Source organism: Coenobita brevimanus, chromosome 13, assembly GCF_032717465.1.
Source record: "Coenobita brevimanus isolate Jiangsu-jjx chromosome 13, ASM3271746v2, whole genome shotgun sequence".
Taxonomy (NCBI): Eukaryota; Metazoa; Arthropoda; class Malacostraca; order Decapoda; family Coenobitidae; genus Coenobita; species Coenobita brevimanus.
In genome coordinates this window covers 18,423,344-18,495,432 of record NC_136966.1, presented here as the reverse complement: position 1 = coordinate 18,495,432, position 72,089 = coordinate 18,423,344, and positions in this window count along the sequence as shown.

Genomic DNA, 72,089 nt, shown 5'->3' with positions numbered 1-72,089 from the left:
GGAAGACCCGAGTTTGCACAAGGATTCTCAGCTTCCCAGTCCTAATATAAGTACTGTAGGTTAAGGGGGAAGTGAGAACTCCGCAGAGGCGACTTGAGGCTATGGAAGACCCAAGTTTGCAAGGATTCTCAGCTCTCCGATACTAATATAAGTACTGTAGGTTAAGGCACAGGTTGAGGACCCGTGTGCGGTTCGAGGCTATGGAAGACCCGAGGTTGCACAGGGATTCTCGACTTGCTGACATAATCGTGTGCTATAATTAATGGCGACCTCGAATGTACGAAGCTTAGGCTGTCACTCGTATTTTTTAGCCAGAGCGTACTTTTCGTAGCATGTACTGATTGCTAGGCAGAGAGAGTAATTGTAACTTAATTAGAATTTTGTCTCATTGACACTTTTGATGCTCCACCTCAATTGGTTTTGCAGGTTCAGCAATGGGTGTAGCAGTTTTGCTGTGCGGGCCAGCTGATCGTCTGCCGCACGCTGCCGCCTCTTCTCCTCTGCTTTCGTCGTCGCCATATTATTTACTGTGTCATTTTACACGTAGGTACAGTTACACTACAACTGTCACACCTACACCGTGTATTACATACACCACGCTACACAACAATTAGTTGTCAGTGTAAATGTAGCGACTTTTCACTCAGTTTGACCTGAGTACAGGATTTTCACCGTCGTCACGGAGTTTTTCCCTCAAGCTTGCTTCTATTAACGTAAATACGAGGTTTTTTCGCTCACTGGCGACTGTGACTTTCTCCTGTAGCAGGATAGCACACACACCACAGTGTGAATCTTGTGTGAATGACTTAGGATGTGTACATATATATATATATCCACAAATTTTTTCCCATAAGGAAAAAATTTAACTTTGTAAGGGCGTAATGTCATGAATCAATTCGCGACATTTCCTTTTTGTGAGAAGCCACGAACTATTAGTGGAAAACTCACTGCGTATCGCTCAGCTAACCGTTTCTCCCTCCATTTCGGAGTATACTTTTCAAAACATTCTTCACTTTCAAAAGTGACCGATTTAATGCACGTCACTAAGTGCGCTACTGAGCGATACTATTGTTTCTTTATCGTTCGCCTCTGCTTGCCTAAACCGTTAGCCACGCCTTCTTCTGGTAGCTTGTGCGTCCTGCCTATACATTATTTGAATTCAGTCGAGTGTTTGTTGTGACGGAGGAAGGTCCTGTGCTCCAAGAAGTGTGAGAGGTCGCTAGCACCCAAGCTCCACTGAGACAGTTAATCCAGTCCTCCCACTCCCGGGTGATACACAGCATTCATCGACCGGTATTTCCTTTTTGTAATCCTAGTTTAAGAGTTTAGTTAAGGTGTTTTTTCCTAGGCGTTAGTATATAGCTTCTGTGTGAGTGAGTGAGTGCGTCTCATTAATTTGATTTGAATTGTAACGTTAAATTTATTTTTTTGTAATCAATAAATTTAACAGTTCTTTTCTTGAGCTCAATGTAAAGTAAAATTTTGTTTCATTTCTCCATAATTAAGCTTATTTTCCATACAGCTCCTAGCTTGCATAAACGTTTGCTTTCATAACTGGTACTTAGACCAGTCTTGTTGTATTAACTTAAAATCCGTTGTGCCAGGAGTTAATGCATCAGCAAGAACCTGATGTTATTATTATTAGTATTAGTTATTTATTTCTCCAGAGGCTAACAGTACAGTAAGTCAGCAATTGTGAGTAATTAGTCTCTGCTGTGTACTGTTGAGAAAGTTTTTGAATTCTCGTTCTTAGAGAATCGTTGCACGATTTAGCAAGACAATCATTGTCCCTGCTCTTCAGTATTATTGATTATTATTATCAATTTAAATAACATTTAACCATTTATATTCCAAAATTACCGTGATATTATAAAAACCCCGTGACAGTGTTGAGTAAACATAATACACAATGGCTGATATATTTTTTACCTTAACAATAGTAGTACTAATTCTTCTTGTAACCCCAGGTTCATCCGGATGTGAACCCAGCTGACTGCAGGATGAAGCTGCCCTCTAACGCAGTCTACCTTCCCTCTTCCAGATGATATGGAGGGAGCTGAGGATGTCTGGATAACCTGCCAGCAGAGCCGCCAAGCTATGTCAGTGCCACCACGGGAATGTGCCCCTCTCCAGCCCCGACCTGAACAATTAGGAAGCAAGACGATGAGAAAAATCCAATGATTTATTATGTGATGACAAAGTGGATGACAAATATTATTCAGAGTCAAGAGCAAAGCCGATGCGCAGATTAAGGCCTCTAAATACTTCCTACACCTGCAACAAAGAGTAAAATGAAATAATGAACAAAGACGCGATAAGTTAAGCAAATGCAATATACAGCAATGAATTGGCAAAGATGATAACAGATCAGTTAGACTGAGAAGACTGTAGATAAAAACATCCTAATACTTGCCCACATCTGCAGCAAAGAAGAAAATATGATAAAGTACTTGGGAGCACTGATGATATCTTTAGTGAGGCAGCAAAGAGTGAGAGTTCAAACGACTATTACAGTGTCGATGTAGACAAACATATGAGACAGTCAACATGGTACTAAAGAAAGGGAGAACAAAGTTTGTTAGTAAGAGGAGGATCATTATTCAGCATATGATCGTGATTTATGAGGAAACAATCAGAAAACAAATATGATTTCTGACACAATAATATTTACATAATAACAGATAAAACCCTGTAATTAATTTTCATTGTAATAATGAAGTAATAGGAAGATTTTATTTTTTTATAATTTCTGCTAAAACAGTTACTAAATTGATGTGATTTAAAGAATGAGTGCAGGAAAATTAACCTGTTTTCTGCGAGTTTTTTTTTTTTTTTTGAAAACTTGTCTGGCATCTGTAAAGAAAAATATTTTTAATATAATTTATAAAAGAAAAAAAAGAACAATGATTTCTGCTGGAACAAACCTTAATAGTGCTGACCAGTGAATGAACGATGGTGCATTGCCCGTGGCAAGAGAAGAATGTACTGTAATTAGGAGGGAGATATGCATGGAAATACTTTCAATCATCTACAGATAATTGTGTTCGCTAACACGTCTTTGTCCCTGTGACTGGCGTCTGAACTGATACGATACTCCTTTGAACGATAATAAATGTGAACTCTTTCAAAAATCAAATGCTTCCTTGGGTAGCATTTCAGCAAGTCTGCTGCGTAAATTTCCTGTTGACTTAAAAAGCAAACGCTGGCGGTAACAAACTTTTTTATACGAATGTTACATTATGACGAAAAGTTTTGCCTGAACTCTATGCAGGCGAAATCTGTCATTCCTGTCGAATAAAACTTATCATGTTTTAGCCCAGGTCAGATTATGTCTTTCCTATCAATCTGTGCTTTATTAATACAGCGTGCTTCTCTCTCTCTCTCTCTCTCTCTCTCTCTCTCTCTGTATTGTGACATTCATTAGACATAATCGATACCAACTAAAAACCAGAAACTGATCCCTGAATGGGGAACACGCAGCATTACATTTCACACACGTGGATTGAGAGTAAATCGACAGGTCGTCCTTCAACATTGTCTCAGCGAAATCTCTAAACATACCACGTGGTTAGGATGCCACTGATGATGATGATGATGATGATGATGATACACATGCATGTAATAAATATATGTGAATATGCGGTGGGGCACCTGTGGTATGCATGTATGTATGTATGTATGCCTAACCCCTTCAGTCCGATGACGTACTTTAGTTTAATCTTGTTAACACTAAGAGTTTTTATCCATGTTCAAAGAGAACTGAAATGGGACAATGCTGGCTGTTCAAAAAGCGTGTCGTAAGCAGAAAAAAAAAATGATAATAATAATAATCTAGTATTGGCAAGAATGAAATTTATAAAAGTGTTGGAGAGATTAACTCCTTCAGTCCGATGATGAATTTTGCTAGTTTATTCTTGCTTCCACCGACGATTTTATACAAGTTATGGAAGGATCCGAAGCAGGGAAGGAGTTAGCGGGGGCTCTAGCTAACCCCTGCAGTTCTAAAAGTCTCTCGTTAGTTAAAGAAAATCGCCTGCAAAGAGCAAGACTATACTACTATATACGCCAGGGTGATAATGTTACATCCAGGTACAGGTGATATTGTGGTGTTGCAGTCCTGTCTATAATATGTTGTTAATCTCCCACCCTCTTATTAGCGTTCATGGCTGTGTCATTGACGATTATACCTACCAGTAGTATAGCCTACCATGTTTATATTCTTAAAAAGTACAGTGTATTTATTTCATTCTAATTCGTTTGCTAGTCCATATGTTATTTTCTAGAACATTCTTACATACTTTTTTGCAGTCCTTTTTTTTTTTTTTTTCTTGTGTCAAGTTTTGGTCACAGACTTAAGTGTTCATTCTTTGAAGGTCAGTAGTCCTCTTACGTGCCACACTCCTTCACATGTCACCACTCCGACGCTAAGACCCATCGTCCATACTGAATTCATACAGAGGTTTTCTCCTTCAGGACTGTAGTAATGATATTGGAGGGGATTTTTTAGGACATATTGGTCAGTATAGACTACTTTAACAAAAATCAAATATCAAACTATATTACTCTTTGCTCATTTATAGTTCCTTCTTTTCCAGTAAGTTACAGTATTGTTTACCTTTTTCCCCTCATCCCCTGCCCTGTTGTCGCCGTGCCAGGTAAGCTCCGTGCTAACCACCTCGTGCATTCACCAGGAGGCTTTGGACGTGTTGTCCATTATGTGGAATTGGTTGGGTCCTCCATTCAGATAGACGCAGGCCCGTCGCATTACCATCACAGAGAGACACTCGACATGTATGAGAGAGAGAGAGAGAGAGAGAGAGAGAGAGTGAGAGAGAGAGAGAGAGAGAGAGAGACCTAATATAAGGGAGGGAGGGAGGGGGAAAGAAGAAGGACGTGTCGGTAAGAGAAGAGAAATTGAAAAAGAATGGAGGAAATTAAGGGAAAGGTAAGAAGGAGGGGTGGATATAAAAAAAAAAAAAAAGGTGTGATGAATGGAGAGATAAAAAATAGACAGCATAGAGGAGGAGGAGACGAAGAGAGCCAAAAGATGAACAAGTAAGCTCAGACAAAAATTGGGAGGAAGGATAACAAGAGAGAAGAGAAAGAATAGATGAAGGGGACGGAAAAAATGGAGAAAGAAACAGAGAAAGAGAGAATGAGTGAGTGAGGGGAGAGGGAAAGAAGAGAATGAGGGTAAAACTGGAGAGAGAGAGAGAGAGAGAGAGAGAGAGAGAGAGAGAGAGAGAGAGAGAGAGAGAGAGAGAGAGAGAGAGAGAGAAGGGAATGAGAAAAGACAGGGAGGAAAGGAGGAAGGGAGAGACCTAACAGCTGCAGAGGGGGGGGGGTAGGGGGAGAAAACAACAGCATCTGGGGTGAAGGGCAAACACTAATATGGAGATGTGACAGCAGATTACGTGACGGATTATGTGTGTGTAATGGCTGTGTGATGGTGGATGGGGGAAGGGAAGTATGAGGAGGGAGGTAGGAGACTATCATCCAATCCATTATTGACCCTTAAGATGTGTATGGTATAAATAATGATAAATAGCGATAAAGGTGGAACCAAAACTTATAAATGGGGAAAATTGGGCAGGAAAAGAGAAAAAGAGTAAGGAAATAACGGATGGAGTGAACACATTGACTAGGGTTGATAATGTAAATAAGGATAAACTGGTAATATCGAGATAAGTGAGGATAAATGAGGGAATAAGGCTGATAAGTGGGTAAAAAAGGACATGAAAACAGGCAGGCAATCTATGGTGTGAAGACAATAACTAGGCAAATAAATGGAATAGAACCAACTATAGCCTGGGGAGTTGCCTACAGCGAGATAAAACAGTTTGACCCGAGCCACGATAAAATAGTGAAGCTGGACAAAGATTTCACTGGTCTATATTAACCCCTCCAGTACGCTTACGCTTTTTTTCAGTATACATAGCGGTACAAACATTAAGCATCCAGTTCTTGCATGTTGTTGAGACGGTTCAGTACACGTTGACAGAGCCATCCACGCAGCACATGAGGAATGAGATGTATCTTATATGGACACTCATGTATTTTTGTTCTCTTCAGACGCTTTAATAAGCTCAGGAGAGATTTTATTAAAGTAGAGTGATTAGATATCCAGCACACCCCCATTTACTGATCCCTCAAGTAACCTAACAAATGCTTGGCTGCCCTCCATAGGCGACCACACACACACACACACACACACACACACACACACACACACAGGGTGCCCTCCATAGGCAACCACACACACACACACACACACACACACACACACACACACACACACACACAGGGTGCCCTCCATAGGCGACCACACACACACACACATACACACACACACACACACACAGGTTGCCCTCCATAGGCGACCACACACACAAACACACACACACACACACACACACACACACACACACACAGGCTGCCCTCCATAGGCGACCACACACACACACACACACACAGATAGAAAAAATAATTCACAACTAACTAACTGTCTGGTTACTAATTTGAATGTAGGTACTGATATAAATATCTCACAGCCAACTGTATATCTGGTTACTGATTACAGTGTCAGTGCTGATACACTACGGTGTGATTCCACATACTTATCACTAATAACTAGGGACTGATTCGAAAAACTGACAACTGAGAGTAAATTTGGTTGGTGATGAAAATATTAGTTGTTAATGCACAAAATGAGTGTAGCTTAAACATATTTAGTCTCCACCTACTACAAAGGTAGAGACTATTATTTTTGCTGGTATTATAATTATTATTCAGGCCTCGGAGTCTCGCGACGATTCCAGGAGAACTGAACATTGTGCAAGGAATTTGAAAGGCCCAGGTTATGTGTCCTGGCATGGGCCATTGCTGATAGAAAAAAATCCGAATCTTCCCAATAGAGTGAAGGTCATTGTAAGAAACAGTTGGTGGAGACTACGAAGTAGTGACTGTCCGCAGGGCAGTAGACAAAACTTGGCGGACCGATTCCTAAGAGTATATTTCGTTTTATTATTAATCTCCACCAACTATACTAGGTGAAGACTATTGTTGTTGTTGGTATTATTAGTCTCCACCTACATTAAAGGAGGCTGTAGTTTTTCCTGATTTTATTATTATTCCGGTATCAGAGTCTCACGACGATTCCAGGAAAACTGGAGACTGTGGAAGGAATCTGGAGGGCCCAGGTTATGTGTCCTGGCGTGGGCCATTGCTGATAGAAAAGAAATCTAAATCCTTCACGCACAGTGGAAGAGCATGGCAAAAAGAGTCATATCATATCAGTATTACGAGTGAACGAGACAAATTGATCATGTCTACTGGAGATTTCAATCCGACCTGCACAAGGAATCTGAAGGGTAAACTTCAACTAATTTCCACTAAATTAGTACAGAATGTACCCTACCATAATCTGTGAACACTACTGAGGTGTCCTGTTCATACCTTAGTGACCATTAGTCAAGAACCTTCATCTGGAAAAGTAGGTGAAGACTAGTGACTGTCCGCAGGACAGTTACAGAATTTTGCTTATTATTCCGGCCTCATAGTCGCGCAACGATTCCAGAAGAACCAGAGACTGCACAAGGAATCTGAAAGACCCAGGTTATGTGTCCTGGCATGGACCACTGCTCATAGAAAAAAAAAAAATCCTTATCTCCCCAATCTGGTCAAGGTCATTGTAAGAAACTAGTAGGTAGAGTCTAGTGACTGTCTGCAGGACAGTTACGGAGTTCAAGTTTATACTGACCAGTAAGTCGGTCATGATACTAATAAACGACAACTGACTATAAATGTGGCTGGAGATTAGAAGACGAGTGGTGAAAGAAAGTGACTGTACCTTGGGCACACTTTTTACTGATTACACTAAATGAGTGATAACAGAATTACTTAATGTTCATTCAACATTGAATCTTTAATAGACATCTGTTTAATAAATAAAACTGAGAGGCAAACAGAAAAAGAGCAGCATTAAGAAGTAAACTTCTTTTCACTATCCGTGCTGTATGTAGTGAAGGCCCTTAGTTAGACAGAGCTTGATTACTAAGATCTAAGCATAATTCAGATTAATAGTAAGCTTACTCTAGATTCCAAGTACTTATCAGGAATCATATACTTGTATTATACAAAACATCGATGCCCAGTGCTGTGTGAAAACCAATAGAAACATTTTAGAGATAGTTCTAGAGAACGAGTAGGAGCAGATCACATGCAGAGCACGGTGGCTGTTTCCACCGAACTGCTCATCGTTCCCAAAGTAAAGCCCCTAGTCAAACACTAATTGTCTGCTCTTGGTGTAATGAGGGACGTTAAACCTTTGGAGCTGGGGGGGGGGGGAGTATGCGTTATATTCTTAAGCAGACCGGCTAAATACTGGACGTTTGTGGGTGACTTGCGAGCCAGCGCCAAGTTCGTGTAAATATAAATCCCATATCAAGAGTGGAGGAAGAATTTCAATGATTTTATGTCTCTGCTGGGGCTACCAAAAACCACTGTACAATTACCACCGTAACATAGCCTTTCCTTCCTGTCCCTTGTTTCATCCCTGCATCCTGTATAGTGGCGTATATTCAGTAACAGCTGGACAGGATGTTAACATATTCATACTCAGAATAGCATTGTCGACTTTCTCACACCTCTTCTTTAGCGATTACTTCGGCATATTAATCATCAACATCTTCCTCAGTGTTACTGATGCCAACGAAGTCGATATTAAAGCGTTATTAATAACACAGAAAAGAATGCCAAAGTGTATTACGCAAATCAAACCTCCCGCTCCATAAAATATACCACACATATTCCAACAAAAGCTGAAACGACCACAGGACAGTTCAGTGAACATAACACACGAACATAAGAAACAAGAAAATACTCAGAGAGAGCAAACCTGTATCAAAGCCAGTAAATTTTATAATACATTGCTCTAATGTCTTTCGTCTAGTCAGACGAACATTTTTGAAGTGATTGTCTGTCCTGTTACACAATCACAGAAATTACCTACCACCGCTAGTGCTAAGGAAATTTATTTTTTGTTCCTGCGTCCGGAATGGTATCATACTGAATATCTAATTAACTTATCCCCGACCTAGTGCCCGCTTAACCACACGATTTCATTGAAATCCGAGAAAAACTCGTTCACGTAAGCTTGTAAAAAACACTGATAAATATATGGTATTCGTCCAACGTCGTTGCTGTGGTGAAACGGATAATTATAAAGGCCGGCTGACACACACCTGACTATTCTTAAGAAGAGGGAAGAAGAAATGCACGACTCTGTCCATCTGTCTCTGATATATATATATATATATATATATATATATATATATATATATATATATATATATATATATATATATATATATATATATATATATTCCTCTCAGTATCTTTCTGCCTATATTTGTTCATAACTGTCCCCCTCTTTATCAGTCTGCCATTGGAAAAGAGGGTGTAGATAGCAAAATGAATGTTGTAGTTAGAAATATTTATTGAATTTCAGAAGTGGAAATACAGTACGGCAACCTGTTTGTCTATCATTCTTTTTAACTGTCTTTCTATTTGTCCATCTCTGATTGCATACTGTATGTATGTACTGTATGTATGTATGTATCAACGTCTTCTTATGTCTTCCTGTCAACCTATTCGTCTGTCTGTCTATCTGTTTACAAAAGCTCTATACAAGTATGTATGTATGAATGCATATGTGTATGTCTATCTACCTACCTATCTCTATCTGTCCATTATCTTTTTATCTATCTATCTTTCTATCTAAAGCTTCTCTACCACCACTCGTCTCAACCCATACTTGCTGTCTTCCATCATGTCCCACTCCTTCTTGTCTCTCCATTGTTTTGTATTCTACTTCTCTAACTTTTGTGATGTTACAAACATTTTTTTTTTTGTGCTGTTTTCAGGCTAATTAAATAAGGTGGTGGGACGTTTTGATCTGCAGAATCTATATGGAGAATTCGTTTAACTCCCTCACTAAAGGATATCTCCTCTGAAAACGTCTGGTGGTGCCCTATTATAAAGAAAGAAAAAGGCATTGAGCTAAAGGGGTTCAGGTCTGTTCTCTTCCTCTGCTTCCGATGCGTCTGTTGGAAAATGATGCTATCTACGAGTATAACGGACGGTCTGATGCTGAAAAAACATCCAGAACAATGTCATTAATGAAAGTGATTATGAACTGTGAATACTACAGCAGCAGCAATCGTTCCCTTACATGAATTTGGGAGAATTTCATGCAGCTATCTCTTTGATCTGTAACTTTTTCCCCACCATAACAATTTCTTTTATGGAGAGAGAGAGAGAGAGAAGGACGAGTTGCTGGGAAAAAGACAAATCAAAATGTAAGTAAAATAACTTTAAAAGACGGTATAGGTCATGTGTAAGTGCAGTGTTCGAAGAGGAAAAAGCCAAATATAGAGTGACAGGTAATAGCGAGGGAGAGAGAGGGAGCAAGAGCAAGCAGATGGTGCGTCATGGTGGGTGATGGATGAGTGGCCCAGCAATGGAGAGTGGGAGTTTCTGCATTATCTTGACCCTCTTTCCCACCTCAAGGTGGAGTACGGTTGGATTCAGAAACAGTGGAAGAGAAATATCAAACCAGGACATGAACAGCATGGACTATGATATGGGTCACATAATTTTTTTTTATTTAAATAACAACGGAGGAAGGAAAAACAAATGAACCAAAAAAAAATAAAAAAATCCGTACACCAGATTACTGGTATCCTCTGTTCATAAAATATCTGTAACAGTTAGACTTGAACAGCTGTAGGTTGAAATTTGGAGGGAAACAACTCTGGGGAAGCGAGTTCCAGAGAGAAGCGGTTCGGGGAATAAAAAAATTTTGATAGGCAGAAGTTCTGCAATATGGCTAAGTGACATTCCAGTCATGTGCACTACCAGATGCCCGTGTAGCACGAGTGAAGGCATGGAGAGGTGGCACCATGGACGCAACTTCGTCTGGGCATTTGCCAAAAAAATATCTGTAAAACAATACAGGGGAGGCAACATTCCTTCTTACTTGCAGGGGAGGTAGTTTATTTGTAATGGCAGGGTTGTTAATAATTCTAACAGCTTTGTTCTGAACTTTATCTAGTTGTCTTTAATGCAACCTCTCCACATCCATTCCACAAGGGTGAGCAATATTCAAGCTGAGAGAGCACATTACTCTTATAAATTATAGCTAATTGCTCATCAGCGAAGAAGTTACGGACTCTGTACAGTAATGCAAGTTTCTTTGAGGCGGTTTTAGCAAATGATCTAACATGAGAGGTCCAGCTGAGGGCATTGTTAAGTGAGACGCCAAGAATTTCAATTCTTTTGGGGATAGGAATATTAGTGGCACTGAAGGTAATGTATGAATCTGGCAATATCTGTCTATTAGTAAATTGTATATATTTCGTTTTACTAGCATTAAAAGAGACAAGATTGTTTTGTCCCCATTCACTGATCGTAGATAGGTCTTGATTTATGGAGATGGCTGTACTGAGTTGTGAGGTAGAGATATTAGACTTGTAAATGGGTGTCTGAGTGTGAATGAACTACGTAGTGTTGAATCATCTGCGTATGAATGGATGGGACTGTGTGTGACAGATAAGAGATCATTAATATGAAATAGGAATAGGATTGGCGCCAGAACTAATCCCTGTGGCATGCTGGCGTTAATTGAGTGGAACTTGGAATATACATCATCTACTTTTACTCTTATTTTCCTGTCACAAAGATATGAAGAAATCAAAGGAACAAAAGACGTTAGTCCATAGCAAGGGAGTTTGGACAGCAGGGAACGGTGCCATACTCTGTCGAAAGCTTTAGGAATAAAAAGATCTACTGCATGAGTTTCTCCATGTTGATCAATTGATTGATGGATAGTATAAGTTAGGAGATTGAGTATGTCAATGGTGGATCTTTCGTGGCGAAAACCATATTGTCTATCACTAATTAAGTTGTTGGATTCAAGGTGTTTAACAATGTGCCTATTAATTAAAGTTTCAAATACCTTACCAAGAAAAGATGTGACAGCTATTGGTCTGTAATCAGAGGGGTCAGAGGAACTTCCCTTCTTCGGAATTGGGTGGATATTGGCTTCTTTCCATGAATTTGGGAATAAAGAAGTACGTATGAATAGTCTGAATAATTTAGCTAGAAAAAGAGGCAAGTTCAGGGGAACACGTTTTCAAAACAATTGGCGGAATTCCATCTGGGCATGGAGCTTTGTTGGTAGGTAAATCGTCTAGGATGGATTTTACGTATCTTGTCTGTATTTTAAGTGGGGCAATTTCGGGAAAGTCAAGTTCTAGTACTGGGACATTCTGGCAGGTGTCGTCTATGGTAGAGTTTCTGGCAAATGTACTGGCAAAAATATCCGCTTTCCCACGCGGGTCATTTGTAATGTTGCCATCTGAAGATTTTAGTGGGGGAATGGAAGATGACTTGTTAAAGTTATTACTGAAAGAATTAAAAGTTGACAAGAATATTCTGTTGTCATTAGGGTTGTTAAGTAGTTTTGATGCTTGTTTTGAAGAAAGTTTGATTTAGCTAGATTTGATACCGCCTTTTGCATGATTTCTAGCAATTTGAAATTGAGAGAGTGATTCAGACGTTTTTGATTTTGAGTATGAGTTATATGCTAATGACTTTTGGGCTGTTGCTTTGGCACAGTTGCCATCAAACCATTTTGGAGAGTTCGATCTTTTAGTGAACTGTTGACTTGGTATGAATAAATCCATACCAGCTAGTATTAAGTCGCAAATGTGGGACTGGGTGGAATTGGGATCACTAGAGAAGAAAGACTGCCATGGAATGTCAGCAAGATAATTTCAAAATCCATCCCAGTTTGCCGTATCAAAGTATCATCTGGTCACCCTGACAGGTTCAGAACGGGGAGGTGTGGGAGGGTTAACTAATTAGGCTTTGATGAGATTGTGGTCAGAGGATCCAAGTGGTGACAGTACCTATATCCTGTATTGATCTGGATTATTTGTCAAAAATAAATCCAAGAGATGGGCATTATGGTCAGGATTATCAGGTATTCTGGTTGGTTGCTCTACCAGCTGGGTGAGCTTAAACGATTCTAGAAACAGTTCGCACTCTAGACCAGCGTCTTCAGTCCTGGCAGAATGCAATAACCATTCAACATTATGTATGTTAAAATCACCCAAAATGTTTTTTTCGGTGCTAAGGGCAAGTTAATGGTTACTCAACTGTGTGGATATGGAATCAAATACACTGGGTTCCGAAGAAGCACTGGGGGAACGATAAACTACACAAATATATTTGGTAATATTTTTACAATTTAGTTTATATAATGAGTAATCAAAACTGGATTAACCACGTATCATTCAAATGCCTAAAATAATGGTTCCATCCCCCAGATTATCAGTAAATATATATATATATATATATATATATATATATATATATATATATATATATGCTTTTTATGAGTCTGCTTCACACACGTGTAATACGAGAATAGAGTCGGTAGGTTGACTATCAAGTTAAGAACTCTAAATCAAACCCTGTCATGTTTTCCTCCGCACAACCCTCCTTCTGTCAACTCAGCCATCCTCACAGTTCCCTAACCTCCCTAACCTGAATGTTGCTCTTTCCCACAAATTCTTTTATTACAGTATATCCATACAAATTCTTCGTGACCTACCACTCCCTTTGAGAACTCACAATTTCCTTAGCTAAATAAGATCTAGCGATGGTCACAAGAAAGTAATCACCCTTAAGACGACAGAATGTATGTGCGTGCCTATGTACTTGCAATGTGTGAGAGCATTAATGTGTGTCTGGTTGGGTAGGAGCCAGGGCACCTTTCATAGTCCCGTTGTGTCTATGTGTGCTTGACTTAGTGTGTGTGTGAAAAAGAGTGTGAGCGCATTTCATAGTCTTTATTAACCACCACAAAATTAAATTTAGTGGTCGCAATATACTTTCCTCTCCTTCCCTGCTACTTGATTCTGAGACAAGGTTTGAGTGAGGATGGTAGGACATGGGTGTGGGAGACAGGGTGTGTTGTGTAAAGGAAGATGTGAATGAGGAAGGCAGGGAGTGGGTGTGGGAGGCAGGGTGTGGGTGTGTGAGCCTAGGTGCAGGTGTATGAGACAGGGTGTGGATGTGGTAGAGAGCATGTAGATGGGGTAGGCAAGATGTGGATGGAGTTGGCAGGGTGTGGAGGTGGGAGGCAGGTTCTGGATGTAGGAGGCAGGATATGGGTGGAGGAGGCAGAGTATGACTTTGGGAGTGGAATGCAGATGTAGTACGTGAAGCAACGTGTGTGATGGGAACTTTGGAACCAGAGGAAAGTGTGACGATAATGTCTGGTAGATACAATGTGATAAGCAGCATATGAGTGTTCAAGTTATGTTGGGGAGGAGAGTGAGATACAGTGCGTGAGGTAAAGTATGAGTGAGGTAAAGTGTGTGAGATGAGTGTGCTTGTGTGTAAGGTAGATGTAGGAGCGTGTAAGGTAAATGTGGGAAGGCCTAGGGTTGGGTGTGTGAGGTACAGTATGAGTGTATGATACAGAACGTGTAAAATCGTTTGTGTGTGTGTGTACGTGCGTAATTCACCGGGTCGGTCAGGATCACTTGATGGTCGTGATCGTCAGCTTGTGTGTGTGTGTGTGTGTGTGTGTGTGTGTGTGTGTGTGTGTGTGTGTAATAGGGCGTGGGAAGGCAGATCAGAGTAGGTGCCAATCAAGTGGGACGAATAAGGAGACTAATACGGTGAGAGAGAGAGACTGACTTAACCTCTTGAATCTAGTGACGTCTTGTCCTGGTTTGCTCTTGCAACCTCCAGTAGACTTTATTCAGCTTAGGACAAACCTCTGCTAGTACAAGGCTGAATGAAAAAAATCCTCCTGGGATAACACGACAACAAGATCCGTCCCCGGGTTGAAAGTGTTTAAGATGGCTTCCGCGATAGCGTGCCGCGAGTGACAGCCTATTATCTTCTTAATTAGTTCTGCTCAGTCATTTTTAACCTCGCTTCACCTGCCACGGACCAGATTTAAGGAGCTTTGTGGTGATGTTTTTTTTAAATGAATGTATGGACGGTGGGGCTCCTGAGCTCCTTTACGACGAGAAATTTGGCCGAAAGTTTAAACGTAGGCAAAGCTACGCTGTTGCAACCCTCCATCTGACCAAGCTAATACGCCCCCCACCTCCCTTCACACCTAACCAAGCTCATTACGACCCTCACCCCCCCATCTGTATAACACAGACATTAAACCTTAATAATAATGATATGGAATAGGGAAGCATTATTATGAAGTGAAAAAAACACCACCATCATCACTACCATCATCATCATCACTATCACCACAACCATCACCTCCATCATCACTATCATCATCATCAACATCACTATCACCACAACCACCACCTCCATCATCATTACCACCACCATCACCATCATCATCACCACCATCAATCACTACCACCACCACCATCAATCACTACCACCACCACCATCATCACTACCACCACCATAATCATCATCATCATCATCATCATCATCATCATCATCATCATCACACCACCACCACCACCATCAACACTACCAACACCATAATCATCATCAACGCTTCGCTGATGCAACCCTCCATCTGACCAAGCACATACCTCCACCTCCCTGCATACCTAACCAAGCGCTTAACGGCCCTTCCCCCCTCCCCCACCTCCCTCTGTGTAACAACCGTATGTCCATGTAACACAAGGCCCAACTTGCAGTGGGTATGTCATATAACAGCTTACAACAGGATGAAACAGTTGGCAGGCATACCGAATTATTGTTATTGATTTGTTGGTTCTTAATACAGAGGTGTATGATAATATTAAAATGATCAATACCTGACGGATCATTTCATTATCTTTCTTGAAGCTGGTTAACAATGGAAGGAAGTGGAGGACGAGAGAGTATGAGAGGTGTTCGGGGGAAACCGACCCAGGAACCCAGAGAGAAGGGTGGTGGAGGTGGGAGAGAGAATGGATGAGAAGACATATCTTTCAACAGGTGCTGTTCACCACACTATACTGTACTTCTTCGTAACATAATACAGGATGTATATATACAATAACACCATACATTGTAGGTCTTTCATTGTCGTACCTTTCTCATATATTGTGGATAACAGGACAGTAATACACATTAAATGCCTTTATATACTTACCCCTACTGGTTCTGATTGTCCTTAAAAACAATCATGACGTAACATCACCAGCTTTGGCCGCTCCTCATCTATCCAACAACGCTTACACTGTGGTTGGGGGAGGGGCGATGGATTTGGGGTATTCGATCGCCTGATCGCTCACTGGCCGCGACTCAGGCTACTAAGGGGGGAAGAAATTAGTGCTTTCGAATGAACGTTTTGCTTTCACTCATACAGCTGCCCAACACACCACAATCACAGTGAATATTATCAGAGACAAAATTAGATAAATAAAGTCATCTAATATTACTGATAACTGTTATTGAGGCTTGATTATCCTGTTATTTGAGTTGGTCAGGATCTTTTATAAAAAACCTGTACTTCTCCATGACAGGTTTTGACACAAGATGGTGGAAACTACAGTGGTACAGACAGACTTGTTATTTAACCATTTATGCGAAAACTAACTGGGAGGGAGAGCCGGTGGTGCACTGGCTATCATAGCCAGTCCGCAACTGGTAAACCTGAGTTTGGTCCACAAGCCGGTCAGACTCTTGAATAAAGTTTGTCCTAACATAAATCATTAAGTGGAAGTGAAAATATAATAGCAATGATTTCTTGCGTCCTCATACCGTTATTGTCTGTCTATCTTTTGTCACATGCCTGGATGTGGATGTGGATGTGGTTGAGAAGATTAGGAGAAATACACTGAGGTGGTTTGGACATGTGAAGAGAATGGAGAATGAAAGACTGACTAAGAGGGTGTATGTAAGTGAGGTGGAGGGAGGGAGAGGGAGGGGTAGACCGAGGATGAGGTGGAGGGATGGAGTTGAGAGGTATATGAGGGAGGGGGGGGTGAGTTGGGGGGAGGGGAGTCAAATGGTGGGTGACAGCGACTTGGAGGCGTTTTGTCTGTGGCCACCCTTTGCGGGATTAGAGCGTCGGGCTATAGATAGATAGATAGACAATCCCGTAAGGGGTGGCCACAAACAAATCGCCTCCATGTCGCCCGGCCCCCACCATTTCACTGCCCTGCTCCTAGCTCACACCCCCCTCTCTTATATACCTCTCCACTCCATCCCTCCATCTCATCCATGGCCTCGCTCTCCCCCCACCCCCTCTCCACCTCACTCACATACACTCTCCTTGTTAGCCTGATGCTCTCTATCCTCTCAGCTTGGCCAAACCACCCCAGTGTATATTTTCTCCAAACTCTTTGTCACATCCACGTCCACACCACAACGCTCCTTCACTTCCTCATTTGTCAGTCTATCTCTCCATGTAACCCCACATGCTCCCCTCAGATAACTCATTTCCACTGCTCTCGTTCTGGACTTATGTTCATCTAACAAGGTCCAAGCTTCACTTTCATACCTTAGAATCGGTATCACAATACTGTCATGCAGCGACTTTTTACTTTCCATGCTCATTTCAAGTTTTCTTATCACTGCTTTCAAAGAACCAGCAAACTTTCTTCCCCGTTGTACCCTTTCAAGCACTTAACCCTCCAAACTTCCATCCTTACTCATCACACTACCCAAGTACTTAAATGCACTTACATTATTGCGGAAAGATATATTTTTTGTCACTCTTTTCGCAGAGATGACGATTTTCTGTTAAATTCTGGATACATTCAGACAGTTCTGTTTACTTAAGAAGTGCCATATTAACTGAAGGAATTACAAGCATTCTCTAACAGGTCCCCCCCCCCCAACTCTCTCTCTCTCTCTCTCTCTCTGTCTCTCTCTCTGTCTCGTGTACATGCTTAAAATGCTAATCCTACGCAAAGTTAAGAAAAAACAGAACTAAGCTAACGCCACACCTGAACAACCATCGTCAATGCCTCTACCGCCATCTGTATCATGTAAACCGTTTATACTGTGATGAAACAGAACTGTCTACAGCAATATTGTCTTGCTTATAATCATGGATCCCACATAAAATCTCTATATACTCGTAATATACCACCTCTCCACTACGCTATAAACAGTACCAACCTCCCCAATGAAAGAAGGACGACGCCACATTTATGGATTTGTTTTCTGAGTGGTTTTTGAGACTCGTAACAACTTTTTTTTTTTTTTTTTTTTTTTTTTTTTTTTTTACCGATTCATTCCTCACAGTACACTTCAGTTTCCCCCTGTTTGTTACTGAAGTAAACTATTTCGATATTAAAACGAGTTAAATAACATGCAAGGGAATGTGAAGATGTAATATGAAAAGTAAGTTGGTGAGGAAGAGATATTGTAAATCCTACTGTGACAACAAGAATCCGACCCATAAATCAAACAGTAGATACCCAAGAACCAGAGAGTAAGCCCGAGTTGTTTCCGCACTTAGTCTCCAGACGTATGTAAGAAAACAAACCTTGCTTCATTACTGCTACTAGACAATAGATAACAACACACCCATTATTATTTCACTATGCTTCGTGTGAAAAACCAGTAAGGACTTGTTTACCTGTTAAATGGGGGGGTGGTGTACTTGCGGACAGAAATATTGATCAAGTTCTTAGTCAAACAGTTATGGATCTCTTACAGAATATTCTGAAAAGCTTCTGGCGCTCTGAAGATCGCTTTGCTGCGTTGCGTTGCGAAAGTCATTCTTCACTCTTTCGTTATACATAGTAATAAAGTGTATCAGCATTTATGTTTGCAGCTGTAAATGAAGGAAGGCAGCTCTGAATAAAGGGAAGAGACAGTTATGTTTGGGAAGAAAGACTTGAAGGTGATTTATTTCTTGGTCGCCCTTAATGAACTTCGGTATTAATTAACTCGCTATATGCAAGTATGTAAAGAAACAGACAAACTTTTTCTTCCCTTTCTTCTTCTGTGATTGGTTTGTGTTATTATTATCATCGAAAAAGTCTCGATTCACAGATTGAATCCGAGTGCTGTGGGGAGATTTTTCTGCCTAACGCCGACACTGAAGTAAAACAGTCTTCTACGCTTAAATTACGGTATGTGAACTATGGAGGCGTATTCTTAGGCCTAAGCCTTAGCCAAGGATTGGCTGATATCGTTTTTATAATAGTCAGTATCAAGAACTCCACATTCTGTGGAGTTCTTATTGATATTGTGCATATTTCTCTTTGGTGGGGTGGGGTGAGGGGGGGGGGGATCTAGAAGGTTGACATTTCAAGACTGTTCGGGACAGAGACTTGAAATTTTCAGGAATGGTGTAGCTTGACTGTAGGCTTCTTTTGGCACTCCCCCCCCCCTCCAGCACTAACCCCGCTCTAGCGCCCTCTATGCTATTTTTGAATTTTGTTCTCCTGCCCAGCTAAAACTACTGAATCAATTGCTTTACAAATGTTCCAGTATGTAGTCATCAACGTATACTAGTGCACCTGAGTACTGATACTGGGATCCAACAAATACTTTCTGGAGGTATTGAGGAAAGTCAAAATGGCTGCTTCATGCCTGTCAGTGCTAAATCGGAAAGTATTTGGCCGATTTTGACCAAATGCTCTGGAAATGTAGTGAGTCATGTGTGAACATGATTTGCATAGTATGAATAACCTTTACCTTGATCTGAAGGTCACAGGTCAATATCCGTAAAACTTTTTGAGTTGTACCAAAAGCCTCTTAATATTAGGTCTGCAATTAATATTGTACAGGGTAATTATCTAATTTCTGTACGTTTGTGGGTTTGTCCATTTGTTACCTCAATACAGCAAAACTGGTGCACTGTAGCACAATTTTTGTTAGAGTAAAGTACCTCTAAAATGCTCTAACTTGAAGAATAAAACAATTTCCAGTCCAATCGGGCCACCGGCTCCCGAGTTATGACTCAATTCTGCCCTTTTGACACCCAGCAAAGACCACCTGACAGCGGTCTAGGCGGATCACTTTCTCTGTGGGCACTGAAGTTACAGTAACAGCCTTTTTTAAGGGAAGTGGACGCCAGGAGGGACCGATTTTCGACTGACAAAGGCTTTTTGTGAAAGTTACCCCATAAAATAGCTCCGAATATCACTCATTCTCTGTAAAAATTTGACAGCCATACGACACTTCTTTCCCCTTCAAAAAAATTATTTTGTAATTCCAAATTTGAGGTCACGTCCCTGCAGAAATCTCTGTTTTCTATGCAATATATAATATGACCACTTTTTCCGGATTTTTTTTTTTTTTTTTTTAAGTTTTGTCATACATCTGGCAATGGGAGTGTGAGTGTGTGGAGTGTGGCAGTGAGGCGGGGAAACGCCAGAGATGATAATCATGACACTTGGAGAGGTCAGACTTGCCAGCCTTGGTCTTAACCTGTTCTCAGTCTGTGCTAATCTTGGCCATTTCTCATCATTTTTGCACACTTTTTGAAGATTGGGCAACCATCTTAGAAGCTACTGCAGTGTCAGAATGCAGCAGAGAAGAATTTAACGTCATTTCAACAGGAGAAAAGCGTGTTGGAAGCTGCAGTTCTTTTTCCATCATGGCCACCTTCCCTCTTACCTGTCCCCACACCGCCACCTCACCTGACCACCCCCAACCTTCTACGTCTTTTTCTCCATCTTTGTCTTCTCCAGCATAGTCTGCCTCTTCATAACCATCCCTAATCCTAACTCATAAAATAAAAAAAAAGTACCTAAGTTTTTTCCAATCATAAAGACACCGCAAGTCAACAGAAAACGAGTGATATCTCGGAACGAAACTTACAGTCCTTTGGAGTGATATAACTCTATTAGTTTTCAAGGTAAGACAAAAAGCAAAATAAAAATACCTACAAAAAGAGGAATGAAAGGAGAACATTTTGTCCATATATTTTTTTCAGAGACTGACAAACATGACTGTAATGATTTTTTTGAACATGGCTAAAGGGGATAAAATTCAGGATAAATACATAGGCATTTTGGGAATTTTTTAGTTCAGCAGTGGTGAAGAATATTAAAAAACTGTTAGGACAATTTATTAATGAGGGTTTTACTAGTAGGACTACCAAATATCATAGAGATCAGATGAACACACTTCCCTGGTTTCCCATTTCTCGCGTCTCTTCTTTATTATACATATTATCCATATATTATTTTTTTCTGTAAAAAGTAATTGACCAAATTCACTCAAACTTTGTTATGTTATTGTTCATATAAAGTAACAAAACATATAAAAGAATCAGACAAATATAAGAAAAACAAATGTACCTTCATAAGTAACAATATAGTCCACTCCCCTTAAATGAGCAGAAAGGTCGCCGAAGGAAGCCTTTAAGCGAGTGATAAGTGTTTTCATCTGGAATATGGAGATCTTTGAATATTGCTTCAGTAATTTTAGAGTTCTAGTTGTTGTTGTTGTTTTCTTCTTCTTTTTCTTCTTCTTCTTCTTATTATTACTACTACTATTGTTATTATTATTATTACTATTATTATTATTATTATTATTATTATTATTATTATTGTTATTATTATTATCATCACCACCACCATCATCATCATCAGTTACTACTACTACTACTACTACTACTACTACTGCTGCTGCTGCTGCTGCTACTGCTGCTGCTGCTGCTGCTGCTTTTGTTGTTGTTGTTGTTGTTGCTGTTGCTATCATCGAAATTATCCATATTATTATTCGAGCTAGTGGGCAATGCAAGAGAATGCAAACACAACATGCACAGCAACAAATATGTCATTACACAGATCATGACAAATGCAGCAGATTCACACCCATCGTTGAAAATTCATGAACAAAATTATAATTGTTACTTAAGTTACTTTCTGAAAATTCGGCACCATATTCCTGAGATAAAAGAAAATGAGCAGCAACACTGTATTCTTTCAAAATATACCCACACTGGGCATACGTATATCGTTGGAAGTATATCGGTATGTAATGTAGGTGACTGAAACAAAAAATCTCCCTAACACCAGGCCGAGCAACACAACTCTGTGCTGCAGGATGTTCTTAATGCTATAGTGGACCTACACATATCAATGAAAAATAAAAATATAATTATGGTTGCTTGCTCTTATACGTTCCACACATTCAAGTGCGGATGCCTATAACTTTATTGAAGGTCAGCAAGTCAACAGATGCAATTGGAACACCAAGTTAGAGCGTGCATAAGTAATTTTGTGAGTGTGCATATACAGCTGGGTGAGTGAGCATAAACATTTTGGCAACATGCTACTTGTCTTAGTATATTGAGTAAACCAAACAAGGAGTGCCGATATACACTGTGTAACAAACAATTTGTTTATTCAATTTTTTTTGGTTTTCCACTCTGATTCCAATGGTGTATGTTTTTGCTTGTCTATCTCTAAGTTTTTGTCAACAATTGGCAATTGTTTATTTCCAGTCTTGTTACCGCGCGCCGATGTAACACACACACACACACCATCTGTGTCCATGCAGATGTCGCTGATATGACCGTTACTGCGTCATGCAACGTAGATCGAGTCAGTTAATTCATTGACCTAGTCTCACGTTGCTAGATCGGTGGGTCGTCATGTTTTTGGGCTGTTCCTAAAGGTGTGTTTATTGATGAGAATGACGAGTAGACGTTCATGCAAGCTGTCAGCCGATGCATTTCACAGTTCCGAGAGTGTGGCAAGAATCTTCGAATCACCACGACGATTGTTATTTTTGCATAGTTGATATAAGTGGTGCAAAGAGCATTAAGGGCAGAAAGAACATAGTACTCGTATACGCAAATTTGCCTTCTTCAATCTCTCTGGTACATCACAACGATGTGCTGGCGATTTCTGTCCCTCCCGCGGACACAGAAGTTGTCTCTGACCATGAGGACATCGTTGATGACAGGGGAAAGTGATGATGAATCATATGTTGGAGAATGTTCCAGAGACACTCCACACTTTCCCAGTCAGAAGATCTGGATGACTTGGTCCAAGATTTAAGACTCACCAAGTCCAGTGTTGGGCTGCTGGCATGGCGTCTAAGTGAATGGAACTTGTTGGACCCCAGTTGCAATTTGAGTTGTAAGAATTGCCATGGCAAGTTTGCGTCCTTCTTCAAATTTTGTGAAGAAATCTCGTTGTGTTATTTTTTTGATGTTAAGGGTTTGTTCCAAGCCATGGGAGTGGACTACAAGGCCTCAGAATGACGTCTCTTTGTAGACAGTTCCATGAAGAGTCTAAAAGCTGTACTTTTGCGTAGCAGCAACGAACTCCCATCAATTCCAGTTGCACATTCTGTGGAAATGAAAGAAGACTATGAGAATGTGAAGATTTGGCTGATAAAGATCAAGTACTCAGATCACAGTTGGAAGGTTTATGGGAATATCAAAATGATTTCGTTCCTACTTGGAATGCAAGACAGTTATACGAAGTACTCACGTTTTTTATGTTTGCGGGACAGCTGGAGCGATGCAGAACATATCGTAAGGAAAGGCTGGTCTCTCAGAGACAGTCTCACACCAGACTCGTGCAACAGTCTGAGAGCTCCACTGATTTCCAGAGAGAAGGTATTGATACCACCACCACACATAAAACTTGGCCTTGTGAAACAATTCGTGAAAGCCATCGACAAAGATGGCGATGCATTTCTGCACATCCAGTCAATGTTTCCCAAGCTGAGCGTGGCAAAGGTGACGGCTGGCACATTCACTTGGCCTCAAGTTCGAAGAATGCTTGCAAGTCGTGAACCCCATGACAAAATGACTAATGATGAAGAGCATGCTTGGAATGCTTCCAGAGGAGTTGTGGGAGGTTTTCTTGGCAACCAGAGGAAACCAGATTCCACACAGCTCGTTGATGATCTGATCGGCGCATTCCATTGACTCGGATGCAGAATGTCAATCAAATTGCACTATCTGCATTCTCACCTTAATTTCTACAAAAGCAACTTGGGTGCAGTCAGCAAGGAGCATGGCGAACGGTTCCACCATGACATTCTGCTGATGGAAACCAGATATCAGGGCAAGTGAAACGGGGCTATGATGGCGATTACGTTTGGGGATTGTTATGCGATTGTCATCACAGCTACTGAAGAAAGTCAAGATCAAAAGTGCATTTCTAGATACTATGTGCCCTGCATTGCCTGTGATGGTACTGTTAGTTCATTTTCTGGTAAATTCATAATATACACTCGGAAATATAAAAATTCCTTGACATTCTCAACATTCTCGAAATGCTAACATGTTGCAGTTCCTGTCCTTGTACGATACATATGTTGTTGCATATTTCCTGTAACTCTAAATTTACACAAAAACGAATAGCATATTCGGAATCTATATATTGACATTGAACTGAAATAGCGTAAAAATCAACATAAACAAAAAGCTGGTTTAAGCTTGTTACATAGTACACAATTGGTGCTGTTCTATTATATCAACCTTCCATCTCCGTCTCCGTCTCCGTCTCTATCTGTCTGTCTATGTCTGTCTGTATGTCTCTGTCTGTCTGTCTGTCTGTCTGTCTCTCTCTCTCTCTCTCTCTCTTAATTACAGCACTCTCTCCTTCTCTCAATTACAGCACAGCACAGGGGAATATGCTTTCATTTTCTTTCTCTATTATTAATTTTGTTCGTTATGCCAGTGCTTGTATGATATAGCCTGATTAAGCCAGGGCACAATGGCTGGGTGCATTGGAAGTGCACAGGTTAGCGTGCTGCATATATGGATCAGGAACCTTCATTAAGAGTTGATCATACGATGCAGTATTTATAGAATATCTTAACCCTCTCATGGGTAGTATAACTTTTCGTCCTCTCATACTTAACTCCCTTGAAACCAAAGAATATTTTGTATTGTACTTTTGTTGTCTCCACGCATTTTAGTTTTTTATTCAGCATGGAAGAGATGTTTTTTCGAACTGGAGGAGTTCGTTAGCCTTCACTAAAGCCCTTCAGTACAAGAAACCCTGCATAAATTCAGTAAAGCTGTCTGGTAATTACAAAAATGAATTATGAACTACGTCACCAAGGTCAAGAAAGTTTAGCAATGCAGCGAATGTTAGCATTATGAATGAAGATAAAAGTATATGCAAACATTCATATAATTAACTGAAACTCAAGAAAGTTTCGCTGTGAACTGCTGGGTAGCGGAAGACAGTTTTGTTGTGAATTTAGATGTGAAGTGTTCGGTAGTTGAAGACAGTTTGGTTGTGAGGAGTTTGGTAACTGTGGGGATGAAGACCAAAGTATAAACAAACTTTATACACAGCACAGGCTCAAGAAAGTCTCTGAATACGGACGGGTTGTAGGTTAATTGAACACGGCCGTATATTGTGCTGGAAGCTGTGTGTAAGTGTAGGGCAGGATTGGCCTGATACATAAACGGTCATGATAAACCTTATAAAATACTCAGCTAGCACCGACTCATGTAGCCTCCGCCCTGCCCATATGGAGGCAAGTGACTCCTACACTCCAGTTTCTTTCACCTGCATCATCATCATCATCATCAACCATTTTCCTTTTATACCATCATCATCATCAGCCTGTTGTAGTCCACTGCAGTACAGCTAACTACATACATTAATCTGGGTCTGGTTTCGACCCGTACAGAGACGCCTGGTGGTTTAGTGATGTGAGTTGACAGTCTGGGTGTGGGCCATGTCCTTTGTGCATCACTCAAGATCTTCACGAACCGACAAGAAAGTATATGACCGCGTCATTTCACCAGGAGCGTAGGCTGGCCACCTAGTTTGCCTGTTTCCAGACTACGGTAGTGACATATAAAACAAGGGCACAGATATTTACAATAAATGGAATGGCATACAGGATTTTCTCATCAACGATTACAGACGGTGGCAGATTGTCATATATTCACCATACTAAAATTGTCATAAAAGAATGATTATACACGCACACACACACACACACATACACATCTATCTATCTATCCATATATATATATATATATATATATATATATATATATATATATTGTTACGGAACAGAGAAAGATAATGTACACTTTAAGTGAGAATACGAAGAGTCATTACTGTCCCGTAAAGTTCCAGGTTCAAAACAAAAGAGTTAGGTAAAATTACAAGTTAAAGTTTAATGCTTAAATTAACAACAAAACATTCAGGACTCATAAGGATAATGTAATGGCAAAAACAGGTTAAATATATGGTTAACTGCAACAGCCTCTATTAACACGAAATTAGCATGAGTAAATTTATCTAAGTCAGCCCTGATAAAATGAGATACCAGATAATACTCAGTGAATGTCAGATAAATAATTACAGATACAAACTATTATCAAAAATGACTGACATAAAGAACCCTACATGAATTACAAAAAACTCCACTAGGCCCACAAACCAAACCTATGCCATACAGTACAAGAAAAAAATACAACAACAGTTATACTCAAATTACACACAGCTGCTAGATGGTTGGAGACTTCTTGAGCACTCACAATAATAATAATTGTACAGGGGAGGACAGAGATGTGAACAAAATGAGGAGCAGATCTAAGTGGCCATGATGCAGAGACTGAGCTCATTATATAGGGGCCGGCAGAGCCTGACACAACTTGTAAGAGGGACGCGCAAATGAAGCCATGGGGACATAGAGTTGACAATCCCGCTCTGGACAACAGAGAGAACGACTTACTCTACTATAACGGTAGAAGGGGGGGACTGAGGCAGAACACGCTCGTGATCAAACATGCAGCATATTGTGCGTTAAAATTACACAAAGGATGATGAAATCATAGGCTATGTAACACCTCCCCACAAAGAAAAAAGAAATTTACAAAGGAAATTTCTTATTACTCTAAAACAATCTGTATATGGCATTACAGACCATGCAAAGGTCTTTCCTAATGTTACAAAAAATGAGATCTCCCTAGCACGTTCAGTCATAGGTACTTGCCAGTATCCCTTTAACAAATCAAACTTACTTATGTACCTAGCCTTTCCGATCTTGTCTATGCAATCTTCCACACGAGGGAGAGGGTAAGTGTCTGTTTTGGTTATCTGATTAACACGTCTGTAGTCGATGCAAAACCTCTGTGACCCACCTGGCTTAGGGACTAGAGTGACAGGAGAACTCCACTCGCTCTGACAGGGCTCAATCATCTTGTGGTCCAACAGGTAGCCAAGCTCCTTCTGGATGAGAGGAACTTTCACTGGGTTCACACGGTAAGGAGGCAATTTAATTGGCTTTGCGTCTCCAACATCGACATCATGCATCAACACAGTGGTTCTTCCTGGAGTAGCACGGAACACTTGCAGGTACTCCTGCAGTAATGCCGAAAACTCCTGCCTTTCCTTGGGTGGTTGATGAGAAAGCTTAGTCTGGAGATCATTCATGATATCAGGATTCTTCCCCAAACTATCACTCAGGCTCATACTGCATGGGAGAGCTTCACTTGCAGACTCGGGTGGAACAGCTACAGTGCAGACTGGATTATTTTCGTCCCGCCTGTGATATAACTTTAGCATGTTGATGTGACATAGTTGCTTGCTCTTTCTACGATCTGGTGTGGCGATGACATAGCTGACATCACTGAGTTTCTTCTCCACGAAATAAGGACCACTAAACTTGGCTTGAAGAGGTTGCCCATGAACTGGTAGCAGAATCAAAACCTGATCTCCTGGCTGAAAGTGGCGTAACCTGGACTTCTTATCATACCAAGTCTTCATCTTCTCCTGAGCAGCTCCTAAATTCTCTCTCGCCAGCTGTAAAGCAGTGGACAGCCGTTCTTTGAACTTCATCACATACTCCAGCAGGTTGACGTCATCTTCCTCCGACAGCCAGCATTCCTTGAGTAACTTAAGGGGTCCTCTTACTTCATGGCCAAACAGTAGTTCAAAAGGTGAGAAGCCCAGTGATTCATTTGGAGATTCTCTTGCAGCAAACACAACGAATGGAAGACCTTTATCCCAGTCTTTCTGATGTTCCAAACGGTATTTCTTGAGCATCGATTTGAGTGTTTGATGATATCTCTCCAACGCTCCTTGGGTCTGGGGATGGTAAGCTGAAGACGTGATCTGGGTGATGCCCAACTCTTTCAGAGACTGCTTGAAAACATTTGACATGAAATTACTTCCTCGGTCTGACTGTACCTCCTTGGGCAGACCAAACTTTGTGAAGAACCCTAGCATTTCCTTAACCACGTTCTTTGCTGAGATATTTCTAAGTGGAATGGCTTCAGGATAACGAGTAGCCATATCAATCAGGGTCAACACATAAGAAAATCCTGAAGAAGTCTTAGGAAGAGGGCCCACAATATCCACCAACACACGGGTGAAAGGCGCCTCAAAAGGAGGAATGGGAACTAGAGGTGCAACCTTTTCGGTCTGATTACACTTCCCCACAACTTGACAGGTGTGACAAGACTTACAATACCAGGAAACATCCCTGAAGATACCTGGCCAGTAGAAGTGTTTCAAAATGCGTGCCACAGTCTTCCTCACTCCAAGGTGTCCTGCCAAACTGGATTCATGAGCCACTCTAAAGATATCCTGCCTACAAACACGAGGGATGACAACTTGATGTACAACCTCCCATTCACAGTCGGCTGATGCTGCTGGGGGTCTCCACTTCCTCATAAGTACTCCTGACTTTACATAATAACAAGTAGAAGCACCGGCTGACTCTTCTTCACTGTAAGCAGAGTTAGCTAGACCTTTCAACTCAGGGTCAGCAACCTGCAACTCAACCAACTCTTGACGAGACAAATTATCAACACTACGGGGTACTGCCTCATCTGGTGAGTGGTCCAAATTAGCAAGAAAAGTGTCAGCTAGGATAACATCATCATCATCATTATCCTCTAAATCACCAGTAACTTTAGACTTAGCCCTAGTGACAGCACAGGCAGGGAACACATCAGGGACATCACAATCCTGGGACGCAGCCACTGGCTCACTAGACAACTGAGGAGCTGGACACACTTGACTTCCACCAATATCATTTCCAAGTAAGAAAGTTACACCTGACATTGGGAGTGTCTCAACCAACCCAACCATAACAGAACCATTAACAAAACCAGACTCTAAATTCACTTTGCACAGAGGAACAGAGAAGTAATTATTCCCTACACCTTGTAGGATTACGGTTTCATCAGAGGAATTAACATTAGAGCCTAGAACACTGGTCAGCATAAGGGATTGGCAAGCACCTGTATCACGATATATTTGAACTGATTTCCTGTCATTACTGTCCAGAGGACTGACAAAACCATCAGACAGGAAATTAGCACATGAACTCTTGAGAGTGTCACCCACGTTACTGCTCAAAAGAGGAGCTCCATCCTGAGAATTTAAGTTACCCCTCAAAGCAGGTTCAGTTAACTCAGTTAAAGAATTCTGGGAACTCTCAAGAGTGGACACTAGACCAATTGACTGAATATTTAAAGACTCCTTTTTGTTCACATCACGCTGTCTCCTGAAACATCTCTCCGTAGTATGACCAAGCTTACTACAATAAGTACATTTACTTTTCTGAAATCTAGAGGTGAAGCTGGTATTTACTTCCTGAGAAACATCATCCTTATTCTCTTTCCTGTTACCTGTACTCTGAGTAGAGGCAACGTACTTACTCTCAGCTTTCCCTTTTTCTCTAGAATATCTCTTGTGAGTGAGAACATACTCATCAGCTAAAACTGCAGCATCAGACAAATTATCTATTCTTTTCTCATCAAGATATAGGCTTACATCTTTATAAATACACCTTTTGAAGTCCTCCAGCAAAATCATCTGCTTAAATTTGTCAAAATCAGAATCCACATTCTTAGAATTTAACCACTGCTCTAACAAATCTTCTTTTATTTTTGCATACTCAACATGGGATTGCTTATCTTGCTTGTAAGTTGTCCTAAATTTTACTCTATAGGCTTCAGGAACAAGCTCATAGGCCTTAAGAATCAAGCTCTTAACTACATCATAATTATCAGACTGATCCTGAGGCAAAGATGCATAAGTTACTTGAGCTTTACCGGTGAGAACAGTTTGAAGGAGTACTGGCCAATACTCCTTAGGCCAATTAAAACCTGTAGCTACCCTCTCAAACAACTGAAAATACTTTGTTAAATCAGATTCATTAAAAGGAGGGACAAGTTTAACATTTTTAGCCACATCAAAATCATCAGAGCTAGATGATCCAGTTCCACCTTGTTTCATGCGATACTCATGGTCTGCCTGAATCCTAGCAATTTCAACTTGTGCCTCAGCCTCCTTAGCTTTTGCCTGAAATTCAGCCTCCTTAGCCTTAGCCTCCTGCAGGGCCTAGCTGTAACTTAGCTAATTCAATCTGCGTTTGCTCATTTGGAGGAGTTACATTAAACAAGCTTTTTATTAATCATGCCAACAATTTGATCTTTAGAATGATGAGAGTGAACTGCAATTCCCAATTGTTGAGCAACAAGCTTAAGTTCATTCTTTGTTCTGTTTTCTATATCACACACTGTTTGCACATTTGACAAAAAATCCCTGGCTTCATCAAGTGTAGAAATAGTAGCCATCATGAATATATCACAGTCACAAAATATCAAACAATATCCTTATGATAATATCCTGAATATCCTGGCGAGGTCGCCAAATTTATGTTACGGAACAGAGAAAGATAATGTACACTTTAAGTGAGAATACGAAGAGTCATTACTGTCCCGTAAAGTTCCAGGTTCAAAACAAAAGAGTTAGGTAAAATTACAAGTTAAAGTTTAATGCTTAAATTAACAACAAAACATTCAGGACTCATAAGGATAATGTAATGGCAAAAACAGGTTAAATATATGGTTAACTGCAACAGCCTCTATTAACACGAAATTAGCATGAGTAAATTTATCTAAGTCAGCCCTGATAAAATGAGATACCAGATAATACTCAGTGAATGTCAGATAAATAATTACAGATACAAACTATTATCAAAAATGACTGACATAAAGAACCCTACATGAATTACAAAAACTCCACTAGGCCCACAAACCAAACCTATGCCATACAGTACAAGAAAAAATACAACAACAGTTATACTCAAATTACACACAGCTGCTAGATGGTTGGAGACTTCTTGAGCACTCACAATAATAATAATTGTACAGGGGAGGACAGAGATGTGAACAAAATGAGGAGCAGATCTAAGTGGCCATGATGCAGAGACTGAGCTCATTATATAGGGGCCGGCAGAGCCTGACACAACTTGTAAGAGGGACGCGCAAATGAAGCCATGGGGACATAGAGTTGACAATCCCGCTCTGGACAACAGAGAGAACGACTTACTCTACTATAACGGTAGAAGGGGGGGACTGAGGCAGAACACGCTCGTGATCAAACATGCAGCATATTGTGCGTTAAAATTACACAAAGGATGATGAAATCATAGGCTATGTAACACCTCCCCACAAAGAAAAAGAAATTTACAAAGGAAATTTCTTATTACTCTAAAACAATCTGTATATGGCATTACAGACCATGCAAAGGTCTTTCCTAATGTTACAAAAATGAGATCTCCCTAGCACGTTCAGTCATAGGTACTTGCCAGTATCCCTTTAACAAATCAAACTTACTTATGTACCTAGCCTTTCCGATCTTGTCTATGCAATCTTCCACACGAGGGAGAGGGTAAGTGTCTGTTTTGGTTATCTGATTAACACGTCTGTAGTCGATGCAAAACCTCTGTGACCCACCTGGCTTAGGGACTAGAGTGACAGGAGAACTCCACTCGCTCTGACAGGGCTCAATCATCTTGTGGTCCAACAGGTAGCCAAGCTCCTTCTGGATGAGAGGAACTTTCACTGGGTTCACACGGTAAGGAGGCAATTTAATTGGCTTTGCGTCTCCAACATCGACATCATGCATCAACACAGTGGTTCTTCCTGGAGTAGCACGGAACACTTGCGGGTACTCCTGCAGTAATGCCGAAAACTCCTGCCTTTCCTTGGGTGGTTGATGAGAAAGCTTAGTCTGGAGATCATTCATGATATCAGGATTCTTCCCCAAACTATCACTCAGGCTCATACTGCATGGGAGAGCTTCACTTGCAGACTCGGGTGGAACAGCTACAGTGCAGACTGGATTATTTTCGTCCCGCCTGTGATATAACTTTAGCATGTTGATGTGACATAGTTGCTTGCTCTTTCTACGATCTGGTGTGGCGATGACATAGCTGACATCACTGAGTTTCTTCTCCACGAAATAAGGACCACTAAACTTGGCTTGAAGAGGTTGCCCATGAACTGGTAGCAGAATCAAAACCTGATCTCCTGGCTGAAAGTGGCGTAACCTGGACTTCTTATCATACCAAGTCTTCATCTTCTCCTGAGCAGCTCCTAAATTCTCTCTCGCCAGCTGTAAAGCAGTGGACAGCCGTTCTTTGAACTTCATCACATACTCCAGCAGGTTGACGTCATCTTCCTCCGACAGCCAGCATTCCTTGAGTAACTTAAGGGGTCCTCTTACTTCATGGCCAAACAGTAGTTCAAAAGGTGAGAAGCCCAGTGATTCATTTGGAGATTCTCTTGCAGCAAACACAACGAATGGAAGACCTTTATCCCAGTCTTTCTGATGTTCCAAACGGTATTTCTTGAGCATCGATTTGAGTGTTTGATGATATCTCTCCAACGCTCCTTGGGTCTGGGGATGGTAAGCTGAAGACGTGATCTGGGTGATGCCCAACTCTTTCAGAGACTGCTTGAAAACATTTGACATGAAATTACTTCCTCGGTCTGACTGTACCTCCTTGGGCAGACCAAACTTTGTGAAGAACCCTAGCATTTCCTTAACCACGTTCTTTGCTGAGATATTTCTAAGTGGAATGGCTTCAGGATAACGAGTAGCCATATCAATCAGGGTCAACACATAAGAAAATCCTGAAGAAGTCTTAGGAAGAGGGCCCACAATATCCACCAACACACGGGTGAAAGGCGCCTCAAAAGGAGGAATGGGAACTAGAGGTGCAACCTTTTCGGTCTGATTACACTTCCCCACAACTTGACAGGTGTGACAAGACTTACAATACCAGGAAACATCCCTGAAGATACCTGGCCAGTAGAAGTGTTTCAAAATGCGTGCCACAGTCTTCCTCACTCCAAGGTGTCCTGCCAAACTGGATTCATGAGCCACTCTAAAGATATCCTGCCTACAAACACGAGGGATGACAACTTGATGTACAACCTCCCATTCACAGTCGGCTGATGCTGCTGGGGGTCTCCACTTCCTCATAAGTACTCCTGACTTTACATAATAACAAGTAGAAGCACCGGCTGACTCTTCTTCACTGTAAGCAGAGTTAGCTAGACCTTTCAACTCAGGGTCAGCAACCTGCAACTCAACCAACTCTTGACGAGACAAATTATCAACACTACGGGGTACTGCCTCATCTGGTGAGTGGTCCAAATTAGCAAGAAAAGTGTCAGCTAGGATAACATCATCATCATCATTATCCTCTAAATCACCAGTAACTTTAGACTTAGCCCTAGTGACAGCACAGGCAGGGAACACATCAGGGACATCACAATCCTGGGACGCAGCCACTGGCTCACTAGACAACTGAGGAGCTGGACACACTTGACTTCCACCAATATCATTTCCAAGTAAGAAAGTTACACCTGACATTGGGAGTGTCTCAACCAACCCAACCATAACAGAACCATTAACAAAACCAGACTCTAAATTCACTTTGCACAGAGGAACAGAGAAGTAATTATTCCCTACACCTTGTAGGATTACAGTTTCATCAGAGGAATTAACATTAGAGCCTAGAACACTGGTCAGCATAAGGGATTGGCAAGCACCTGTATCACGATATATTTGAACTGATTTCCTGTCATTACTGTCCAGAGGACTGACAAAACCATCAGACAGGAAATTAGCACATGAACTCTTGAGAGTGTCACCCACGTTACTGCTCAAAAGAGGAGCTCCATCCTGAGAATTTAAGTTACCCCTCAAAGCAGGTTCAGTTAACTCAGTTAAAGAATTCTGGGAACTCTCAAGAGTGGACACTAGACCAATTGACTGAATATTTAAAGACTCCTTTTTGTTCACATCACGCTGTCTCCCTGAAACATCTCTCCGTAGTATGACCAAGCTTACTACAATAAGTACATTTACTTTTCTGAAATCTAGAGGTGAAGCTGGTATTTACTTCCTGAGAAACATCATCCTTATTCTCTTTCCTGTTACCTGTACTCTGAGTAGAGGCAACGTACTTACTCTCAGCTTTCCCTTTTTCTCTAGAATATCTCTTGTGAGTGAGAACATACTCATCAGCTAAAACTGCAGCATCAGACAAATTATCTATTCTTTTCTCATCAAGATATAGGCTTACATCTTTATAAATACACCTTTTGAAGTCCTCCAGCAAAATCATCTGCTTAAATTTGTCAAAATCAGAATCCACATTCTTAGAATTTAACCACTGCTCTAACAAATCTTCTTTGATTTTTGCATACTCAACATGGGATTGCTTATCTTGCTTGTAAGTTGTCCTAAATTTTACTCTATAGGCTTCAGGAACAAGCTCATAGGCCTTAAGAATCAAGCTCTTAACTACATCATAATTATCAGACTGATCCTGAGGCAAAGATGCATAAGTTACTTGAGCTTTACCGGTGAGAACAGTTTGAAGGAGTACTGGCCAATACTCCTTAGGCCAATTAAAACCTGTAGCTACCCTCTCAAACAACTGAAAATACTTTGTTAAATCAGATTCATTAAAAGGAGGGACAAGTTTAACATTTTTAGCCACATCAAAATCATCAGAGCTAGATGATCCAGTTCCACCTTGTTTCATGCGATACTCATGGTCTGCCTGAATCCTAGCAATTTCAACTTGTGCCTCAGCCTCCTTAGCTTTTGCCTGAAATTCAGCCTCCTTAGCCTTAGCCTCCTGCAGGCCTAGCTGTAACTTAGCTAATTCAATCTGCGTTTGCTCATTTGGAGGAGTTACATTAAACAAGCTTTTATTAATCATGCCAACAATTTGATCTTTAGAATGATGAGAGTGAACTGCAATTCCCAATTGTTGAGCAACAAGCTTAAGTTCATTCTTTGTTCTGTTTTCTATATCACACACTGTTTGCACATTTGACAAAAAATCCCTGGCTTCATCAAGTGTAGAAATAGTAGCCATCATGAATATATCACAGTCACAAAATATCAAACAATATCCTTATGATAATATCCTGAATATCCTGGCGAGGTCGCCAAATTTATGTTACGGAACAGAGAAAGATAATGTACACTTTAAGTGAGAATACGAAGAGTCATTACTGTCCCGTAAAGTTCCAGGTTCAAAACAAAAGAGTTAGGTAAAATTACAAGTTAAAGTTTAATGCTTAAATTAACAACAAAACATTCAGGACTCATAAGGATAATGTAATGGCAAAAACAGGTTAAATATATGGTTAACTGCAACAGCCTCTATTAACACGAAATTAGCATGAGTAAATTTATCTAAGTCAGCCCTGATAAAATGAGATACCAGATAATACTCAGTGAATGTCAGATAAATAATTACAGATACAAACTATTATCAAAAATGACTGACATAAAGAACCCTACATGAATTACAAAAACTCCACTAGGCCCACAAACCAAACCTATGCCATACAGTACAAGAAAAAATACAACAACAGTTATACTCAAATTACACACAGCTGCTAGATGGTTGGAGACTTCTTGAGCACTCACAATAATAATAATTGTACAGGGGAGGACAGAGATGTGAACAAAATGAGGAGCAGATCTAAGTGGCCATGATGCAGAGACTGAGCTCATTATATAGGGGCCGGCAGAGCCTGACACAACTTGTAAGAGGGACGCGCAAATGAAGCCATGGGGACATAGAGTTGACAATCCCGCTCTGGACAACAGAGAGAACGACTTACTCTACTATAACGGTAGAAGGGGGGGACTGAGGCAGAACACGCTCGTGATCAAACATGCAGCATATTGTGCGTTAAAATTACACAAAGGATGATGAAATCATAGGCTATGTAACACCTCCCCACAAAGAAAAAAGAAATTTACAAAGGAAATTTCTTATTACTCTAAAACAATCTGTATATGGCATTACAGACCATGCAAAGGTCTTTCCTAATGTTACAAAAAATGAGATCTCCCTAGCACGTTCAGTCATAGGTACTTGCCAGTATCCCTTTAACAAATCAAACTTACTTATGTACCTAGCCTTTCCGATCTTGTCTATGCAATCTTCCACACGAGGGAGAGGGTAAGTGTCTGTTTTGGTTATCTGATTAACACGTCTGTAGTCGATGCAAAACCTCTGTGACCCACCTGGCTTAGGGACTAGAGTGACAGGAGAACTCCACTCGCTCTGACAGGGCTCAATCATCTTGTGGTCCAACAGGTAGCCAAGCTCCTTCTGGATGAGAGGAACTTTCACTGGGTTCACACGGTAAGGAGGCAATTTAATTGGCTTTGCGTCTCCAACATCGACATCATGCATCAACACAGTGGTTCTTCCTGGAGTAGCACGGAACACTTGCGGGTACTCCTGCAGTAATGCCGAAAACTCCTGCCTTTCCTTGGGTGGTTGATGAGAAAGCTTAGTCTGGAGATCATTCATGATATCAGGATTCTTCCCCAAACTATCACTCAGGCTCATACTGCATGGGAGAGCTTCACTTGCAGACTCGGGTGGAACAGCTACAGTGCAGACTGGATTATTTTCGTCCCGCCTGTGATATAACTTTAGCATGTTGATGTGACATAGTTGCTTGCTCTTTCTACGATCTGGTGTGGCGATGACATAGCTGACATCACTGAGTTTCTTCTCCACGAAATAAGGACCACTAAACTTGGCTTGAAGAGGTTGCCCATGAACTGGTAGCAGAATCAAAACCTGATCTCCTGGCTGAAAGTGGCGTAACCTGGACTTCTTATCATACCAAGTCTTCATCTTCTCCCTGAGCAGCTCCTAAATTCTCTCTCGCCAGCTGTAAAGCAGTGGACAGCCGTTCTTTGAACTTCATCACATACTCCAGCAGGTTGACGTCATCTTCCTCCGACAGCCAGCATTCCTTGAGTAACTTAAGGGGTCCTCTTACTTCATGGCCAAACAGTAGTTCAAAAGGTGAGAAGCCCAGTGATTCATTTGGAGATTCTCTTGCAGCAAACACAACGAATGGAAGACCTTTATCCCAGTCTTTCTGATGTTCCAAACGGTATTTCTTGAGCATCGATTTGAGTGTTTGATGATATCTCTCCAACGCTCCTTGGGTCTGGGGATGGTAAGCTGAAGACGTGATCTGGGTGATGCCCAACTCTTTCAGAGACTGCTTGAAAACATTTGACATGAAATTACTTCCTCGGTCTGACTGTACCTCCTTGGGCAGACCAAACTTTGTGAAGAACCCTAGCATTTCCTTAACCACGTTCTTTGCTGAGATATTTCTAAGTGGAATGGCTTCAGGATAACGAGTAGCCATATCAATCAGGGTCAACACATAAGAAAATCCTGAAGAAGTCTTAGGAAGAGGGCCCACAATATCCACCAACACACGGGTGAAAGGCGCCTCAAAAGGAGGAATGGGAACTAGAGGTGCAACCTTTTCGGTCTGATTACACTTCCCCACAACTTGACAGGTGTGACAAGACTTACAATACCAGGAAACATCCCTGAAGATACCTGGCCAGTAGAAGTGTTTCAAAATGCGTGCCACAGTCTTCCTCACTCCAAGGTGTCCTGCCAAACTGGATTCATGAGCCACTCTAAAGATATCCTGCCTACAAACACGAGGGATGACAACTTGATGTACAACCTCCCATTCACAGTCGGCTGATGCTGCTGGGGGTCTCCACTTCCTCATAAGTACTCCTGACTTTACATAATAACAAGTAGAAGCACCGGCTGACTCTTCTTCACTGTAAGCAGAGTTAGCTAGACCTTTCAACTCAGGGTCAGCAACCTGCAACTCAACCAACTCTTGACGAGACAAATTATCAACACTACGGGGTACTGCCTCATCTGGTGAGTGGTCCAAATTAGCAAGAAAAGTGTCAGCTAGGATAACATCATCATCATCATTATCCTCTAAATCACCAGTAACTTTAGACTTAGCCCTAGTGACAGCACAGGCAGGGAACACATCAGGGACATCACAATCCTGGGACGCAGCCACTGGCTCACTAGACAACTGAGGAGCTGGACACACTTGACTTCCACCAATATCATTTCCAAGTAAGAAAGTTACACCTGACATTGGGAGTGTCTCAACCAACCCAACCATAACAGAACCATTAACAAAACCAGACTCTAAATTCACTTTGCACAGAGGAACAGAGAAGTAATTATTCCCTACACCTTGTAGGATTACAGTTTCATCAGAGGAATTAACATTAGAGCCTAGAACACTGGTCAGCATAAGGGATTGGCAAGCACCTGTATCACGATATATTTGAACTGATTTCCTGTCATTACTGTCCAGAGGACTGACAAAACCATCAGACAGGAAATTAGCACATGAACTCTTGAGAGTGTCACCCACGTTACTGCTCAAAAGAGGAGCTCCATCCTGAGAATTTAAGTTACCCCTCAAAGCAGGTTCAGTTAACTCAGTTAAAGAATTCTGGGAACTCTCAAGAGTGGACACTAGACCAATTGACTGAATATTTAAAGACTCCTTTTTGTTCACATCACGCTGTCTCCTGAAACATCTCTCCGTAGTATGACCAAGCTTACTACAATAAGTACATTTACTTTTCTGAAATCTAGAGGTGAAGCTGGTATTTACTTCCTGAGAAACATCATCCTTATTCTCTTTCCTGTTACCTGTACTCTGAGTAGAGGCAACGTACTTACTCTCAGCTTTCCCTTTTTCTCTAGAATATCTCTTGTGAGTGAGAACATACTCATCAGCTAAAACTGCAGCATCAGACAAATTATCTATTCTTTTCTCATCAAGATATAGGCTTACATCTTTATAAATACACCTTTTGAAGTCCTCCAGCAAAATCATCTGCTTAAATTTGTCAAAATCAGAATCCACATTCTTAGAATTTAACCACTGCTCTAACAGATCTTCTTTGATTTTTGCATACTCAACATGGGATTGCTTATCTTGCTTGTAAGTTGTCCTAAATTTTACTCTATAGGCTTCAGGAACAAGCTCATAGGCCTTAAGAATCAAGCTCTTAACTACATCATAATTATCAGACTGATCCTGAGGCAAAGATGCATAAGTTACTTGAGCTTTACCGGTGAGAACAGTTTGAAGGAGTACTGGCCAATACTCCTTAGGCCAATTAAAACCTGTAGCTACCCTCTCAAACAACTGAAAATACTTTGTTAAATCAGATTCATTAAAAGGAGGGACAAGTTTAACATTTTTAGCCACATCAAAATCATCAGAGCTAGATGATCCAGTTCCACCTTGTTTCATGCGATACTCATGGTCTGCCTGAATCCTAGCAATTTCAACTTGTGCCTCAGCCTCCTTAGCTTTTGCCTGAAATTCAGCCTCCTTAGCCTTAGCCTCCTGCAGGGCTAGCTGTAACTTAGCTAATTCAATCTGCGTTTGCTCATTTGGAGGAGTTACATTAAACAAGCTTTTATTAATCATGCCAACAATTTGATCTTTAGAATGATGAGAGTGAACTGCAATTCCCAATTGTTGAGCAACAAGCTTAAGTTCATTCTTTGTTCTGTTTTCTATATCACACACTGTTTGCACATTTGACAAAAAATCCCTGGCTTCATCAAGTGTAGAAATAGTAGCCATCATGAATATATCACAGTCACAAAATATCAAACAATATCCTTATGATAATATCCTGAATATCCTGGCGAGGTCGCCAAATTTATGTTACGGAACAGAGAAAGATAATGTACACTTTAAGTGAGAATACGAAGAGTCATTACTGTCCCGTAAAGTTCCAGGTTCAAAACAAAAGAGTTAGGTAAAATTACAAGTTAAAGTTTAATGCTTAAATTAACAACAAAACATTCAGGACTCATAAGGATAATGTAATGGCAAAAACAGGTTAAATATATGGTTAACTGCAACAGCCTCTATTAACACGAAATTAGCATGAGTAAATTTATCTAAGTCAGCCCTGATAAAATGAGATACCAGATAATACTCAGTGAATGTCAGATAAATAATTACAGATACAAACTATTATCAAAAATGACTGACATAAAGAACCCTACATGAATTACAAAAACTCCACTAGGCCCACAAACCAAACCTATGCCATACAGTACAAGAAAAATACAACAACAGTTATACTCAAATTACACACAGCTGCTAGATGGTTGGAGACTTCTTGAGCACTCACAATAATAATAATTGTACAGGGGAGGACAGAGATGTGAACAAAATGAGGAGCAGATCTAAGTGGCCATGATGCAGAGACTGAGCTCATTATATAGGGGCCGGCAGAGCCTGACACAACTTGTAAGAGGGACGCGCAAATGAAGCCATGGGGACATAGAGTTGACAATCCCGCTCTGGACAACAGAGAGAACGACTTACTCTACTATAACGGTAGAAGGGGGGGACTGAGGCAGAACACGCTCGTGATCAAACATGCAGCATATTGTGCGTTAAAATTACACAAAGGATGATGAAATCATAGGCTATGTAACAATATATATATATTGTGGTAGGTGGTGGCGACCATCATCCACTCACTTGATGTAGTGCTGCCTACTCCTTCCTTAGCCTTTATCATTCTTTTTCTGTGCCTGCCCTCCTCTCTTCCTATTTCTCCCATCTTTCCTGTCACTTCTTATTGCTTTTCTTTCCTTTACATGTGGCTTTACAGTACATTGAGTGACAAGCCTAATGGTTTCCTGTAAGCCAAGAAACCATTTACAACGCTGGGTGGTAACCATATAACCAAACCATACGTGCTCCCTACGTGTCAACAAGTGGGTTGGTGGAGAGTTAGTGCCCCTCCCCGTAAAACAACTAACTCAAAGTCAAATGACCACCTCTTACGGGATTATGGCGTCTGGCAGTAGATAAATAGATAGATATATATGTATACTGTATATTTATGTATTAGGGTGGTCCAAAAAATACAAACAGCAAAATAGCATGACACACACAAGTTGCTTCTATCTATCTTTCTATTGCCTGATGCCATAATCCCGTTAGGGGTGGCCATTTGACTCTGAGTTATTTGTTTTACAGGAAGGGGCACTAACCCTTCACCAACCCACTTGATGACACGTAGGGAGCACGTAATTGTTTGGTTATATGGTTACCACCCAGCGTTGTAAATGGTTTCTTGGCTTACAGGAAACCATTAGGCTTGTCACTCAATGTAAAGCCACCTGTAAAGGAAAGAAAAGCAATAAGAAGTGACAGGAAAGATGGGAGAAATAGGAAGAGAGGAGGGCAGGCACAGAAAAAGAATGATAAAGGCTGAGGAAGAAGTAGGCAGCACTACATCAAGTGAGTGGATGATGGTCGCCACCACCTACCACTAGGTTGCTTCTCATCCCTTATATTAAGCAAATGAACCAGGAAAATTTCAGTTCTCTATCTTAATTTCTGAAGGTCGCTACGTTTTTTTTTTTTTTTTTTTTTTTTTTTTTTTTTTTTAGTTTTCTCTCCGGAGATGGCATATGAAGTCAATGTCTTTTGGGGGGAGTATATCTGGCAATATCGCTTCGTTCTAGTACTTGACATAGCAGGGTGCAACAAACAGGCGACACTGAACATTGCATGCCTTCCTTGAACAGCAAGCTTAAATTCAGCCCTGAACAGATGTATCCTGATAGCGTAAATGGCTTTCGCCATCCACCTGGCTTGGTGGAATGCACCAGGCGTTAGCATGTCAACTGAGCCGGCTAAGACTTCACTCAAGAACAAGAATATAGAAGATCTGCGTAATAATCCCTAGGGTGGGATTTCTGCTCCATTGCTGAATTGCGATACTCGACTGCATGCTGACGCCTTTGCCTGAACTAGATCACCACCATCTGAGAATGGTTGTGCAAGTTCTTCATCTTCTGTGGCTGGAACCGCAGAAAAAGTTCACCGTTCGGTCCCGATTCCGGCCTATATGCCTTCCTGTAAACGTCAGACAAGACGATCTCATGAACATGATGTCAACACGCTGCCCATCTGTAATAATAAGTGCTGTTTTGAGTCGTATACTATATTTGTCGTCAAAAGTAGTTAGGATCTTATATAAATACAACATAACTGCGTGAAGTGTTGGCCTTTAGTGTCGTTCTCATCACCAGCAAAAAGAAAATGAAGAAGGCAACAGTGGGCCATAAATGTCCCTTTGAGTTTGCCCATTGTCCGTCTTTCCAGTTTTAGGAACTTTTTTTTTTTTTTTTTCAACTCTTGTCCCATGAAGCTGTTATATCCATCGTTCTGCGACATTTACCATCTCTCCGGCTTTGTTAACTCTACGTCCACTACGAGGACGTCCTTTTTTATATACTTCTCAGGTCTCGCTGATTTTCTTCATGTTAAAAGACTCAATGCGGTCTGGAAAAGTTAGTTATAGTCTGCATAAACCCCATCATTACTTTAAAAGTTTCCTAAATTGGATAAATCATCTAGGGGTAACAAAAATAAGTTAAAAATGACGTCACCGTATTCAAGGGCTTGACTAGATAACTCAGCCTAGCATAATCCAGCTGCCATCACCTTCAGGATCTGATATATTCTCCATCTGTCTTTGGGTGGCTGCCTTGTCTGACTGATGTTATTCACACTTTTACATGAAGCTGAGACCTTGATTCAGCAAAGGATATTTGTAGATTATGATACCCATTTTAAAGGATGCTCCTGAACTCCTAAAAAAGCTTGTATGTTAATGAGTGAGCTATGTGATGCGATGTTTTACACCGTATTAGATCTTTTCACCTCTAGTCTCAGGATCCTATACTGTGTGACTGGGAAGATCTAGTAGCACATATTCTTTGACGATTAAGCTCGTGCATTGCACCTCATTATCCTCGTGTATGTTATTGATGCACAATTACGTCGATATTAAACGATATAAAAACGTACAAGAAAAGGTTTAAGGTGTAATGTGCAAATTAAATCACTATGGAAAAGATGAAGTCTTTCATGCCACTTAGAATACGATCCGCACGACTCCCAGTGTTTTGTCAGCGTCCTGAAAGATGGCGCTATACACTGTCACAGCTGATTAGACCCCCTAAGGTAAAGCTAAGATTCCAGGGGTTTGAACTGTGAAAGAGTGATTGGCCGGCCCTGTATATAGTTCCTCCAGTATCGTGCCTCATCTTTCCTTGCTTTCTGGCATCTACTTTACCCTTCCTCAGGTGCAAAAACAAGTCTGGATGGTTGTGGAGGTGATGATGATGATGATGATGAAGGTGATGTATTTGAGGGTTTAGTGTAATCAGAGTGTTTAGGTAATATGCTAATGGATCTTCAGAAGAAGCATTGACAACGTTGAAAATAATGTCCAACGACAGAAGTTATTAACGTCTCCAGTACGATGACTTCTTTTGTAGTAACTAAACGCTGCTACCCGATGGGTTTGTTCAGTTGAGGGAAGACCTTACTCAGCTCCTTATATCAAATAATGAATATATATTTTGTTACTTTACCTCTAAAGAGTGTCTGTAATCAGAAGGGTCTGAGGAACATCCTTTCTTTGGAAATGGGTGGATATTAGCTTCTTTCCACGAATTAAGGAATAAAGAAATAAGTATGCATAGTCTGATTAATTTAGCTAGAACAGAAGCAAGTTCTGGGGAGTGCTTTTTAAGAACAATTGGAGGAATTCCATCTGGATCTGGAGCTATGTTGCTTAGTAAATTGTCTGGGATGGATTTTACGTATTTAGTCTGTATCTTAAGTGAAGAAATTTTGAATTATTTAGTCTGTATCTTAAGTGAAGAAATTTTGAATGAGTCAAGTTAAAGTGCAGGGACGTTCTGACTGACTTCCTCTAAGGTTGAATTTCTGGCAAATGTACTAGCAAAGATATTCGCTATTCTACGCGGGCCATTTTTAGTGTATGCATCTGAAGATTTTAGTGGAAGAATGGGTGATGACTTGTTAAAGTTAATATTAAACGAACTGAGATTTGATAAGAATACTTTTTTGTCATTAGGATAATTAAATATTGTACTCTGTATGCTTGGTTGTGAAGAAGGTTTGACTTAGCAAGATTTGTCACTATATCTGTATGGTTTCTAGCAATTTTAAATTGACTGAAGGATTCAGATGTTACTGATTTTATGTAAAAGTTATATGCTAATGGTATCTGGGTCGTTGGTATGGCACAGTTGCTGTCAAACCATTCTGGGGAGTCCGATCTTTTAATAAACTGCTGAATGGGTATGAACAATTCCATACAAGCTTGTTTTCCGTCATTGTGGGACTGGATAGAAACGATGTCAGTGGAGAAGAAAGATTGCCATGGAATATCAGCAATATAATTTCTATATCCATCTCAGTTTGCCCTATAAAAGTGCCATTTGGTCACCCTGACAGGTTCAGAAATGGGAGGTTTGGGGCAACTGACTAATGAGGCCTTGATGAGATTGTAGTCGAAGGATCCAAGTGGTGACAGTACTTCTGCCTTGTACTGGTCTGGGTTATTTGTCCAGAACAGATCCAAGAGATAGTTGCCATTGTCAGGATTATCTGGCATTCTGATTGGTTGTTTACCAATTGCATGAGATTAAACGATTCGGCAAACAGTTTTCATTCTACACTAGTATCGTCAGTCCTGGCAGACTGCACTAACCATTCAACATTATAGGTGGTAAAATCGTCCAAAATGGTAATTTCAGTGGTAAAGGTGAGGTTGAGATTGGTCAACTGTGTTGATATGGAGCCAAATACGCTGGGTTCTGGGGAAGCATTGGGGGAGCGATAAATTATAGGTATATTTTGTAAAATTTAGATAATTTAGCTTGTATGATTAATAATCAAAGTTAGCTAAAGTGAAGTTCAAAATAGTGTCAACTGCAAATTCAGATTTGATATACATGCCATCCTTGTTACGGAAGCAACATATTTACTCGTACCGTATACACCGTGTGTGTGTGTGTGTGTGTGTGTGTGTGTAATGTTAGACATGTGTGAAGGAGGCCAATGTCTGGGGGCTTCTCTAGGCACGCTGTTGAAAATTCTCTTGCTTTAGTGCTTTTTATTTCTTTATGCCCTGATCCTACCTCACCCCATCCTTAGGTGCAAAAATGAGAGTTGGATGTTGTTGTTGCTGACGATGATAAACGCATAAATAATTAGGTGCAATCCCCCAGTCAGGCCTTTATAGGTAAGCATCAAGTTTCAAGCTATATCTTGACAACCAAGAAAATGTCTTCAGTTATTCAGGAATTGCTTTGATTTCATAGTACAGAGTATGTTTCATTTAAGAAAAGCCATCCAGTCGAAACAGACAAAGATATTCTGGGCGCAGTGCTTCAAACATAACTCATTCAGTCTGATGACGTAACTTTTATCTTAGGATTGCTCCCTTCGGATGATTTTATTCAACTTTGGGAGTGGCATCAGGCTGTGAAGGGGTTAATGGAGGAAGTTTCTTAACTCATCTAAATTATTTCTCCTATGCTTTAATAAAACTGTATGAAGGTTGCAATAATATAATAAAAGTAGACATCACCGGACTGAAGAGTCTAAGTCTGCCAGTAAAGGCGGAACTTGAGGACCTGTACCTAAAATCCACATAGGCGACTCAGTGGCTCGGTGGTTTCGTACTGGCCTTATGCTTAGGGGACGCCCTTGACTTGGCTAGAGTCTTACTGACTGCCACTAAGATTGTAGAGTGGGCACTCATAAGCTAACACAACCTTGCAACAGCCAAATGGCTAAGGCTACACCATACCACTGTCTGCTACCGCCATCTTTAGTTTCAATGTTTACAGCTTGCGTCTATCCCACTATTCCTTATCTTACCTGTGACTATACCTTTATAATGTACACACCACTACACACTGTGAATTAAGTCTAAATATAACTCCTGTTCAAAAAGTCTCTTTAAGCTTATACAAAACTGTCTTCACGTAGTATGAATTAAACGAATAATACGTCACCCAACTGGAGGAGTAATTGCTGCTCTTCCCGTGTGATGCAATGAATAGTTTACATTTAGTTATCTATTGCCAAACGCCTTATCTCAGTTATTATTTAGGGTGTGCAAAACGCCTTAAAGCTCTCTTTCACAGTTCATCACCACCACACTACCCCGCCAGTCCAAGCCACCCTTCCGCTCATATGTCTTTAAAGATTTACTTTTCTTTTTCATTTTTTTTTTTTTTTTTTTTTAAGTTTAGGGTTCAGTGGGAGGAGAAAGAAAGGGTTGGCGAAAGAAGGGATAGTGGGAGGGAAGGAGAGAAATTATGTACTTCTTTCATCGTCTCCTCCTCCTTCCCGTTCTCTCAGCAGCTTTGCGTCTGTGCACTCCACATATTGACTGCCATTCGCAATAATTCTCATTTTGTCTGCTTGTGTGTGGTAAGTATTACCCGCCTTAGCAGTTTTTTACGGGGAAAAAAATGACAGCAACCCGGGAAAAAAAATATTCCCTCAAAAAAGTTTTTAAAAATTGGTACTGTACATGATTTCAGAATATAACAACTTCGTCATTCATAACCATTCTGTCATCGATTTTTGCAGCAAAGCGATCTCAAACATCCACATTCGGCCCTTAATAAATATTGTACAGTCAGGGTCAAAAGATAGCTTCTTAATTCACCTCGTCTGCTTCACACTTAAGGGCACGTCCGTCACTTTCCTCCCTGAAAAATCGTATCAAGGAGCATCATCAATAGGCAATAACACATATCCAACCAACTGCAGCTTAGGAATACTATCCAGCAGAGGAGGGTGAAAAAAGTTGAAATATTAGGCGAACCTTTGTCCTGGACATTAACGACACTACCTCTCTCCCCTCCATTCCCCTTCTCCAACTGAAGCTAATCTTTGCTAATAGTTCTGCATATTACAAATAAATATTTGGCTGTGGTTAGTGTATATAATTCTTATTATCGATACAGGCTGCATGAATAAAGTATTATACAATATAAACAAACTGTATCCAAATATTGGCTGGTAAGGAAGAGGTGCGAGGGAGCTTCCTATACCCATTGAAAAGTCGGCTCAGGTTACGGTTTTAAAAATACTGCTCCAAATACAAATATAGAGACAACTCAAAACTACAGTCTACAATAAAACACAACATCCGACTAAAATATGCGGCTCATAAATCGGTTTAAAAAAAAAAAACATTTAAAAGCACAGGTTAGAATATGGATCACCGTGCACATTAAAAAGCATCTCAGAACACTATTATAATGTACGAAAAGAAATGGGGCTGACATTAAGGCCTAAATTAGATCTCTGAATACGGCTCAGCATACGGCATGAAATACTGATCAGAATTGCATGTCAAAATATCGCTTAAAATACGCTCAAAACACGGTTTATAATACGGCTCAGAAAATATTATGACACAAAAGTACTATAGAAAATACGGTTAAAAGAAGACGACTAGTAGTTCCTTTCACTCCATGCGTAAATCTCTTTGCGTGTCCTCTCCTTCCCAATATCCCTCCACATCCCGTCAGTGTATCCTCCTATCGGTGTTTCAACGTCTCTGTTCAGCATACCTTGGTCAGAGCTCTTTATCATGTTACCTTTCTTTTACCCCTCTCTTACCGTGTCGTTTACCAGTCAAATCATCTTAACCCTCACATTGCCCTAAAGCACTTTATTTTCAACAGTTCCACTCTACACCCAGCTTTAACATTAACATTCACTCGGCCGTGACATTGTAGTTAAGTCCCCAGTACTTGACGCCATTTTGAAGCATCTCTGATCATTAGATATTATCAGCCTGCATCCATCATTACAGAGTGCAGTCTGCAAGTGTGTACAAAAGCCACATGAGTTCGCAAGTGTTTCAGTATTTATCGTAACAAAACTGACTCTCTCCTCTTTGTGGTTAATGTTTGCCTTTGGTCTAATGTCTCACGTCCATAAAGCACAGTCGGCACTATTATTCACTAACCACAAACGCAAAATTTGAGTCGCATCTTAGGTGATACAAGAGTCTTCGTAGCATCTCTTCCTTAGCGATTTATATTTATTAGGTGTGTTATTTATATCGTCTTAGTATCAAAATTGTTTGCATCAGTAACATGTAAGTAGATACAGACATGTAATGGTCAGAATAAATACCGGTAGCTAAAAAAAAAATGCTGATAAGTTTACGAATCCACTTAAAATTAGACCCTTACACACACACATACACACACACACACACACACACACACACACACACACACACACACATACACACACACACACACACACACACACACACACACACATACACACACACACACACACACACACACACACTGATTTATCTTCAGTATCTTGACTACGGCGTACATTTCCCTTTTCTCCCAGCTTACGGATCACTCTAGGCCCATAATAGGTTAAAAAAAAAAAAAAAAAAAGTAAACTTTTTGCCGAGTGGAGTATTTAAAGGAGGAAAATGGCCGGCTTGAAAATTGCGTGGATAGAGTAAAGTGTGGAATAATTTGTGAGGGATCCCGGGAGATATATCCGCTTGGCCTTCTGACCCCAACCAGCCCCAGCCTTTGATCTGCTGTGGGGCTTGTGGGTGCGTAGCGTTGGTGTCTGTATTCTAGGTGACTTTGGAGAGTTCCCTACCAGTCCTGCTTAACGATATATTTTGCAAATGGCACTTCAGCATCCTCTTGTATGCCTTTAATATGAAGTAAGTTGATACCAAAACCATATATATAACATACAAATGCATGTCATGGTGAAAATAACAAAGTAAGTCAATAAGAATGAAATGTTAAGAAGCTCCCTGTCCCGCCCGAAATATGAAGCTGATACCAAAATGCATCAGCCAGAAAATACCCCCTTTGTATTATTTTTGCTGCATTGAGATGAAAGGGTCAATGATGTATCTTATCTCCAGTTCCTAAAGTCTCTCCGAACCAAAATTAAATCGTCGCAAGAGTGAATTATAAATAACGTCCTGGGACTGAAAGGGTTAAATCTATATGTGTCTCATAACCAAACTTTAATCATAAAATGCAAATTACTTAAAAAGGATAGGTTAGAATATTTGCCTAGTCATATGTCTGGCTTTAATCGCCTTCCTAAACCGAGATCAGTTTCGCCAGACGGAAGGAGTATATGATGATGGAGACTGTATTTATAAGACGTGCTAATATATTTCTACTTTATAAATTTCTTTATAAGAGGTAGCTGTTACCATAAATCGCTTTTGTTTTTTATATTTTGTCATTTTCATATTCACCAATTTGAGCGTGAATATTTTAAGCTGTATGAGTGAAAGCAAGCACATATACAACTGATATCAAGCAAAACTAGAGTTTATGTTAGTTTATAAATAGCTCTAAAAGTTTGATAGCTGTATGAGTGAAGACAAATGTATGCATAAATAATTTTAGGACAGTTTAGAAATAGGGCAACAGTTCAGAAATGGGAGAACAATTTAGCAATGGGACAGCAGTTTAGAAATTGGACAGGAGGTGGTGTTCGAGCCTTAGTTGGTAGGCATTAAAGGGTTCTGGGAGGCGAGTCGGAGAGGTAAGTTTAGGGGCTGTAATGGAAGGATATATTTATCATGACAGACGTTAGTCACGGTAATAAATCTGAGGCACAGACGTCAAAATATTGGGATAATATCTTCTATTTTTTTAGTTTCTTGTGTTAAACGCCCATAAACCACACGCAAAGACCATTAAAGTACATTTGCAGTGTGTGTGTGTGTGTGTGTGTGTGTGTGTGTGTGTGTGTGTGTGTGTGTGTGTGTGTGTGTGTGTGTGTTGAGGTTTTAGGAGGTGGTAAAAAGATGCTTAATTCGTTTCACAGGGCACTTTCATGTTAGTTTCCTGTTGCTGTTTGTGGATCCAGATGGGGTCACATCTGTTGCAATGGGAGGCAGGGTTATGATGATGACCAAGATGATGAATACACCATTTGGCTCATTGGTCGTTTTATAAATAACGATGTATAGCCATACTTTATCTGACAACATATTCCTGTTCCTTTGAATTTTATAACTGATAATGCCATATATCGCTGAATAAGTGTTATTAGTGGTTTTTGGTAATATATTTGCTTCATTAAAATGTCAGATGGATTTTAGTGTAGGCCCTACATGACATTAGCACTTGCTTGTATATTTGCATAGTGTATAAAACATTCAGACGGGTATAAGTAGGCTATCTCCGCTAGTCATAAACCATCCACATCGCGGGTAAGGCTGTAGACACACCACATGAATGTATTCATGAGGTTGCAGGAGGAAAATGGTTTTAACGACCTGAAAATTACACTTTACCCACCGCTGGCAGGCACAGGCATGATCGTGGTGGTGGTGCATATGACTCAGTGGTGTAGAAGGGGAGGCACTCAGTGTTGGTGGACAGGGGGAAGCACTCAGTTGTGGTGCAGAGGAGGAAGCACCAACACTAAGGCGGGAGTTGGCGGAAATTAATGAAACACAGACAATCAGTTTCTACCGAGTTACAGCCTTCCCCAAGAATCCGACACGCAACGGCCATATTTACGTAGGGGAACAAACTCTGTCCAAGAGACTGACTGGCCAGGGAATTAGAGGTTAGGATAATAAACAAGAACACGGGCAATCAATTTTGCCAAGTCAACTTTCCCCTGAAATGTAACACACAGCAATATCGAGGTGTCCAGTTATACTGATGGACAAACAGGGACATAAGGGATACAAACTTCGTCTGAGAGTCTGACAGGTCCGGGTATCAAAAGAGTGGGAAAAGCAATGTTGCATGCTGACTGTAAGTACAAAGTATATCATCTTCAAAAGCAGCATGTCTTCACCATCATCAGCAACAGCAGCAGCAACAACAGCAGAGTAAGTGGGTCGCTGGCTCAGAAGTCAGAACAACTAACAGGATGATCACCAACCACTATTAACGTTCTTCACCCAGGTACTCAACAATCGACTTTACATCCAGGTCCCATTATACTGCTGAGCGAATAGGGAATTAATGGAAACACACTGAGTCGTTTTCTAAGTGGCTTTAGAGATCGCATAACCCATCATCCTTAATTACTTATTTTACACATTACGCCTCAAATATACTTTTGTACGTTATTGGTGCAATACGTATCGATGCTATATCAATATAAATGAGCATTCAGGAAAATGCTATAGTATACTGTAATACGGAAAACAAGTCGGTAAGTAAGAGATGCTGCCAGGTATTCTACGCCACACGGAATATGGGCCACAAAAAGGAAAATCAGCAGTCAATCCATACAAATCCATAACCATCCCTTATCTTAGACTGTGATGCGGAACAATCGAATTTACATCCAGGTCCCTAATTGTACTTGTTGGTGAACAGGACACCTTCATCGCGGTACCCACACGCACATACATCACGTATCTGAAGCAGCCAGACCTCCCCCCTTCCTCCCATATACACAAACTTCAGATCGCCAGCATACTCTTTGCTAGAGGAAATGAGAGAGACATGAAGAGAAAGGAGATCTGCTTTTCGTGCACCGCTGCTGCGTGAACCCTTCCGAACACCATCAAACGAGTAGCGATAAGAACACAACACCGTCGTAACAATCTGACTCTCTCTGTTCCTCCGCGCCTGCCTTATGAAAATGATATGGAAATAGCCTAACCACCCAGGGTTGCATAAGAACCGTTCTGGATCTGAAGGGCCATTAAATGAGCGCGTGGTGGTGGCCAGTGGGAGTCACTTCAGGAGTCACTAACCTCTACCACTGAGAAACATCGGATCACTCGTAAAGCATATTGGCAAGGATCTCCCTTGATACTAACTGATCTGATTAAACTATAGTGACATTACAAGGAGTGAATTCGTATATCATTAGCCAAAATAAAATAGGTAACTCATGCTCCGAGGTTCAACAGCTGAATAGAAATGACTTCATAACCCTCAGGCGTCGGCGTGTTTCCCAGAAGTGGGTAATGTGTCCTGACGTTAATAAATAAATAAATAAATTATATATATATAATATATATATATATATATATATATATATATATATATATATATATATATATATATATATATATATAAATGGAAGATGAACAGGGGAAGGAAAAAAAAAGGAATCCCAACACCAGATTACAGGTGTCTTCTATTAAAAATAAAATCTGCAACAGTTGGACGAACTTCTGTAGGTCTAAGTTAGAGGGGAAGCTATTCTGGGGAAGAGAATTCCAAAGAAAAAGCAGTTCGCGGAATAAAAGAAATCTGATAGGCTAAAGTTCCTCAGTATGGCAGTGTGACAGTTCAGTCGTAAGCGCTACCAGGGAAGGTGTGGAGAGATGGCACAATGGATGCAGCTTCGTCTGAGCATTTGTCATTAAAGTATCTGTAAAATATAGCAAGGGCAGCAACATTCCGTCTTATTTGTAGGGGTCGTAGTTAATTTGTAATTACTGGGTTAGTTATAATTCTTACAGCTTTGTTCTGAATTTTGCCAATTTGGTTTAGTGCAACCTCTTCACATCGACTCCGCAGGGATGAGCAATATTCGAGCTGAATAAGCACATGAGTCTTGTAAAATACAGCCAACTGTTCGTCAACGATGAAGTTGCGGATTCTATGCAGAAATCCAGAATTCACTGAAGTGATCTAATATGAAAGGTCCAACTGATAATATTGTTGAATGAAACGCCGAAAACTGCAATACGTTTAGATATAGGAATATTGGTTCCATTGAAGGTAACATAGGAATCAGCCAATATCTGTCTATTAGTCAACTGTCTCCCTAGCATTAATTGAGACTGTGTGGATTTCTCCCCATTCAGTGGTCTGAGATAAGTTTTGTTTTATAGAGACTACTGCATTGAGCTGGGAGAAAGATATATCAAACTCTGTGAGTGAGCCTTTAAATGTGAAGAAACTGTGAATCGCTGGGTCATCTGCATCTGAGTGAATGGGATTAAGAGTGATAGATATGAGATCAATAATATGAAATAGGAATAGGGTTGGAGCCATGACTGATCCTTGTGGCTAGCCGGTATTAACCAAGTGGAAAGTGGTACATACATCATCTACTTTTATCTTTCTGTTACAGAGATATGAAAAAAAAAAAAGTGGAACAAAAGATTAGGGACCGTAGCAAGAGAATTTGGATACCTGTCACAAATTAAGTTGTTGGAGGTTGGCTATTGACATCTTTCCAAGAAATAAGAAATGAAAAAATATAAATGGATTGTCTGAGTAATTTATCTAGAACAGGGGCAAGTCCTGGGGATTACTTTTTCAAAACGATTGAAGGAGCTCCCTTTGTACATGGAGCTTTGTTGGTTGGGAAATTGTCTAGGATGGATTTTACGTATCTAGTCTTTATCTTTGGTGAAGCAGTTTCGAGAAAGTCAAGTTCTAGTACAGGAACATTCTGACTGACTTCCTCTAAGGTAGAATTTCTGGCAAGCGCGCTGGCAAGGATGTTAGCTTTTCCAAGCTGGTCATTCATAGTTTTTCTATTTGAATATTTTAGTGGGTGAATCGGTGATAACTTGCTACAGTTATTGAAAGAACTGAGAGTTGACCAGAATATTCTGATGTCATTAGGACTGTTTAGTAGTCTGGATAATTGGTTGTGAAAAAAGTTTGATTTGGTGATTTTTTTACTGTTTTTGCATGGTTTACAGCAACTTTAGATTGAATGAGGGATTTGGTTGTTTTTAATGTAATTAAGAAATATGTGATAAGGACAGAGTTTTTGCTCCGGCACAGGTGCTGTCAAACCATTTTGGTGAGTTGTGTCCGAGACTGAGGGGTTAATCTTACCAGGATGTCGACTTGTCTTAATTATTTTCCGCTGCCACCAGGCAATTGTATTCTGCCTGACTCACTCTCTGCATATTTTTCCTGTATAGCCAAGAAACCACGTGCTTCTTTGTGTCATTCTTCTGTGTACATTTAGCAAAGAAAGAGTTGATCATTATGTAAGGCCTGTCTAAGTATGATGATCGTTTAGCTGGCTACCCGGCTTCATTTCATTGCTTATTATTTTTTAGTGCGTCTGGAAACGATTTTATTTTCTTACGGTGTTTGTCTTGCCTAGGAATTTTTTTTTATTCTGCAATGATTTCTTTCGTAAGCATTTTCCATTCTGGCAGAGTGCTTATACAATGTTATGAATGTACTACAGAGACTTAGAGGAGTACCTCGCCATGGTTTGGTTATGTGAAGCGAATGGGGAGTGTGAAATTAGCTAGAAGATTATATATGAACGTGGTGGAGGGAGAAGAGGGGAGAGGCAAACCGAGGATGAGGTGTAGGAACGGGGTGGAGAGGTGCGCAAATCGGAGATGAAAGGAGGGCAGACTGATGGCGGGGGACAGTGGGAAGTGGAGGTGATTTGTCAGTGGCCACCACCTCCGAGATTAAGGATCGTTTGTTGGAGATTTGTAGCACCTGTTCAACAGAGATTTCTTCTTCACAGTTAATCTCAGTATCCTCTTGCATGATGCTGAAGGAGACTTTGTAAATATTAAAAGAAAATATAAGAACATCGTACGAGAAAATGTCACACTGTGATAAGTAAGAATACATTCCTAATGAAAGTTTGCTGCAGAGCCTCATATGCCACCTGGAATGCCGCCCTAAACCTTGCCAACCACCCTTTTGTATACATAGCAGGCTGTACTAACTTCCTAATGAACCATTGGTTGCGTAACACTGACTCACTTTTCTTAGATCCATCTCTTAGGATTCGGTTATTTTTTTTTTTCTTTTTTTTTTGGGGGGGGGGGGGGGCATGGTATGATAATTTCTGTGTCAGTTTTGTTTATGATTTCAGGGATGTTACAGAGGGATGTGGGAGATAACTTGTCAGTGAGAGAGAGAGAGAGAGAGAGAGAGAGTGAGCGGAACCTTTTCCCAACCCAAGCATCCATATCTCACAGCCGACCATTTTCTTTTCCATTACCTCAGCTGTCTGACGTGTCTTCATCTCTCGCATAGTCTTGATTTTTATTTGTTATCCTCACTCTCATTCAAGCTCTCATTATCGACACTTCTCACTCTCACTTTGCCTTAATTTCATTTTGTCCCAAAGCCTCACACTTTCCTGAATTCACACGAGTCTCTCACTCTCTCTCTCTGGCTCATTTCCCTCTCCATCCAAGGCACATTTCTGATTATTCCATTGCTGTTAAAACCTTAGCGTCGTATTCTAAATGGATTTGAAGCTTTTACAGCACATTTTCCTTCGTATATTATACCTCTTTATCCTCTTATGTGTTACTGATGCGAACTATGTGGATATTAAAGCGATATAAGCAACATACAAGAAATTGTTACAGTATCAGATGGTGTAATATGCATAGTGAATTGTTAAGGAAGGTGTGTTATGAATCCTTTTGTGTTAATATTACGGTCGTTATTATACAACGTAACTCAGCTCATGCGTGCCTTGACGCCCATATGTAGGCACAATTTCACAAAGTTTACTTTTATCCAAAGGGTTTGTGCTTCTGTGATCGGAATTCCATCAGCGGTTGTAGATGATGCTGTTTGGCTGAAGAGACTAGTTTTGTAGTTGTCAGGATTCCTAACCGATGGATAAACAAGTCTCCATATAGAAGTCTAGTGTAATCAGCAGTCGTATCCTCTCCGCATTTTTTATTTTAATATTCACTTATTTTCAGGGATGGAATGTATGGTTGCAGTATGACTGAAGACAAAAGTATTGAAGGGCAATCCTAAACACATCTTAAGCCCAAGGAACTTTGTAAATATGGTGCAGTAGAGAGCCAAAGTTTATCTTGTATGTAACGTTTTCTGCTTCTCGCCCTACTTTCTTGGTTAATATTCCTAAGCTGAGAGAGGTTTGGTGTGTGTCTCTGCCTGCAGATGATTCTGTGATATGTTGCCCCAGGCAGGAAAAATGAAGTGCATGTCATAATTATTGTGGAGTAGACGGAATTGAGTAAGAGACGAACTTTTATTCCTGAATGCTAAAGCGGTGGAGGTCATGGTCTTTGGCTCGGGTGGTTGCATATTAATCAATTCAGATGTAAATTTTGTACCGTAAAGACGGCACGCGTGGATGTAAAACGCCATATCTCGCTGCACGCCACCACACCCACCCTCTACCCTATTCATTCCTGATCACCTGAGCTTCAAAATGTACGCATGCAAAATAGACGGATAAAAAACAAGCAAGAATGGGCACTGTTACTACCACAGTTTAACTTTAGACCAAGGGAAATGTGCAATACAGTGAAATGGGTTACTCTCAGATAAACACCCACAGGGCTCCAGGTGTACAATAAAAACTATCGAGACTCTTAAGGTATTTAATCTTTTCGATACACTGACGTCTTTTTTAGTTTATTCTTACTATATCCTGACGATTTTCTTCGGTTTAGGAGTGATTCTTCAAACTCGAGGGATTACATAGTCATGATTAACCCCATCACCCTTACATCTTCTTCCAGTGCTGAGTAAAATTGTCTAGGATTAGAAACATTTGAATGAACACGTCACCGGACTCAAGGGGTAAAGGTTTTGACAGAGAGGAATAAGGTCACTATATTGGGCACAAAAACTGCAGCATGACAATGAACGAAGAAATCAGAAACTTCCCAGGTCTGTTTCTGTGTCCTTGAGGGAACATCTGATGAGGGTCTAGTTACAGTCAGGCGCAATAGTTCACCTAATATTCCACCACTTCTCTCTGCCCTCTGCTGGCTTTTGAACCTAGCTGTGAGAGAGGCTTTCTATGATTCTCTGCCCATAGATGATCCTTTATGACATGCTGCGTCAAGGAGGAAAGTGATGGACATACAGTAAGTGTGAAGAAGGATAGTTGACGCAGAAGAACAGTAGGCAAACATTTGTTCCCGACTGAACTTATGTTATTGACAGCACGTGTCCAACAAGATAAATACACAAGAACCATCCCTGTGGATGTGTTCAAATCCACATGCAGGAATACTAACTGAACCCTGACGAACCTATTATCAGCAGTGGTCTCAGGTTCGGCTGTTAACTTGTTCATTACGTAAGGGACGTGGAAGATACTTTAATCCCTTTTATTCAGTTTAAGTGAGAGTTTCCAAATGGAAGAGATGGCAGAGACTTCATTATCTCTTTCACTATTGGATGACTCTCCTTTAATGAATGAAATAGTCTCTCTCTCTCTCTCTCTCTCTCTCTCTCAATCGGAATAAATACCTGGCATCCAGTCTCTGCTTGTCTTCATTCCTTCCTCAATCAACCTAGCTGTTTCTTTTTCCCTGCATCTCGCTTCTTCGACTCTTTTCACTGACCTTATCTCTGCCTGTCTATCTTTCCCTCTCTTTTGTCAGCCTCTTGCACCCTCTATACGCCTCTGTGTTTTATCCTTCATTCATTCTCTTCCTCCATACATTCTTTCCTTCCCTCCCTCCCTCCATTATTCTCTTTCATTTACCGTCTTCTTGTCTCTCCCTACATCTGCGTTTCTTGCGTCCCAGCCTATCTCTTTGCTCTTTCCTTTCCTCGCTTATTCTCTCTTCCCTTGTCCACTGTCGCTCCTTTGTCTCCTATTCCTTATTTTCTCTCCCACCAAAAAATAAATAAATAAATAAATAAATAAGCCATACATCACAGTTCCGTATGTGTCAATTAGTAGCCTGGTGAAGGCTGTGAGTCATGATTTGGATGTAAGCATTGCATTTAGATAATACCTCCACTTTAAGATCAATGTTAGTAAAGAATAAAAGCATTAGTAACGAAACTGCAGGGGTATACAAAATTTCAGGTAAAGACTGTGATTTGGTTTATACTGGTGAAACTGGAAGGGATTTGAACACTCGCATTAAGGAACACAAATATGCTTGTAAGATAGGCAATATAGATAACGCAGTGTATGTTCACCTTCAGAAAACGACCATAAGAACGACTGGAATTCTAGCAAAATTTTGTACAAATGTAGTAACTATAAGAAACGTAGGATAGTGGAAGCTGTATGTGTAGAGAGATGTAATAATTTTAACCATAGTGAAAGAATGTATAAATCTGATCCAGTGGTGAGAGGATTAGTGGCCAGGTCCTTGCAGCCCCTTGTAATCCCTCACTCAGGTCGGGGACAGAGAAGAAAATGTCATGTGAGGTCACATCAGGTGTGGCTGAAAAAAAAAAAAAAGTGTGGTTGCCCTGCATATAAGCAGCTTCTCAGTACTTGTATGTACCACTCATGGTCTGTAGATCCACTGAAGAGGGCTACAGCTTTCGCCGAAACTGTTTGGAAATACATCTATTTGTCGTCTGCCAGTTTTTTTTTTTTTTTAAATCCTATTTCATGGTCACGATAGTGTGAATCTTCATCCGGCAATACACACGTTGTCGCGGGCGCTCTGGCGGTTTTTCTTTACTATTGCTAAGTAGGTGGCTGTATTTTGTTTGCTTTTTCCGAATTTTTACTCGAAAATAAAATGCCAATTACCTGTGATCTATCTAGTACTAAAATTATTACCACTAAGAATGTGGGTTTTGGGTTAATACGAAAATACTTGAATCGCTGCGTAATTGTCCTCATAATTTACCAGAAAGGGATGTGGAGAATCATAATTAGCGGAGAACAGTTTAAAGCATTTCGCCAACGTAGACTCTTCTGATTTATCATGAGACCCGGGGACAAATCATAAAAACACCCCCACTAATACCGATACACCAATCCTGTATGGGGCAGCTCCTAACATGTACAGGCATTCTACTGTTCTCTTTTTATTTACGGTGGATGCTAAAGCGTCTTTGCTATCCTTGTCTTATTCTAGTAGTTTAGTCACTCTTGTATGAGCTGCCTGGCATGGATCAATTGGCTTATTATAGTTATCCTCTCTTCTAATGTTGTGTGAAAGTGTAGGGTTTGTAGTAGGTCTGGGAACCCTAAATGAACATAATGTTGAAGCCTAAGTATGTACCTTTTAGGGCTTTTGTAGCTCAGAGGCCAAGGCAATACAGTGGCTCTATATCCTTTCCATAGCATTTCTTGGTGACTAGCATCATATTCACAGCGTTTATCTAATGTTGCAGCTCAAAAGGTCAAGATGGAGAGATGGCAACTTTAGGACAGGTTAGAGTAAAAAGAGTATAGTCACACATTCATCATGCTAACGAAGGGAAATATTCAGTCACCAACACAGTCTCTTGATGGTCTTTTCTGCTGAGCGACTGGAGACAAAGTTTAAGGTGAGACTTTTGTTACCGGTCTTATTGCACATCTCAAAGTTTTTTTTTCTCCCCAAGAGTTTTCAGCAACTGTTGTGAAATATTTAGCTCGTTTTGGCACTTGGTTTAGTTTCCAGTCCTCAGAAAACATCAGCTGTACCTTAGGAAGCCTGGAGTACTTTTTTGTTGTTTTGGTGAGTGTGTGTGTGTGTATGTGTAAATGTGTGCGCACTTTTACTGATTTACCACGAGACCCGCAGACATGATGAAGCAACCCGTTAAAACGGATAAACCAGTCCTGTCACAGAAGGTTCTGTAACAGAAGGTTCAAGTGGTGGCATGTGAGGGTGTAAGGTATGAAGCAGGACTGGGGACCCCCTGAGGTGGACGCTTGAAAAAGTTCTGGCAGTTCACCACTAACCTCACACAGCTGGATGTGCTGTGTGAGGCGGCATGTAGGTGGACCACGCTTGAGCCTCAGAACCAGCGGCAGAAGAGGCAGTAAAGCGAGTGATCGAGAAAACAGCACCAAAGAGAGGCGCAGAGGCAACATCCCGCCACCATGCCCCTCCAGATGCGGTCACTTGCCGCATAAGGTCGGGGCAATGGAGGTGTGGATGCCAGTGAATATTCAGATGAGGGGGTAGGAGAGGGCTGGGGTGAGGTAGGAGAGGGCTGGTATGTGGGGGTGGGGGGGGGCTGGGGGGGGGTTCGCTTCCCCTTCTCTCCTCGCCTCCGACCCTTTCGGCGTTTTTCACGCTTTCTGCCCTCTTCACCACCTCCACCCTGTTCCTTCTGCCCCCACCCTTCTTGCTGGGACCAGCCATCTTGCTGGGACCAGCCCTCCTGCTGGTCCCAACCCTCCTGCTGGGATCGGCCTTCTTGCTGGGACCGGCCTTCTTGCTGGGACCAGCCCTCCTGATGGGACCAGCCTTCTTCCTGGGACCAGCCTACTTCCTTGGACCAACCTTCTTGCTGGGACCAGCCCTCCTCCTGGGACCAATCTTCTTGTTGGTCCCAGCCCTGTTGCTGGGACCAATCTTCTTGCAGGTCCCAGCCCTGTTGCTGGGACCAATCTTCTTGCTGGGACCAGCCCTCCTGCTGGGACCAGTCTTTTTGCTGGTTCAAGCCTGTCAGAGTCTGAGTGCGGTGAATTATTCTTTGTCTTCTCACTGTCATTTTTTCTGAAGCTCTAATTATGCTGGTGTAAAAGGTACTGAGCATAGATTAGTCTACAACTATTGGGGTTGAAGGGGATGGGGAGGAGACTAGTACACACACACACACACACACACACGGGACTAAGGATGATAGCATACTTATACCAATAGTTTATCTACATTTTCTAATCCTTTCATTTTCGTATACTGATCCTTTCCTTCCTTATACTGAACCTTTCCTTTCCATATACTGGTCTTTTCATTTCCTCCAAAAACACATAATACGATGCAATTTCGACTCTCTCTCTCTCTCTCTCTCTCTCTCTCTCCCTCCCTGTCTCTGACTACATCCGATCTGCCTTGTGTTCATTCACTTGGCCGTAGGGAAGGGGTAAGGGAGTGGGCGGGAACTCAAGGTCACCGTTTGGTTTGGGTTGGTTAGGTTAGGTTTGGGTTGGGTAGGGTAGGTGTGGGTAGGGTTGGGTAGGGTAGGTGAGGGTAGGGTTGGGTAGGTTAGGGTTGGGTAGATGAGGTTGGGGTAGGGTTGGGTTGAGTTAGGGTTGAGTAGATGAGGTTAGGGTAGGATTGGGTTGGGTTGGGTTAAATCATGGTAGGGTACCTTCGCAAATATTGCTGTACTGCACAAATAATGTTACACACACACACACACACACACACACACACACACACACACACACACACACACACACACACACACAGTACTATCTTCACAAATAATTATGTGTCCGCACAAATACGAGTAACGCCATACTCTCCCACATATTGCTGTACCTTTACAAATAATGCTGCAACCTCACAAGCACACACACACACACACACACACACACACACACACACACACACACAGCTTAGCCCCACTACATATTGCTGTACCCTCCCACAAACACAGTAATCATTTGGGAACAAGAGAGATGGAGCTGCTTCCTTCGGTGCTTGTTGGTTTCTCGGCCTTCAAGTACCAAGTAATTATTTCGTCATCTATGAACTAATGTTCAGTGATGTGTATAGAAAGATGGGTGCATTGTCTGGATTCACTCTGACGACAAGCATTTATCCACATCTCTGTAGGTTTAGTTTGTTTTTTGTGTGTATGCGTGTCTTTTGACTTAGGTTTGGTGTTAAGACAACCATATTCAGAACAGTTACTTGGCATTTTTATGGATTACATGAACGACACAAACGAAAACAAAATCAGAGTAGACGTAACGTCAATAGTAGGAAAAATGCTTGAGTCAATTTAAGTAAATAAGATCAGAGAACACTTAGAAAGATATAATCTTATAAATGTAGGTCAGCACGGATTCAGGCAAGGACGATCCTGCCTCATAAACTTGTTTTCATTCTTCTCGGAGGTCTACGAAGCAGTAGATAGCGATAAAGCTTACGATATTATTTATCTGGACTTTAGTAAAGCTTTTGATAGGGTTCCACACGAAAGGTGAGTTAGAAAGGTTAGAGCACACGGTATAGACGGCGATATCTTAAAACAGATAGAATCCTGGCTGAAAGGACGAAAGCAGAGAGTATTAATAAATGAAACTAAGTCGGATTGGGGATTGGTAACTAGCAGCGTACCACAGGGTTCAGTACTCGGTCCCTTATTTTTTATTATATATATAAATGATCTAGGCTTAGGTAGCACTCGCAGTATCAGCAAATTTGCCGACGATATAAAAATAGGGCGTATCATTAACTCGACTGACGATTGCCATAACTTACAAAAGGACCTCGATGTACTGTCCAAATGGTCTAAAACTTGGCAAATGGAATATAACGTTGAAAAATGTAAAGTACTTAACGTAGGTAAGACCACTGGAGATACTAAATACAGCTTAGATAACAAAGAAATTAGCAAATCGGGAATGCGAAAGAGATCTAGGAGTTATGGTCAATAAAGGCCTCAAACCAAGGCAACAGTGTATTAATGAGAGAAATAAAGCATATAGGGTTCTTGGATCTATTTCGAGAAGTGTGAGCAATAGGTCATCAAAAGTAATATTGCAACTTTATCTAGCATTAGCAAGGAACACATTTAGACTACGCTGTACAATTTTGGTGTCCTTACCATAGAATGGATATTAACTCGTTAGAAAATGTACAGAGAAGAATGATGAAAACGATACATGATGTTCGGAACCTGTCATGCGAAGACTGACTAAGAAGACTAGGTCTGCACTCACTAGAGAGGCGTAGGGTATGGGGAGACTGGATGAAGGGTAAAAATAAGGGAGATATTAGCAAGATACTGAAAATGAGCATACAGGACAGAACTAGAAGTATTGGTTTCAAACTAGAAAAATTTCGTTTCAGTAAGGAAATGGGTAGATTTTGGTTTGGTAATAGAGTAGTAGACGAATGGAATAAGCTACCTAGTAAAGTAGTTGCTGCCTCTTCCATTGAGAGTTTCAAGCATAGGCTAGATAAGCATATGACAAATATGGGGTGGGAATAGGAAAAAAAAATCTAATAACCAATGCTAATTTATTCTTTTTCCTTTTCAGGTTACACTATGATAGTCTCTTTTTCTCCTTTCACACTTTCCTATAAAATGTCCACGCCAGTTTCTCTATACTGCGTGGTGTTCTTTCTCACTTTTTCCTGCCGGTTTTGCCTGGAGGGTTTGGAGGGCGAGGACGGGGGAGAGCCTTCTTCTTTGCTATCCTTATCTCATTCTAGCAGTTCAGTTACCCTACTAGGAGCTGCCTAACATGGGCCAACCGGCCTACTGCATTTGTCCTCTATTCTTATGTTCTTATGTTCTCTCTCCTTTCCACCCTATATCTCACTCTCCTCCTTCCTTTCCTTCCCCCTAGTTTGTCCCTCCCTCATTCAGTAACTCTCTCCCTCCCTGGGTCTAACCCTTCCCCTCACTCACATTTCTGTGTCTCATTACGCTGTCTGCATACCTAGCGACCCCACACACAGAAAAGAAACAGACGGGTAAATAGAGACTGACAAGCACAGGCAGACTGATAGTTAGACACACACACACACACACACACACACACACACACACACACACACACACACCTGCTACCAGCCTATCTGTTTCATTCTTATTTGTGTTACCTGTTTTCCTTCTCGATATTACTCAGCATTTACCTTGATTTTTTTTTTTTTTTGTCATCTAGTCTAATCGTATGTATCAGTTTGTGTCTCTAGGCTAATGATATATTTTGCTGGTTCTATTGATCTCTCTATTGCCAGACGCCATAATCCAGTAAAGGGTGGCCACAAACAAATCGTCTCCATGTCGCCCTGTCCCCCACCATTTCACTGTCTTGCACCTAGCTTATACATTGCTCTCTCGTATACCTCTCCGCTCCATCCCTCAATCTCATCCTTGGCCTCCCCCTGCCTTTCCCCGTCCTCCACTTCACTCACATACACTCTCCTCGTCAGTCTCTCGCTCTTCATCCTCTCCACACGGTTGCTGGTTATTAGTGGATAACATATTTAATCGCTTGAAATTACATTCATCTTAACAATCATATTCCTTCACTCCAAAAAAAGTCTCCCTTACGACGAGTAAGACTGTTTGATGGTAGCAGGGCTAAAATTTATATTTAATAAAAATTTTATGAATAGGAAAAAGGCAAGAAGTGGAATTATTTAAAGTGGTTACAGTTTAGACCACCAATACTGTAGACAAAACAAGCAGCTTGCTACATCCTCACTCAGCTCTCTTATCCTCACTGACATCAAGTATGCTTTGGGCTAAGATGAGGTGTGCACCAGCTTACGGTTCAGAAGTGTGGGAACGAGGCACTACACACCATTTGTAGGTTTGTATTTTCTCATTCTCACGGATTAGCGATACTTTCACCTGACTGAGAGGAGGACATAAGGCAGAAAGGTAGAATTGGTCTAAGCCGAAGGGCGCGAAAGGAATGAAAAGGGAATCAAGTGGGTGATAACAAGTGACAAAGAACAAGGCACAGGAGCAAGGAAAGGGGAGGAGGTGAAGGATGAAGGGTACTGGGGAAAGAGAGGCGGAAAGGAGGGTGAGAGAAGGCTGTAAGGTTGGTGTTAGGAGGAGAGGAAGTAAAATACAGAGAAGTACAAATTAAGCAACCAACAACAGATCTACTGGCTCATTCGAGGCTGTTTATGACAGGATAGGTTATAACTAACGTAACCATTCTATCTGGCAAAGTCAAGGATAGATAAACGGGAGGATACTTAGATGAGAAGAAAGAGGAAGGTATGAAAAGCATATATATATATATATATATATATATATATATATATATATATATATATATATATATATATATATATATATATATATATATCCCATTGGAGCCCAGTGTCCGGAATATTGGACAGAACTGGGATTTTTCAAAGTCTTTATAAAGTAGGGAACCCCTGGGTAGGGACCTATGAGCTTCGCGACTATGAGCCGATAGGCGGAGGGCAGTACGCTTAATGGCCACCCAGGCTGGCTGTATAGTATACAATTCCCTACGGGCACCTCAGTTGTTGATATTATTCTACGAAGATATGGCCGTCCAGCATTGTCATGTTATAGGAAGGTGGAACGTCTCCACCTCCGCCACAGGAAAGCTTCACTGGATGTGGATTTTTTGCAGCACTGCAAGATGTATAATGTGATCCCCAGGTTTTTGTATTTCAGATCTAGTTTAAAGAATTTTACACACAGTAAACTTTACAGGTCTGTTCTGTTTAAACTATCAAATTATGAAATAAAGCAAAAGAAAAATATTCAAAGCAGTTGAGAACAGATTATTTTATGAATCTTCAAGAACTAAAGAATAAGGTTTCCTGGCTTGATTTTAAGGCCTTAACCAACCGGATTCATAAAAATGATACGGACAAACTTAAGAAGACTAAAGATATACATAATAAAAAACTGGTCAAATTAGGAATTCCTGTTTACTCTAGTGTAGATAAACATAAAGTAATCATAAACCTTTCCAGTAGGACATTAACTGATGAAGAGGAAGATGCACTGAAATTCGGTCTCGACTTTTCCTTACCAATCTCCAAGGCAAACTTTGTATCCCACTTTTTGAGTTTTGAAAAGTTAATTTACACCATATCCAGACTAAGAATTTATAATCCTAATAATGATTCGTCAATTTGGACTCGAACTGTTGAAAGTATCAGTTCAATAGCTCATAATACCTTTAAAGATTTTGGTAATTTCTCATGGTCAGTATTTGGTAAAGACAAGGTCAAAATACTTAATCAACTGAAGACTGATACAAATATTGTTATAACTAAGCCAGATAAAGGGAGAGGGGTAGTGGTGTTGAATAAGTCTGATTATGTGGGTAAAATTTCAGATCTGCTATCTCACAGGAGCAAGTTCCTTGAACTTAACATAGATCCCTTTCCCTACGAACTAAAGTTGGAAGATAAACTTAATAGAGTTCTTAGGAGAATAAAGAACTTGATTTCATCAGAAACTTATAATTTTCTTTTTGCCTCTGGATCTGTCCCAGGAATCCTGTATGGATTACCAAAAATACACAAACCGCATGTCCCAATACGTCCCATCCTGTCTGCAATTGGAACCTTTAATTATAATTTGGCTAAATTTCTTGTTCACATACTGAATAGCCTCACCACAAACAATTTTACTATTAAAAACTCTATCAGTCTCGTACAGGAGTTAAAGCAGCTTCAATATACACATCCTGTAGTCATGGCAAGCTTTGATATTAATAGTCTATTCACAAATATCTCACTTAAAGAAACTATAGATATTTCCATTGCTGAACTATACAAAAGGCAGGAAGTAGTCAATAATTTAACAAAGCAGAATTTCAAATCCCTTTTAGTCTTGGCAGTTAACGAATCCATGTTCATATTTAATGGCAATTTTCATAAACAAGTTGATGGAGTAGCAATGGGATCCCCACTGGGCCCCACATTAGCTAATATATTTCTATGTTTTTATGAAAGAAAATGGTTATCAGATTGTTCTCTAAGTTTTAAACCGGTTTTTTATCGTAGGTATGTTGACGATTGTTTTTTATTGTTCAAAGAATCTGATCATGTTGTAAAGTTTCTAGACTACCTGAATTCCAAGCATTCTAATATTAAGTTCACTGTTGAAATTGAGAATAATGACTTGCTCTCTTTCTTAGATATTCAGCTAACCAATTGTGGTAATTACTTAGGTACTTCTGTTTACAGGAAGGGATCATTCACTGGTTTGGGTCTGAATTTCTTATCATTTGTACCTAACATATATAAGCTGAATTCAGTACGGACTTTACTTCATAGATGCTATGCACTTAGTTTTAACTGGACATCTTTTCATGATGAAATTGATTTCTAAGTAAATTCTTCACCAATAATAATTACCCTACTATGTTGTTTCCTAGGATGGTAAAAGATTTTTTAAACCAGACACTATGTGGTTCTAGGAAGGCAGCAACTGCAGCTAAGGACATACATTATATTAGGTTTTCCTTTTATGGTCATGTCAGTTATAATATTAGGAACCAACTTTTGAAAATACTCAAGTGTGTCTATCCTCAAATCTCATTCAGATTTGTATTTGTAAATCCTTTACTGTAGGTTCATTTTTTCGATGTAATGATAATATCCCAAAGCCACTGTGGTCAAACATAGTATATTTATATACCTGTTGTAGCTATACAGCTAGATATATTAGGAGTTCAATTCGGAACCTCAAAATTCGTGTGTGTGAGCACAGAGGCTTGTCTCATAGAACATCTTTGCCACTGTCTAACCCAACCTTGTCAGAGATTAGGAACCAATGTTTCGATATGGGCCATACTTGTAATATGGATAATTTCAGTATTTTACATAGTAGTAATGACAGAATGGAACTGCGAATTTTGGAGTCTTTGTACATTCACAAACATAAGCCTTCATTAAATAACTATGAATCATCAACAAAGTTGTATACCTTAAGATTCTAATGTTTTGTAGCCGTGAATCAGCCTTTTGATAACTGGTTCATTGGTTCTTTACTTGGATCTTTTGGTTCACACTGGTTTATTGATGTCTCAGAAGCTTCATGGTACTTATCCTTATGAAACACTGTGTTCAAGATTTTCAGTCTTAGCTGCCAACTCACAGAGGTCTGAAGATGGGATGTGCATCCCAAAACTAGTCACCTGGATATATAAATATGAATTGGAAATTCCTCCTGATTCTCCTTGGCTGGCTGTATAGTATACGATTCCCTACGGGCAACTCAGTTGTTGATATATATATATATATATATATATAATATATATATATATATATATATATATATATATATATATATATATATATATAGCAGCCGTGGCTCAGTGGGTTAGAGCGCTCCGCTCTGACCGAAGGGTCGGAGGATCGAATCCACCCAAGGGTCATTGGTAGACATCGGGAAGGGCATCCGGCCATAAAATGCTACACGCTCCAAAACCAAAGTCCTCTACCCAGGGGCAACGCCTTAGCCCTTATCCAAAACCGTAAAACTCGCTTATATATACAGTATATATATATATATATATATATATATATATATATATATATATATATATATATATATACACTGTACAGAAAGAGTGAAAATGGAGGGAAGGAAGGGGGAAGTGGCAAGAAGGGAAGGAAGTGGAAGGAGGGTACAGTTAAGGAACGCGTTCGTGACCCTAGCAGTGGCTTCCCAGCTCACTGTATTGCTGATTGTCCAAGGCTTCTAATTACTCTGTTTGCCGGTGAAGGCTTAGCAAGAAATGAATTGTAGGGGAAAAGAAAGGAAAAAAGTAGGGGGATGAGTGAAGAGGAGAGAAGTGGAAAGTTGAGAGGATAGAAATGGAGGGGGAAGAGTGAGTAAAGGGAGTAATTACCGGCTTATGAGAAGACTGGAAAGGGAGGCGGAGAGGAAGGTAAAAGGATGGGCGCAGAGAAGGAGGGGTGGAAGGGTTAGGGCAGGGATGCGTAGAGTTTGGTAGAGAGACGAGGGATGAAAACCTCAGCGACAAAATGGAGGGGGAAGAGAAGGAGGAAAAACATGGAAGAATGGATGGGGGGAAGGGGGAGCGACGAGTAATGAGTGTTTTCAATGAAGGGGACGGGATGGTGTGAAAAAAATATTGAATGGAGGGGGGGGAGGGTACGATATGAGGTAATAAGAATATTGGGTTGTAAATAAACTGATGGATAAGATTGATGAACTAACAAATAGTTAAAGAGAATGGGAAGGAGGGTAGGAGAAGAAAAACTATAAGAGGTATGGGTATATGAGTACACGAAAGGTAGCCCGAAATGAAACAAGACGGATGATACAAAATAGGGTTTTAAGAGAAACGATAAGTGTATAATCAAATGTAGGGACAAAAAAGGGAATAAGGAAGTTGAAAGGAAAGAAAAGTTGTATGTGACAGAATTATGAAGGTGAAAAAAATTGGAAAGAAGAGGAAACAATGAAAAAAAAAAAATGGAATGAAGAGAGGAGGATGACAACGGAAAAGAAGAGAAGATAGTGAAAGAAAATTGATAAGAAGAGGAGTGGATGGTTAAAGGGCTGTGGAGGAGTGCTAGAGTGGAAGGACGGATGGGATCAGGGGGTTGTATGAAGAGGGCAGTGCTCAGAAAACGTTGAATAAAGAATATATATAAACAGAAATGAAGGTAAACAGGGAAATGAGTAAAGAGAAACCAATACAAAAGACAGGATAGAAAATGGGGAAGAAGAGACAAGGACAGAAAAAAAAGACACCAGAAAAAACTCTGCAGGAACAGCAATAATTAAATACAATAAAGATAGAAAATTTGGATATAGTGAAACGGGATAAAAAGAAAGGGACAGAAAACGGAGGGGCAATCAAAGGAATATGAAACAGAAGCAAAGCACCTAGAAAGAAGAGAAAAGAAGAGTGGGAAGGAAAAGGGAAAGAAAGAAAGGGAGGAAAATGTACATAATATAGATGGAAGAGCTTAAGAGAAAGAACATGAAAGAACAGCTGAAATATATAAAAGGAAAATCAATGAACATAAAATAAAAGAAAAGGAGAAAAAAAGTCAGAAGATTAAGGAAAGGAAACTCCGACCAGACAAAAGGTAGAGTTGAAGACAGTAGAGTAGACAGCCATACATTCAGGCAGTCACTCCACTGAGCCTATACTGTTGTAAGTTGGGTATTGTGTAGGAACCAGGTAGCCTGATGTCCGATACATTCGCGTGTCTGGTCTGTCAGACTCTTGGACAAGGCTTGTTGCTCTGGTGTGTTTGTTTATTTCTGTGAGTACATATAATAATTAGGGACTTGAATGTAAAACAATGACTGTCGGTCAGTATTCAGAAGGAAGATGGAAACTCTGGCAAGACAAATGAGTGTATGGCTCCAATTATCTGTATGCAGTCGATAAACATTAATCATAAGCCATCTTCTGCCGTATTGTTTTAGGGTAAACATCAGTACTGGGTGTCCCGTGAAATTCGTGTTCCAAACATCAGATTATTCTTGGCTTCATTCTTCCTCACACGTGAGTCTTAAGGTATGAGGTGGGGTGGAAGGCCGGAGAAAAAGAGTACCCGGTATATACATGGATATTGTAAACGCATGGCTGAATAAACGAAGGAATATGTGGATGTATGGAAACAAAGGGAAAAAAATCTGCTGGTAAGAAATGGATGATAAATTATGTACGGAGACTTAAAATTGCTGGCAAAATATCGTTTCACATTTAAGTCATCCTGCTTTGAAACTCTTTCATTATATTTTGTAAAGTTTGTTGTGTCTCAAGCAGATGGCATCACTGGGTTTCGAAAGCCATTGTTCACTGTCTCGTTAATATTTTTGTGAAGTTAAGAAATTTTCTCCTTAAATGTACATGGCAAGGGCTGTATTCCATAATTATCTTTAGTTCCGTATCTGCGTCGCAGTCATTGTAGAAGTAAACTGTTGTGTGTTGATCGCTAAGTTTCTAAGATGGAACTGAGAATATGGAAAAGGTCTGGATGATAGAATGAATGTGCTTCCCATCTGGCTTTCAGGTCTCCAACACGTACATTAATTTTTACTGTTCTTGTTTTCTAGACCTCGCTTGCTTATTGTAGGTATGGGAAAAGGAGTAGGAGCATTAAGATGCTGATGATAATGTACAAAGTATAGTACTTGCTTGTGTTATTTTCATTTTTAATTCTGTACTCTCATGTGCACATGTCAGTAGAAAATTACTGTTTATATTCCTCTAAATATATGGACACTATTTACTATTTGGTCTAGTGGAAAAAAATAAACTTTTCGTTTACTATTAAGCCAAAAAGATGTTTGAAATAATTCAGACGTGCAATGCAATAGTCTTCTCCTTGTTCTGACTGTCTCCATCATACATTTCAAATACCATAACATTGCACTCTCTCTCTCTCTCTCTCCTCTCTCTCTCTCTCTCTCTCTCTCTCTCTCTCTCTCTCTCTCTCTCTCTCTTCTCTCTCTCTCTAATTCCACCCCTTTCCTCTCATCCCTCCATCTTTCTCTTTCTGCCTGCTTTCCCATCCATCTCCTCTACTTTCCTCTCTCTCTCTGTCTGTCCTTCATGGTACGCCAACGGATAACCTTTTGCCTCCCGCTCCACTTCCCGCTCCTCCTCCTCTCCATTTCATCTTCATTTTTCTCCATCTCTACTCCCGATGCAATGGAGTATCTCTCTCTTTCCGCCTCTGTCTTTCTCCCATTCCACTCCGTCTCCCCAACCGTCTCAGTCTTTATCCTTTCCCCCTCACTCCACCTCCCTGTCCCCTCTTGCTCAGAACCATCTCTTTGGGCCATGTTTATAAAATCCTCTTAGCCTAAGCTGTGTATAAGACCGCTAATATATACCTTTTTATTCTCACTAGTACATCCAACAACCCCTTCATTACCATACTCACAGTAGACTGGAAGTGTTAAATGCAAGAAAATGATCTGGCTATCCACCTGTCTTCAGGTATATCCACACACCTTAATTCTGGAAGGGGCATAACAACAAACGAATCGCCTATACCAAAGTCCTCTGCAATCAAACTGTCCTCTCTCCAGCTCACATCACTCTCATTCATAATACTCTCCACCCCCATCCCTCCATCTCATCCTTGGTCTTCCCTCTTCCCTCTCCCCTTTCATCTCACTCAAATACACTCTTAGTCCAATTTCTCTTGCCCTCTCTTTTTCCCCTCTCATGGTCACACAATCTCAAGACACGTCTAATGGCTTTCCAGCACAAAATGTTAAGATATATTATTGTGTGTAATTGCTAGAGTAAACTATTTTATGGCAGAATTAGGCTCGAATCTTTTACGAATACGGTCCCAGTGGTCCTACTTGTGGTGGCTGTTGTGTCCTTGGGTCACTCCATGACTCTGTTCACTGAGGACCGGACGTCTCCATTAAGAGAGTGGTCATGCCATAACTATAATCCAGACTGGTTTAGGACGAGCTGGATAAGAGGGTGGCATTGACTTGAGAACACGCAAGGTAATACAACTGTGTCTCCCTGCTGAACAATCTGCCACCTGGACCCCGTGGTTACAAAGCCATACATCTACTGACCTAGGGCCATTGCGAATGGTAGAAGAAGATATGCTTGCAAAAAGTAAGGGCAGTTGCGCACTTCAATTGTGCTCCACCTCTAAGCTTTCTCCTAAATATGGAAAAAACGAAGGGAAGACGGAAAAGACGAGGAAGAGGGGAGGCTGAGTGGGAGAATGAGA